Consider the following 72,089-nt stretch of genomic DNA (forward strand, 5'->3'; position numbering starts at 1 on the left):
AATTTATAGTAACTAAGGATATGGCAAATGGGGAAGTTTGTTTTCTAATCAGTTCTACCCTGACATTATGTTGGCACAGTGAATTGTAATAAGGCGTTTGATCATTCTACGTGCTGATGATCTTTTGTTGGCTACAGATACGTCTCAAAGAACCAATACCTTCTAATCAAGCTGTCAGTACAGAAACATGCATTCAAACACACTCTTCATTTCTAGAAAGATTTGAACATTTCTGTATGTCCAGATTTTGAGTGGAAGACTGAACCTTTATGATTTAGAAGTCTTAACTGTCAGTCTTCCTTTTACTACTAGTCTCTGTCTAGCAAAGGTCCTTTAACAGCAATAAATTTAATAGCCTAAATAAACTCATATAATAATACTCATACAACAACACTAAGCACAATTCAATCTAGGCTTTGGATTGTGTATACTTATCTCTCTCACTGAGCCTTCAAATCTTTCCTTCATTTAGAGTTTGAAAAAAATCTCAGAAGAACAAATAGTAATGACATCTGAATGAACATTGATCAAATAAGAGTTTGGCTAAAAGAGGGGCACATAGGTTGCTCAGTTGGCTAAGTATCCAACTCTTGATTTCTGCTCAGGTCATGATTTCAGGGTCATGAGATTGAGTTCTGTGTAGGGCTCTGCACTGGGTGTGGAGCCTGCTTAAGATTCTCTCTCTCGACGATGGACTCTGAAAAACAAACTGAGGGTTCTAGAGGGGAGAGGGATGGGAGGATGGGTTAGCCTGGTGGTGGGTACTGAGGAGGGCACATTCTGCATGGAGCACTGGGTGTTATGCACAAACAATGAATCATGGAACACTACATCTAAAACTAATGATGTAATGTATGGGGATTAACATAAGAATAAAAAAAATAAAAAATAAAATAAAAAAAAGATTCTCTCTCTCCCTGTCCTTCTGCTCCTTCCCCACCTCTCTATTAAAAAAAAAGAAAAATTCAGGAGTTTTGGTAGAATTTGTAACCCTTGTGCTTTCTTTGCTTAGCACTCCTTTCTAGGTTCTGCAATATTCATACCTGGAACAAAGCGAAGAAAAGAGAAGTATAATTTTATTATTAGCTAGAATAACATGAGGCCATACATAATCAATAAGACTCTTATTTTTCCTTGTATTACTAATGACTTCAGAGATTGCTGGTATAAATAGCTTATATCTTATGATAAAAGAGATGTTGTGCTTTACCAAATTCAAAGGAAGAAGTTTGAAATTGATGATTCACTTTTGGGAACAGTTACAAGGATGCTATCTATATAAAATACCAAAGGATTAGTATGTCCATTACTGGCCTATCTGTGATGTGGAGAGTATTGATATTTAGGTTTTGGGGATTTAGAGATAGAAATGCTAGGGAGCCCAACACAGAATTTGCAGAGCATTGACAGTCCAGTGGAACCCTGGTGTTAGAAGGTGGAGGAGGGACAGTAAGGTATCCTCCAAACTGAGAAGGCACCTTGGGACCAAAAAGCAAAACAAGCCACTCCATGCTATTTACAGACTTTTATTCAGGGTAACTTACTGATGGGGGGTGGGGGATGGGGAGGGAGTTAGGGGGCTGGGCGGATGACAATCCAGGCACTATGCAGCTATGATTGTGGTGAGGTCAAAGAGTAGGTATCCAAAATAGAGCCATCTGTGTGCCAGAGTGGTCTCTACTAGTTATCTAAAGTGGTGTCATCTGTGCAACAGAGGGAAGATCAGAACAAGCCTTCTAGTATTCCAGTCAGGGCATACATTAACCTCCAAGGGACCTGGAACAAGTAACCCTAAAGGATGTCATTGTGTGGACAGGAACAAGATGGAGGGCCAAAGATGGAGTCAGTATTGTCGGCACTCTTATACCTCTATCTTTTCTAATAAAAAGGGATAACTAAGGGGGGTCAGGACCCTATTTTGGAAGAGAAGTAGTTAGGACAGGAGAATATTATAGAGCAATAATGCTTCATCCCTCCTATTTCTTTCATCTTTCAGGGAAAAAAGATGGACATGGCTTTATCTTTTATTGAAGTTTAAATTCATATCCAAGATGAGGAACCTGGTTTGCTATTCCCTATCTGGACTTTTCTGATTATTGGGAGATAACCATTTCAAAAATCCAAGCATAGGGGGAAAATGCCAAAGGGATTGGTGTAAGGGTGTAGCAAAGAAGGGGAAAAGAAAACCTTCCCTCCCTGCACTCCCTACAACTCCTCTGAGGTAGGGAAAAGGATCCCATCAATCTGTGTTTACCTTCAAATGGGACCATAGATAGCAGATGAAGTTTCATTGGCTTATCAGAGGCTACTTCAGTGAGGAACAGATAGGCATTTTCATTAGAAGAATGCATATATGTGGCTATCAGTTGGAGTGGGGAGCAGATGGAAGTGGCACTTGGGTCTCTCACGCAGACCCCTGAAATCATGGGAGCTGCATAGGGCTGGGTCTGAAGTATTTAGACAGTGGTTCCCTACATGCCCATACGGATTCTATAGACAAGACTGTAACTTGGACTAGCATCAGAAGCCAGCAGAGAAGGACACAAAGCACAATCTCCCCACCAAGAATGTGTGATGAATATCATACTTATCAACACAAGCAAGGGCAAGGGAGGAGAAAAGGAAGTTAGGAGAAGGAATAGATCTTTCCCTTCCAATCCATAGTCATCTCTGACACGATTCACCACAGATATATGCATTTTCTTCATGATGGGAACTCAAAAGTGACTATAAAAATATCAAAATTACTGAGACTGACATATTACTAATTGCTAAGTGTGGGATGCATGTGTTGTGGGTATGTAGATGATCTTTGAAAAAAATTGATACATACTAGAAAAAATAAAACTTGTGTATGTTTATCATGGCTGAGTTGATACTTTGAATTTCAATTGTGACATTAAGTTTGGATCCAAAACTCCAAGATAAAGTGTTCTTTGTTAACCTAGGCCAAAGCGAACTACTTAGGCTGAAAGCCTAAAAGGCTTTCACTCCCTGACTCAGCCCAAATCCGGACTTCACCACTGGCCAAGCTTCAGGGAAGACAGGAAGCAGCAGAAAGGAGAGTGCGTTCCCATATGAAGAAGGAAGATTGATTTGCTGCTATTTGCTGGCTTTTTCATTCACTAGGAAACAGGGATCTGTTTCTTTGTTTGTTGTTGTGTGTGGTTTTTTATAAAGATTTTATTTATTCGAGAGAGAGAGAGAGAGAGAGAGAGATCAAACAGGAGAGCAGGAGGAGGGGCAGAGGGAGAGGGAGAAGCAGACTCCCCGCCGAGCAGGGAGCGCCATGTGGGGCTCAATCCCAGGACCCTGGGATCATGACCTGAGCCAAAGGCAGACGCTTAACCGAATGAGTCACCCAGGAGCCCTGGATCTGCTTCTTTGTATCTGACTAGTTCTTCCTCTTAAAGGAGAATTAAAGTATAATTCAGAGAAGGGTATATTTCCCTTCCTTAAGGGCCTAAAAAAGAGAGACTATGTAAATCATAACCGTGGTTATGTTTGAGCTATCAGATTATGAATTATTTTTGTTGTCTTCCAAAAGGCTAGATAATACATATTTTAGGCTTTGCTGTCCATCTTGTCTCTATGACGACTAGGCAATCCTCTGGTTGTGGCATGAAAACAGCCATAGACAATAGGTAAAGAAATAGGCATGATTGTATTCCAATCAAATTTTACTTACAAAAATTAAGCAATGGGCTGGATTTGTCCCATAGGCTATAATCTTCCAATCCCTATTTTAAATAATTGTCCATATTTTCCCAAGTTTCTACAATAAGCATGTATTAGTTCTACAAATACACATACACGCACATACACATGTACACACAACAACAATAAATTATAGAATAAAAAATTTCTAAATTAAGTTGCTCTGATTTTTTTTTTTAATCTTTAGTACCATTGAGTGTTTTTTCCTACCCGTTCCATAGGAGATCATTGGTTATTTGAATCATCCTTAGCAGAAATATTGGTAAATTGTTTGCCTTGATAATTTGTTGTGGTTCTTTGGATAAAGAGGAGAAACCTCCCTTTTCAGGATTACTTCTGATGGGTTTTATTCTCTTCTCTGCATTACTCAAAAGGAATATATGAGCAGCGGTTGAAAGAATATCCCAATTACAATGTGCTTAGAGCATCTGCAGAGTTGGTCCTGGAGGCTTGTGCAAGGGAAACCACAGCTGTGAAGCTTTGCTCCTACTCGTAGCACAGATGCCAAAGCAGATGGAAGGGCAGGGATCGTCTGCAGAAAGGCTCCAGATCTACCACGCGAGTGGAGAGTGAAAGGCATAGCGGACATTGCTGAAATGGCTAGATTGATAGGCTCTGCACTCCCAGAAGCAGCAGAGGCGACAAACTCTCCCCACTCGTGCCTCAGACAGAAACATGATGGATGGTTTGCGTGCAGTTGTCTTCAATCCCTTTACAGCTCGTGATCCCCTATTCCGACAGACACTCATTTGGTGCCCTGCCTGGAAATTGTTCTGATGCTGTTTGTGTTTCAAATGCTTAGGAAAACATTTCTATTAAGGTCACATGCCAAAATACAAGGCTATACTGAAAAGCATGAAGGAAAGAGTACATTTAGTGCTGCTAATCTGCAAAGGAAAATATTACATATGCTCTCTCATAGCGAGAATAACAACGCTATGCATGTTGCTGTGCTAAATTTACTGCAGGACTATAAGTGTTAAAACAGCAGCTGTGTAAATGGGCCATGGGGTGGTAAAAGGTTGACAGGATGATTATGCTTGAGGGGCCACTGTTATGTATGTCCTTTGGACAGTAGCTTGGAAGAGTTTCAGAGACACTAATTAATTCTGCCCCACAGTGAGGGGGTGGTAACCAGCTAGCTCAGTGGGAGGCTGTGCTGGAGAGCTCTGTCTCAGGTCAGAGGACCAGGAAAACACTTCAGGGTATGTCTAAGTTGATCCTCTAGAGAAAAGCTCTTTAATCTTACTTAAGGTTACAAAGTCTTTGGCCTCATGCAAAACATTTCATCTTGTGCAATTTGCAGCTGTTCTTATTTTTTTGAATAAAGTAATAGGATGAATCAAGCAGCTCAAAAAGACCGGTAGAATCTTATTCCTTTAAAATGCTGATTATAGCTTAGGAATATTAATTTTTGGGCTCATCTAATCACCAAATCTCTTTCTTGTACACATTTCAGATTCCCCTATTGTATTTCTTACAGTTTCGATCATAGACCTCATTGGATTTTTTTCTTCCCTGAAATTTCTAAACAGGGATAGCCCTGATTCCTGAGGAAAGTAGTAGAAAAACTAATTTTCTATGAGAAATAGTGCCATCCAGAACCAAAGAACACCTAAGAACAGGAAGCAGTGTAGCTTCTCACTAAGTGAGTTTTTTGGTTGAAATTTTTATTCTAGATTTTAAAAATATATGTACTTTTCTTATATCACTTAATAAAGATAGCTAATATTTATTGGGTATTTACTTTGTCCTGGCATTGTGCTAAGCACTCCATATAAACTGATTTATTTTTGACTCTTAGGAATAAATATGAGGATTAGGGGATGAAACTTATGTAAGACATATTTATATAATTGAAGTAGAATATTATAGTATATTGTGCAGTGTTGTGGCAAAAAAAAATAGAGTGAATATAATTGGGATAAAATTATAGTAATATGCTTTTATTTGGTATAGTGGTAGGGTTTTATGAATTGTTGGTGCTCATGTCTTTCCATTTTATCTATTTATGTCTCTGAGGCAGAATTAATAGGTGTGGGTGGGGAGGAAGGAGAGAATGGAAGGATGAAGTAAAGAGGACAGGGAGGGAAGAAGGACTGAGTATCAAATTAGTGACACAGGAAGAATTTCTGAAAAATGAGTGATGCCTATCTTTTAGAACATAATAATTTATAGATAATGATTAACAGCACAGTAGGACAAAGGATTTTTTATCTTTAGAATGTCCTATAAATTAACCTTCACAAATGAATTTCCATTATGTACCCTTTGACTGATTAATATCTTGCCTTCAACAATTTGAAAAAAGTTGAAATTCTTTATTTGAAACTTAACAAAATTGCCTGAAATTGTGATTTTATCTTTTCTATAACATGGATGTTTAAATTTGGTATAGTCTGATGAGTGAAATTTTGGTGTGATAACTGGCATTGTACTGATTTATTCTATGAATTTGGCCTACCCACTTAAACATATTATGATGTAATTATTTTATTTGTAAATCGTAAGGTAGGTTAATAATATCTTCTTTAACCCCTTTCATAGTGACATCATTAGAATTTAAAAACATACACTCTCTCAAACAAGCTATTCCCAGGAACTATTTTAAGATGCTTTGGAAGATATTTTTACCCATTGAGCCTTCAAGAAAAAAATTCCGTTTTCAAAACATTATAGGAATTTGTGAATATAGTTTATTGTATCATACGATCTTAACAAAAAATCTTGAAGACTAAAAAATTGCTTATGATACAATATCAAACAAATAAAATCAGACTACAACTGTAATGAGTACTATGATTCCCTCCCAAGCATTCAGCTGCTGCTTCTCTTTTCCAGAGCACTCAGCCTCCTCTGGGAACCTATCTAGGTTAATGATGGAGCATGCAAACTAGATTAAACCAATCATTGAGTTCCATGTCAAGACTTTTCATGGAAATTTTGTTACACAAATGACCTTTCTCCTTCTAGTATGGTGTGATGTATAGATGTAAAGCTTAGAAATGCTGTGGTCATGTTGCCATCATAAAGGAAGTTAATTAGGCAATGAAACTGACACAAAGAAGAATGAATCCAAGAAAATCACAGAGCCAGAACTCTGATCTAACATAACTTGAGATTATACTTCCTTTAGGTCTTTACAATTACATGAAATAAGCTTGCTTTGAAATAAGATCTATCTGAAAGTGAAAAGAGAAGAAAATTCAGCATTTCTAAGAGCAGTCTTTTCCATCTACAGCTTGAAATTCACATTGACTGAAAGGCTGTTGATTTAGAGCTTAGAGATTTGGAAAAGCCAAATACTCCAACTGAAGTTAACCCAGCACTAGCAGTTGTAGAGAGATTGAAGATAAAGTACAATCTAAGACTGGGGCTCCTATAAAATCTTCAAAGAGGATTTAAATCTTCTTTGCTTGATAAAGGTAACAATCACTCCCATGGTGGAGATTAAGCTGCAATTCAGTTTGGGAGTGAGAAGAAAATAAGCCATTTATCCTATGCTTTAAAATTGTTTTAAGGTGGACTTCTGTTCTGCCATGCTGGAATAATGGGTATTGGTCTAGCCCTTCTCATATAAACAGCTATATAAAACTGGACAGACTATGTGAAGCTTGTTTCAGGAACTTTACCGTAGACAGTGGAGAACTATGATTCCTAAGAAAAGGCTAAAAGGTGAAAGATTTATGTGATCTGAAGAGAAACCTAAGAAAAGGGTAATCTTCATGATTTCCCAAGATTTTACCTTGGATGCACTTTCTAGACCACAGTGCAGGAAAGTAGAGCCCAAGTACATTTTGGTGGTCTCGCTAAACTGAGAAGTTAAGAGACCTGAGTTTGGGGCTGCTCAATTTGGTGTGGGCAGAGTCTTACAGATGTGAGAAGAACACAGAGAAAGAGCTCCAAAAATTATTGTAGCAGTAGCATTAATTCTTTGGATGAATACTAAGATCATAAATACAAGTAAAATTTTTGTAAAGCATGGCAGAGAAGAACTAGTGGAAATATTAGCTGAACAGAAATTCCAGAGGTCTCTAGTACTGAAAAATGTAAGAGGTCTAATCAGCCAGGTTGGGGAAAACTTTGGGAACCCTGAAAAGGCATGTATTATGAGTAGAACTACTCTAGTTCTAGAGTGTGGTGACACAAGTTCATCTACTGGTAAATTAACTGTCCTCATGAACAAAACTCAACACTTTAAAAAAGAAAACAACAAACATCCACCAATGTACCATTCACAAGGTTCAGAATACAATAAAAATTACTAGACCTGCATAAAATGAGACTCAAGAAATATGATCTAAATCAAGAAAAATAAATAAATAAAATAGAATAATAGAAATGTTAATGTTAGCAAAAATGAACTTTAAAACAGTTATCTTAAATAGCTTAAGGATATAAAGGAAGAATGGACACAGTGAACAGATGGGTAATTTCAGAGATATTAGATTAGATAGTCATGAAAAATTAAATTAAAATTCTAGAACTGAAAAGTACAGTATCTGAATTGAAATATTCATGGATGAGCTTAATAGCACATTGGATACTGCAGGAAAAAAAGATCAATAAACAGGAAGAGAGGGGAACAGAAACTCATGCAGACCAAAAAAAAAAAAATTTTGTAAAAATGAACTAAGCCTCAGTGATTTGCAAAACAAAAACAAAAACAAAAAACAACAAAAAAGTTAATCAATTTAATATATATGCTGTTGGAATTTAAGAAATAGAGGACAACTTAGGGAAGGAAAATTTTGAAGAAGTAGTGCTGAATTTTTTTCAGGTTTTATGATAAATGTTAACCCTCCAAACCAAGAAATATAAGGAATATCAAGCAGATAAACAAAAAGAAACCCACATCTAGATCATCAAATTGTTGAAAATCAAATATTAAAAGACAAATTTAAAAGCCATCATGGAAAAAAGATACATTGTATGTAGGAGAACACTGATAAGTAATTACATTGATTTATCAGAAACTCAATGCAAGGTTCAAGACAATGGGAAGGCCATCTCTAACTTGCCAAAATAAAAACCAAATTTGTCAACCTAGACAATGTCTTCACCAAGGAAGGCAAATTAAAGACTTTTTCAAATATATAAAAGTTATATGAAATTTTCACCAGCAAAGTTACACCCTAAGAAGTGTAAAATTAATTTCTGGGGCCTGAAGGGAAATGATAGCATATAGACATTTGGATCCACATAAAGGAATGAAATGAAATGGTAATGTGCAGGTAAATATATTTTATTGTTGTGTAATTTAAAAAAATTGGCTGTCTGAAATAAAAACAAAGCATTATGGGATATCTAGTATATGTAGAAATAGACAAAAATATTACCAAATGTGGGAATGTAAGAGAAAAAATATGTTTTGAAACTGTGTCTTCTGCCTTGAGTTTCTTGGGCCTGCAACCTTTTAATTTTCATTAAATTTGGCAAATTTTGTACATTATTTCTTCAAATACTTTTCTTTTGTCCTTCTCATTTACTATTCTTTTGTGTCTCCAATTATACATCTATTAGGTAGCTTGAGACTTCCCACATGTTATTGATGCTCTGTTCATTTTTTTTCAATATTTCACTTTTTCCTTTGTATATTAAATTTGGATTATTTTTTTCACTAGGTCCTCAAATTAACTGATCTCTTTCTTTTTAAGTCTCTGATCTTATTTCTTATTTTAAAAGTCCTATGGGACATTGTGGAGAGACTATGATGCAACTTGGAGAGACTCCAGTTCTTATAACTTTGGGGTCATAACATTCATATTTCACAGAATTATTATAAATTTAAGTGACTAATTGATTTATTTTTATTTTAAATGCACAACATAACAATTTACTCCTAACTGTATTATGTTTTTACAATTTTAAAATGAATGTGCTTGGGTGACCATAACATTTATCATTCAAAATGGATACTCTTGTGAGTTCATGACACAGTATTTGAAATTATGCCAAACAGTGGCATAAAATTGATATGGCTGTGGATAAAGTAAATCCTATGGTCACAATAGTTACAATAGGTAATTATCAATATTTACTACTATCAATATTTTCTATATCAATATAGAATGTGTATGAATACATATATGCTAAATATATATGTATACATACAAATATACATATTCTAAGATGACTATATATATACACATACTCTTTTTATATATACATATATACATGTATACACATTATATGGGCTATATATATACACACACATACACAGATACATTAATACAGTGGGTTCTTATTATTGTGTGTGTGTGTGTGTGTAGTCTTAGAAATATGGACGTTCCTCTTACAGTGAAATCATGTGACTTATGGTAACTGTTGAGAAGATTTATTTTTTTAATCATTTTCTTATACTCCTTTCTCTCACACAGTCCTTCAGTGTTGGACTCCTAATCTCTTTCTTAATATTATGGTAGACTTTCTGGTTTGGATGGAGTGGCCAGGGATTTGGGTATGACTGAATCTTTCTCCATAGAGTTATTACTTTTCTGATATCACCGTTTGATCTGAAGCTCAAGGGCTGTGAATAATTTGGCATTCTATCCCCTCTGTCTTAAAATATAGTTTAAAAATTCAAAATGGCTTAAGCCAAAAAAAAAAAATCCTGGGAATCTTATAGAATCTAAAAACAACTAATCCGTCAGGAATCTAGGAGGCTCTTCTCTGTTCCCATCCCCTGTCTCTGATTCTCACTGCATATCAGCTTCTTTCTGCCTAAATTTGCTTTCTTTGATCTTTTGTGATACAGCCACCCCCAATTTATTAAGTTTCTCCCCCATTCATGAGTCCAGCCAAGACTGGCATATTTTGTTTTTCTTAATTGCAATTCCAAATTTATAAGAGAAGAATAGGTTTGGCTAAATTTGAGTCCAATTTGATCTCCTGGTTCTATAAATGGTAAGTACAATCACAAGGACACAACTCTCAGAAAAAGGGGTCACTGTGAGCTGGACAGGCACCCCCAAAGGAATTTTCAACTGTAGCCCAAACTAAGAAACACAGCTATATTCTCATACCTTAAATACAAGCTTTTAAAATATAACAAGAGGTGACTATACTATAAATGATATTTTTAAATTCTTTTGTTTAGAGCTCAATATATACTATTATAATTTTTTGTATTATTAACCTTTTAAAAATAAACAATAAAATATAGTCACACATATTAGATTCAATGACAAAAGGAGCACCAAAATCAAACAGTATCTCACTGAAGAATCCTTTGGGATAAGAATAGCAATCACTGTGCATGAAAAAGAAATTCAGGACCTTGAAAATTGCATTACTGTAGCAAAAAAAAAAAAAGAATAGATAGAAGTAAATCCACTAGATGGAAGAATGTGAAAGAATAAAAAGAGCTGAGAAATGTGTCACTACCAACAGCAGCCAATTGCATTTTTTAAAGTTTAAATCATGATGCCCAGCTGACAGAGATGCTATGATTACATTTGATACAAATGCCATTTATATTGTCTGGTTACTAAAAAAAATTCTTTGGGGAATGTGGCTGAATAAATGTTTTGGGGATGGTAGGATTTTCAAATAAATTAGCACAGGATTCTTATTTCAAAGTGGAACACTAATAAGAACCTAGGTGATGTGAATGTTTTTACATTTATGTGGATCTAGTTTGCAAGTGACCCCTGGGAACAAAGCCCCTGTGCCTAACAAATAGCAGTTAGACACTACTGTAAGCATATAGATTGACTACTGAGCATTTATATTGCATTGTCCAATGAAGAAATTAGAGTTAAGAAATTTGATTAGTAAGCCTATGAATTTGAGATTCGTAGGTACACATTGGGAAAAAAAAGAAAGATTACAGACTTTTATAGGGAGCTTTGTATCAGGCAAGCACTGAATTTCTTTTTTCTATTAGGCACAAACATATTTCAGAATTTTCTATAAAAAATCCCTCTGAGATGAACTGAGAAAGTACTTTATATAAGAGAACCAACAACATAAAAATGAAGGTTAAGGGAAAAAGGATAGGGCCAGAAATGGCCCATAATGTGGGGGTCATAGTCCAATAAGACGCTCCATGCCACTGGATACATTATCACGCTATTCAGTATAAATTAATTTAAATGATCACATTAGCCTTACAAAATCGTGTGGTATTCATTGGAATATAAAGCTCTTTAACTTACTATTTAAGACAAACTAAATGATGATATAGTACGTATTTTTTTTTTTTTTGGTAGGAGACATGGCATGTATAGCTCTTTTCCTTAAACCAATAGTTCTATTTTTTTAAAAACCCTTTAATTTTTTTAAAAAGATTTTATTTATTTATTTGAGACAGAGAGAATGAGAGAGAGAGAGCACATGAGAGGGGGGAGGGTCAGAGGGAGAAGCAGGCTCCCTGCCGAGCAGGGAGCCCGATGCGGGACTAGATCCAGGGACTCCAGGATCATGACCTGAACCGAAGGCAGTCGCTTAACCAACTGAGCCACCCAGGCACCCAAAACCCTTTAATTTTGAAAGCATCACAAGCTTAAAGAAAAATTGGAAGTATAGCACAAAGCACTTTTTTCTTCTGAACCATTTGAGAGTAAATTGCCAACTGAATGCTCTAATCACTCCTATTTCCTACAAATAGGAAATTCTCCTACATAAACACAACACAGGCATAGAAATCAGATAATCAAAACTGATATATTACCACCATTTAATCCCCAGACCCCACTCAAGTTTTGACAATTGTCCCAATACGGTTTTTTGTTTTTTGTTTTTTTTAAAGATTTTATTTATTTATCTGAGAGAGAGAATGGGAGACAGAGAGCATGAGAGGGGAAGGGTCAGAGGGAGAAGCAGACCCCCCGCTGAGCAGGGAGCCCGATGTGGGACTCGATCCAGGGACTCCAGAATCATGACCTGAGCCGAAGGCAGTTGCTTAACCAACTGAGCCACCCAGGCGCCCCTTGTTTTTGTTTTTAATAGCAAAATGTCCCAGTCCAGAATCTTGTGTTGCATGAAGTTGTCATGTCATTTTAGTGTTCTTTATTTTGGAAGAGTTCCTCAATCTTTCCTTGATTTCATAACCTTGAAACTTTTTGGCTTGACTGTTGCTTCCTCATGATTAGATACAGAATATGAAACTTTTGTAGGAATATCACAGAAGAGATGCCACATTCTCATGCACCCTACCAGGTGGTGCATACTTTCAATTAATAAATATCTGGTGGGAAACAATTCTGAGACTATGAAAGTATCCTCTTTTTCATCAGATTTCCAGTTAATTAATTAAATTATATTTTTAAGGATTTATGGTTTCCCGTTTTATTCAATAGGTTACAATCTGTTGCTATTGTTATTTACTGTTGATTCTCAATCTTTGTGGTAGTTCTGCATTCCATAAAGTCACCATGAACACTGAATTGCAAATATTCAAACATTACTCCTAGGGAAAATACAGGCTAGGTTTCTGTGAGCCTCTGGTTAGAACATTCTAATTCACTGATCAATAATCAATCTTGTTGTGTGGTGTGTGTTTGTTTAAAGGGAACTTAGCTAATATATTTTGTTGACTCATTAACATTGAACTCACCCCAACAGTACTATAACTCATACCTTACTGAAACTTATCTAACACTGTTTTCTACTTAAAGGCATTTTGCAGCTTTCTTGTGCCTAGGAACACTAGACAGCACTTAAGGACTATGCTTGGGGACCACTTTAAATGATATATTCATCAACAAAAAGCATAAAATGTGAAAATCATAGTATTAAATACACTGTGAAAGGATACTTTTTTATAGTATAAGAGCTCAAACAGGAACATGGGGTGTTATGTTTAACCTCAGATGGAAACATGTGCATCAAACAACACAAAATTTTTGCTGTTCTTTGTATTCCTGTGAATGACTATGAAAGTGCAGTGAATATTGATTTGGGGGTTACAAATAAATTTTAGGGAGCAGGCAGATTTGCAAATATGGAATCTGTGAATAATGAAGATTGGCTATAGTTTGATACTAACAAAGGAACATTTAACAATGGGAAGCCCATTGAAGTTGGCTTCAAAGCCCTTTTGACATGCCCTCATTGTTCTTTGAGCACTTCTTTGCTTTCTGGCATAAAAAGACAGAACAGGTCCATATTATCTTACACAGCTCTGAAATTTGCCATTAATCCATGGATAATTATTTTTTTTAGTGGAAAATGGTATTAGGAAATCAAGATCTAGGAGCCAGTTGTGTTCATTGCTAGTGCTTACTCCTATCCCCAGCCCTTCTCATAGGACAGTTCTAGGAAAGATAGGTAGGTAGTGTTTAAGTACAGTGTAGGTAATAGGGTTGTACCCAAGGAGATCAAGTCTAGGAACACTGAAATTATATACGGTGGTGATGAGAGTTAGGGTGGAGGGAAAATATGAAGGCCAGATGCCATGTTCTTAATAAATATGAGGAACTAATAAGAAACTTAACAGATGGTAGTACTGAGGAATGATAAGCTAATAAACCCTGATTTCATGAACGCCAAATAAGGAAGGTAGATTGGCTTGAATTTGGTTTAGAATCAGAAAGCTGAAAGTACAAGATTTTGATTATTATTGTGAAGTAATAATTTTTAAGTAAAATTTTGGAGGTCGTCAACATTCTAGAGAAAGTAGGGCAATCCATTGTGTCAGACTTCATAGATCTTACTGCTCTTCCACCTGCATCCTCCACGCCCAAGTTCACTTCATGATCTCAGATGCTGATCCAGCTCCATCTACTTCCTAGCTAACAAGAAGGAGGAGAGTGAAGGGGCATACTACTCCAATTAAGAAAACTTTCGGTAAGTTGGAAATACATACACTTCTATTTAAATGTCATTAAGTCAGAATTGATTCACATCGAAATTTAGTTTCCATTCCAGGTAGGCATGTGCCAAAATAAAACGTCAATATATCTCTTTCTTTAGAAGGAAAAAAAAATCCCAAGAGATAATCAGCAGCATCTATCACAGACAGGGGTTCATACAAGATGGAGGAAAATGGATAGCTTAAAAAGGTAGAGGGGAGCTAGGAGCATGCAGAACAAGTCCTTCTGGCCCCATGTAAGGCAGAATGAATAGAGCTCTCCTATTAGGAATTATTTCTTCTTTCATCTCTTTTGTATTATGCTTTGCTTGTTTTGTTTTACAGTTCGTTTGCATCTATGATTTGCTGTCTTCATTAATGTTTTGCTTGCCTCTGTGTGTCTGTATCTATCCATTTCTTTCATTGAAAATGAGCTTGTAGGCAGAGAACACAACCTTAGTGGTTGCTATTCTTTAGGAAAACTGTATTAGAGTAGCTGTTAAGAAGCCAGATCCCAAAGAGAAACTCTTCTGTGTTCAAATCCTGGTTCTCTCCCTTGCCAGCTATATTACTTGGGCGACTTACCTAAAGAGTAGCTTCCTCGTCTGTGATAATACGGGTAAAGTTCTTAATATGTTACCAGGAAGGTAATATACTAAATTAATATTAGCTTTTATTTTTTGGTAACCACTACCAAAGTACACACAGTAAATGCCTTTTCAGTATTTATTTGATTTGATGGAAAGCTTCACTGGTTGTTTTCAAATGAAACAGAGCCTGCAAAAGCGAGAACCCCGTTGCCATTTGACTAGAAATGTTATTTAAAAATTAACTTCACAGCTCAGGAACCCAGACTCACTATCAACAGATTACACAGCATTTCTGCTTCTAAGCCACTGACCTCCAAATGCTTGATTATTACTAGATTCTCTTTTCCAGTTATTTCACACCGAGGTGAAGCAGTGGGCAGGAGTGTAATGCATAATTTCAAGGACTTTAAGATGAGAGAAGGGAATGCCATGTTCACATCACAGACCAGTGGTCAGAGAGTTATTTACATGCTTGTCCCAATGTACATGGTCATCTTCTAATCTGGTAGATCTTCCACCCCAAGTTATATAGTAAACATGATCAGTGTGCAGAGAATTCATAGGGATAACTGCATTCATCTGCAGTTGGGATGAGGTGGAACAGGGCAGCATTTTCTTTTTTTTTTAATTTCCTTTGGGAAAGTTTGAACTTCACCCCACAATCTCAGACAAATGTAAATGGCTCAGATCTCCCATTCATAGCTAGATGGGTCAGATCACAAAGAGTTTCTCTTTACCCATTTCCTTTTCTTATTTACATTTCCTACATTAGGGACTTTCTTTGCTAGGTGCTTGCCTTTTGGCTGGGACAGAAAACTAGACACAACTGAGGGGATTTACAAGGAAATCTGTAACTGTCAAATGCAAAAATAAGAGTAAACATTCAAAGCAGGCAAACAGTAACAAAAAGTCCAAAAGCAGGAGCTATAAATCAGATAAGGAAACTGAGATAAGGATGCTAGATGCCAAAATACTAAGTGTAAATAAGGTACAGCCTCAGCTCCAAGGTAACTGGTATTCAAGGAAGGACTTGAAGTTCTTGTTCAAAAAATAGCAATTGAATGAATTAATTAAATTCATGGAATCTAGATAACATATTGCTTGAAACCATCTCTCTCTTTTGTCAAAATTACCTTACTTTTAATGTGTTTTTAGTTTTTGATATGAGATTACTGAGAACCTATTATAAATTGGGCAAATTGCAAATCTATTTTTGAGATTCAATTGCACTTAATCTTAGTCATTGTTCCTCATTTGAGTTATACCCCATGGTTGTTAAGAAGATGAAATGGGATGATTTAGGTAAAGCACATTGCATGGTACCTGGCACATGGGAAATCCACAGAAAGTGTTTGGTTATTAGTTCATTTAGGATTTACACACACAATTATTACATGTGTGTACTTCAGTTAAGGTGGAGAGAGATTTTTTTTAAGAAGTGAAAGAAATGGCTTCTCTAAGGCCAGCATGTTAGATGAATAAGAGCCATGTAGTTTCTTATGATCATCTGGTAACTAGAAGGTGTATACCCCAAATATTTCTAGTCTGCCTTTCATACTAGAGTAATTATGTAGCCTGGAAATCTGCCATGTAAATTAAACCACGTACCTTCCAAATAGCCAGCATCCTCAGATCATTCTGCAAGAGTGATGATATGTTGAACAGTGCTCATGATTCCAATTTTAGTAATTATAAAGCTTTTAATAGAAAGATAATTGAAAATACTGCCTAATATTACTGTAATCAGGATTTCAAACAGAAGTAGAACATAAAGTGAGAAAAGAGACCCTACTTCTGAGAGAGACAACTAAAATCCTTTATACCCTTGGTACCTAAAATTAGCTTCTGTTTGTACTTGGTGCTGTTTTTATATCTCCCAGGAAGTCTTAACACTGATTGTCTGCCTCATCCCACTGAGCAGACTTCTGGATCTGAAATTTAAATTTTTAAGTAGTCTTTTCCATAAAGAAACAGAAAACACAACATAGTCTGGTAAAATAATGGACAGTTTGCAGTGATGCCTGGGACCCAGGGCTCTTTATCAAGCACTCTTGTTGTCTCCTTTTCTCCTTGGTAAAGTCACTTTTGATATCTTCCATATTCTGCATATAGGGAAAGAGCCATTTTCCTTAGAATCCTCATCAAAAATGCATATAAAGACAGCTGAGATGGATCTAGCAAGGTACTTACAGCTCTTTGGAAAACATCTATGAAATGCATTCATGTCAATATTTTATATAATGAAATTTTGAAATATCACAAGAGTTTCAAATGTTTCCCACAAAATTTAAAACCAGAAATTGTTACATTATGTAAAAGTGGGACTTGAATACCTGAGAATGATTTTCCAGGTCATGCAAATATCCACAATCTTACTTCTTCTGATTAAAAAAACTATACCAAATCTATGATAAGGGCACAGATTTGAGACCGAGACTGACCAGGATTCCAATCTGACCCATTTAGCTCCAAGACTCAGGCAAATTGCTCAGTCTGAAAGTCATTGTTCCTCATTTGTCAAATGGGCAGTTTTAATTATATCCCATGATTTTGGGGAAGTTTAAATGATGTGATTTATGTAAGGCACATTGTAAAGTACCTGGTAAACAGTAGATGCAAAACAAATATTTGATTATTAGAAGTTAAATTCTTTGGGGCACCCGGGTGGCTCAGTCGGTTAATTGCCCAACTCGGTTTTGGCTCACTTGGTTGTGGGGTCGAGGCCCACGTGGGACTCCGCACTCATCATGGAGTGTGCTTGAGATTCTCTCTCTCCTCCTTCCTCTGTCCCTTGCCCTGCTTGTGCTCGCTTGTTCTCAAAGTAAATAAATAAAATCTTAAAAAAAAAAGTTAAAATTTTCACTCATCTATCAGTACTCCAAAAAATCTAATGGAAGCAGAAAAATAAAACACAAGGTGCCTATAACTTGCTAGTCCATAAAGTAAATATTAAAATTTACAATACCCAATTCTTTCATTTTTTCCATTTTTAAAGTTTTTAAACTGTTAATGGTTATATATACATATTATTTTCTTTTATATGTAATATATATTAATATTATTTATACATTAAATAGAAACCTATGTTAAATATGTGTATATATATACTTAAACTTGGGTGCTACTGGCAATTTCAGTGATCAAACTTGAGATTTTCACATTTCAACCATCAGCACCCACTGCTGATAATGCATTCTAACAATTTTGTTTCAGGAAAATGTTATTTGTTTTACCACTACTAACTTGTGACCTCAGTTTTGACAGCCACTACCTCAAAATCATGTTTAAAGTCATCAGAGATCAGAACTCCAGCTAAGTCATTTGAATTCATTTTTCAAATTGCTTCTTTTCCAGGCTTCCCAAGATACTCATAATTGTTAAGTACCTTCAGTTATTAGCCAAAAATTTTAATATGGAACTCATGGAACATATTCATTAATATTCTAGGTATTAAGTTCTCTTCCCAATCAAAATGATGACATCAGTAGATTTTTTTTTCATTTGTTAATCTGTTTATCTGCACTGGAAAGCTATTAATTTTGTTCTAGTGAAAATTTAAGCATAAACCAATATTTATTGAGCTACTATAAGCTCACCATTGAGTAAATTTATATGCATTATTTCATTTAAGTTCAGATTAGCTACTATTTTCCCACTTTTCAGATAATGATATTCAGAGAGGTGGCAGTCTTGGCCTCACACATGTATGCTATTGTGGAACGGGCAGTTGAAGCCAGATGTTTTGACCGTAGTCTCTACTTTTAAATACTATCCCTGCAAAGCAAGAAATCTATATGGATTCCAGTGAGAACTAAGAATATCTTCCTTGACCACATGTTCTTACATTAATGTTTCTTCAAGATTATTATATCAACTGAATTTCTCCCACCCATTCACCCTTACCTCCCCACAGTCAATTTAAGATCCTTCACCACCTCAAATTTGCATAGTTTCTCCTCCCTGGGCTAGAAACCACAGCGTGTCTCAGTAACAACAAGCAGTATCTTATATGAAAAATGGTATAAAGAACTGCTGATATTTGTTGTAGAGAAAAGTAAAATAACTCAGAGACATAGGAGAGCGTGATCTTTAATATTTTAAAAGGCCTATCATGTAGAAAACAGGCAGCAGAACTGGAAGCTATGTTAAGAAAATAAAAGGACAAAGATTTTAGTTTAACACAAGGAATAACTTTTTAAAAAGAAATATATTAGTTTTATCTAAATCAGAAATGAGCAGTCTTGGGAAGCAATGAGCTCCCTGCAGATCAACTCATATTCTGGAAGGCAGTAAGGCGAGGAAGTTACAGAAGATCATCCAGCGACAGATGGGACTAGAAAAGATGCCAAATATAAGCCTGGAGCTATATAGTTGTGTCAATTTCCTCCTGATTATCAAGGGTCTGTGGAAGAGCAGAGGAGGTCACAGGACATCCAAAATCCCAGATGAGAGAGGACAACACAGAGTGAAAAAACATAAATAACAGAATAGGGAGCATGAAGTCAAACTTTGTTGACTTGACAATTACACTTGATGATAGACTATTCCCCTTTTAACTGCTCATTCATCAACAGAATCTGGGAATATTTTGTCATATTTGGCTACTTGTGAGCAATTTTCCATAGAGGTATCATAATTAAGCCTGTGATAGGCCCAACCTTTCTTTGTTTGGCTTACAAAGCTTTCCCTTTGTGGGTTTTCCTTAGCATGGCTGATTTCCTTAGGTCAGGAACACAGCAGGGATGTCCACTATCACCACTGCTATTCAACATAGTAATAGAAATCCTAGCCTCAGCAATCAGACAACAAAAAGAAATAAAACCATCCAAATTGGCAAAAAAGAAGTCAGACTCTCACTCTTTGCAGATGATATGATACTTTATGTGGAAAACCCAAAGACTCCACCCCAAAAACTGCTAGAACTCATACAGGAATTCAGTAAAGTGGCAGGATATAAAATCAATGCACAGATATCAGTAGCATTTCTATACACTAACAGCGAGACAGAAGAAAGAGAAATTAAGGAGTTGATCCCACTTATAATTGCACCCAAAACCATAAGATACCTAGGAATAAATCTAACCAAAGAGGCAAAGAATCTGTACTCAGAAAACTATAAAATAGTCATGAAAGAAATAGAGGAAGACACAAAGAAATGGAAAAACATTCCATGCTCATGGATTGGAAGAACAAATATTGTGAAAATGTCTATGCTACCTAGAGCAATCTACACATTTAATGCAATCCCTATAAAAATACCATCAATTTTTTTCAAAGAAATGGAACAAATAATCCTAAAATTTGTATGGAACCAGAAAAGACCCCGCATAGCCAGAGGAATGTTGAAAAAGCAAAGCAAAGCTGGTGGGTGGCATCACAATTCCAGACTTCCAGCTCTGTTACAAAGCTGTAATCATCAAGACAGTATGGTACTGGCACAAGAGCAGACACATAGATCAATGGAACAGAATAGAGAGCCCAGAAATGGACCCTCAACTCTATGGTCAACTCATCTTCGACAAAGCAGGAAAGAATGTCCAGAGGAAAAAAGACAGTCTCTTCAATAAATGGTGTTGGGAAAATTGGACAGCCACATGCAGAAGAATGAAACTGGACCATTTCCTTACAGCACACACAAAAATAGCCTCAAAATGGTTGAAAGACCTTAATGTGAGACAGGAGTCCATCAAAATCCTAAAGGAGAACACAGGCAGCAACCTCTTCGGACCTCAGCTGCAGCAATTTCTTCCTAGAAACATCGCCAAAGGCAAGGGAAGCAAGGGCAAAAATGAACTATTGGGACTTCATCAAGATAAAAAGTTTTTGCACAGCAAAGGAAACAGTCAACAAAACCAAAAGACAACCGACAGAATGGGAGAAGATATTTGCAAATGACATATCTGATAAAGGGCTAGTATCCAAAATCTCTAAAGAACTCATCAAACTCAACACCCAAAGAGCAAAGAATCCAATCAAGAAATGGGCAGAAGACATGAATAGACATTTTTCCAAAGAAGACATCCAAATGGCCAACAGACACGTGAAAAAGTGCTCAACATCGCTCGGCACCAGGGAAATGCAAATCAAAACCTCAATGAGATACCACCTCACACCAGTCAGAATGGCTACAATTAACAAGTCAGGAAACGACGGATGTTGGCGAGGATGCAGAGAAAGGGGAACCCTCCTACACTGCTGGTGGGAATGCAAACTGGTGCAGCCACTCTGGAAAACAGTATGGAAGTTCCTCAAAAAGTTGAAAATAGAGCTACCGTACGACCCAGCAATTGCACTACTGGGTATTTACCCCAAAGATACAAGTATAGTGATCCGAAGGGGTACATGCACTCTAATGTTTATAGCAGCAATCTCCAAAATAGCCAAACTATGGAAAGAGCCTAGATGTCCATCAACAGATGAATGGATAAAGAAGATGTGGTATATGTATACAATGGAATATTATGCAGCCATCAAAAAAAGAAATCTTGCCATTTGCAACGACGTGGATGGAACTAGAGAGTATGATCTCAGTGATATGTGGAATTTGAGAAACAAGACAGAGGATCATAGGGGAAGGGAGGGAAAAATGAAACAAGACAAAATCAGAGAGGGAGACAAATCCTAAAAGGCTCTTAATCTCAGGAAACAAACTGAGGGTTGCTGGAGTGGAAGGGGGTGGGAAGGATGGGGTGGCTGGGTGATGGACATTGGGAAGGGTATATGCTATGGTGGGCGCTGTGAATTGTGTAAGACTGATGAATCACAGACCTGTACCCCTGAAACAAATAATATATGTTAATAAAAAAAATTATTTAACTCAAAAAAAAAAAAAAGAACTTGGCTTTCTAGTAAGGGATCTAAAATTCAACTAATTTAAGGCTTTAGCAGCAAATAGTTGGCAACTAATTTTCTCCTTCACTTAGTAATGAAGGGCCACAAAATTTATATCTTAAGAAATTTCTCAGGTTCTTTTCCTAATTACTAAACTTATTTGGAGCAGTATTATTTTTAATTTGACAATATTCATTGCATTTTCCTATTTAGTTTTTTTTTTTTTTTTTTTTTTGGTCAGCAGAGATGTCATTAAACTTAAAGCTAAGGAGAGATTTTATATTGACATATAATGATATTGACATGCTGGAAAGTTTATAGATTTAGTGATCAGAAATGCATCAAATTTTGTAAACAAGATCTGGAACTGGAAACACATGTTTTGTGAATATAACTTAGCATTGTATAGTATTCCCAGGGAGCTGTCATTACAAAAAAATCAGAGGCTTGCTTATAGTCTAAATTTTACAATCTAAAATTGCTAATACCATTTAGTATTTTCAATTTTTTTTTCTAATAGTTTCATATTGGACTGCTGGCTCCAAATGCATGCAGTGACCTAATAATTTAAAGCTAGTGGAAAGAATGATCATATAAAAGCCTAAATTTCTACCAACCATAAGTTAATAGAGAATAAGAAGTGTAAAGAGAGGCACCAGGCACCAGGTGGTTCATAGGACCTTCAGGTAAAACAAATGAGATTTTATTAGGCTTACAGATAAATTTGTGTGTATGTGTCAAGGGATAACAGGAGTGTTGATTTGAGCGGCTTATTAAACAGACATGTTTAGTTCAGCAATATTTCTCATCACTTGGCTTTTTAATCTGCCAAGAAATGGGTACTATTTGCACTTATGAACTGTGTATAATTATAGTGATTCAGATTTCAGCTTATAATGCATCCTCCATCACAGGCTGCTCTCTTGGTCTTTTCTTTTTTGTTCCTCTAAGTGAAGAGAGATCAAAGAGAATTCTACCCTGACCCACTTAAGAGTAGAACATATATAGCTATAAAAATATTTAGTATGTACATCTATAAAGATTTTTACCTGAGTTTTCTCTAGGCTTTATGTTTTTGGTGCCAAGAGAGTAAGTTGTGAATGCCCATCCAAGATAAATAGATGAAGATAGGGGTGCCTGGGTGGCTCATTTGGTTGAGTGTTGGACTTTTGATTTCAGCTCAGGTCATGATCCCAGAGTCGGGAGATTGAACCTCGCACCTGGCTCTATGCTAGGCACAGAGTCTGCTTAAGATAGTACTGGAGGGAGCCCTAGATCTCAATACATTCAGTCCTCCAGTCTTTATAGCCGAGTTAACAGATGTTAAGCAAACTATCAATACTGTCACTAGGGCTCCTGACCCAGCCCAGTGATCCAGTTATTATAACACTTTATCTGGTCTTCATCAGTAATCTAGTCACTTTTATATTGCCCTGTTTTGTCCCTCTCTTTCTTAAGGCTGCTCTAATCTCTGCTAATATGGTAAAGATCTTAGGAGTGTTGTTTTGACTTCCAGGGTCATTTAAATGAAAAGGAAACTCTGTAAGGCATCTTAATTCAAAGGAATGAACCCCTGCTAGTGGATTTTCAGAAACCGTGGTAGATCAAGTGGAGAAATTCTTGTGTATAGGGATTTTGTGTTGGGGGAAGGGTGGAATTCTTGCCCCAAATACTAATACTCCTTTGCAAGTGAACATAGCCTTCCATGTGTTACACAACTTGCTTCTCTCTGCTCCTTTATTCATCACCCACCTGGAGTGGCCAAATGACTGATAGATGAATTTGGAGAGAGTGAATTAGGCATGCTCAGATTAGTTCCATTCCTTTTGTCTTGGGAGACAGCTGCCTGTAGGGAGCAAGATTTTATCTGACAAATGGATATACATGTCCTGGTCCAGCATTATGTGTAAATGGAAGAAGTCTGCCTAAGCTTTCTTGCTCAACTTTGTCCACCAGAGTATTTATTTTCTATAATAAAATTGATGTTTTCAGTTTCATTTGCTACTGCTTGTCAATTTGATAGGTAAAGAATTGATACTACATTATGGTTTCTAATTAGGTTTTTTGTTACTTACAATATAATATTTATTCAAATATATTGCCTGTTTATGTTTTTATGTGAATTTCTTTGTTATGCCATTTTCCAATTTTTCTCTTCAGGCTGTCTTTTAAAAGTACTTTGATAGGAATGTATTCTAACTGGGCAAGGGACATGGAGTAGTTCTGTTTGACTTTAGCATGCACTTGTAGGAATATGTTCTCTCATACAAAATATTGAACACAACTGTGTGGGGAGAGGGAGAAGGACAAATGGACACTCTAAGGAAGAGATTGCTACTTAGTAATAATGCATGAATCAAATGGAAATAAATGACCCAATCTGTTGGTGTTAGGTGGCTAGAATACTACTGATTGACATGAAGGTGTTAATCCAGCCATGCTGTAGAGAAGTTTTAAACATTGATCCTGTATACCTCTTCTCACCCTTCCACCTGGTGGAAGCCCCTTTTGAAAAATCTTATGGACATTCCATATATAAGTGAGCAGCCATGCTTTTGGACTATGAGGTAATGGATTCCTTCCCCTGACTTCCTCATTTCTCCCATTTTGCCTCTCTGATGTAGCCGATAACGCAACAAAGAAGAACTTTAGGAGTACAGAGAACTCAGAAATAGCCCATTCTAGTAGAAGGACATGTTTGCTTATAAATTAGGTCCTGAATAGTCAATTATGTAATCACTTAGCCCCCAAACAGTGATTTTTGTGGACATGCTGTCCTTGGGCCTGACATACTACATTAGATTGGACTCTTTTTTGAATACCCAATTCTAAGCTTAATACTATTGGTGACTCCCATTTCATTATTATTGAGTTGAGAATTGATGATATAAAAACTTTAATCATATAGACCATGAAGGTTCTTAGGAAGAAAGATCTGGCCTTTATACAAATATTACTGGCATCTTATAAAATATTCCAAGTTTAAGAAGGTAACTTTCTGGCTAAGACTTATTCAGCTACCACCAAGTCAAGCTCAGCCATCTTTTCTTCTTAGTTGTCATTATTTTACCCCACTCCCCAAAGCCTAAAGGAAAAATTTGAAAGAGCTATAACTTTATCGAAATATGAAGCCTTTGGATTTCTCAACTTTCTTTAAAGAAATCTCAATGGGCTCATTGCTAGCCTCAGAATCATTGACACTTCATAATGAAAATGTCTAAGTATAAAGATTCCAGCTATTGGAGACTTACATTTTAAAGGAAATTCTACTTTTTACACACTGTAACTATATTTGGCCAAGAGAAAGAAAAATTGTTTAACTGAAAGCATTTAGTGACAATGTTGTGATAGGAGCCAAATTGTCTCCAGTTGACACTGTGCATAGAAAAAGAACTTTGTTGCAAAACACTTGGTGCTGTGTTTGCAAAATGGATGGTTGGTAGATATTTTTGTTCTCTCTCTGTTATACTAACTCATAAAGGCATTCTGATAAGTCACTGTAGTTCTATGAGATTCATGCCAGAATGGAATTCCAGGGCTGTACTCTTTCTGAAAGGATAGCAGATTTTTATGGACACCGTTACAATGTACTTTTTTTTTTAAGAGAGAGAGAGTGAGCACGAGTCGGGGTGGGGGGGCGGTAGAGGGAGAGAAAGAATCCCAAGCAGGCTCCATGCTCAGCATAGAGCCTGACTCGAGGCTCAATCCCGTGACTCAGATCATGACCTCAGCCAAAATCAAGAGTCAGACATTCAACCAAATGAGACACCTAGGTGCCCCACAACATACTTTTTATAGGAAAGCTACCTTGCTTCTGGAATATATAATATAGCTCCTATTCTCCGCATTTTGGCTCATTACAATGATCTTTCCCTAGAAACTTCCCAATTTTAGTAAAGCCCATCATGGAAAAAATCCTTTGGGGTTTTTCTCTCCTGATATCTACTCCTCTGCTCCACCCTGTCCCCCTGGCCAGCTTTCTGGTAATCCCCTCTCTTCATTTCTGTTTGAAGAAAGCACATTCTTTAGAGCCAGTCAGCCATCTTTGAGCTCAAATTTTATCTTGGTCACACATAAAAATGTGTCAGGAAAAGTTATTTCATTTCTACAATCTCTCTGCTTCGTCATATAGAATATGGAGATAGTATACATTCTATAGGGTTAGACTTAATTGCAATAATGCATGTAGAATGGCTAACACATGGACTAATATGTAGAAGTACCTGGCACGTTTTCTTCACTTTTTTTTTTCCTTTTCAATCAGCTTAGTTCTCTGTAGTATCTGAGACAGCTAGCAATTAGGAGAAGCTAGAAGTTGCCTAGCTCAGCAATTTAATGCTTTCAAGAACTATATAATTATTTCAGGGGTTCCTGGGTGGCTCAGTTGGTTGAGCATCCAAGTCTTGGTTTCGGCTCGGGTCATGATCTTGCTGTCATGAGATTGAGCCCCGAGTTGGGCTCTGTGCTCAGCATGGGGTTGGCTTCAGATTCTCTCTCCCTCTCCTTCCCACTCTCTCTCTCTCTCAAATAAATAAATGAAATTAAAAAAAAGAACTATATAATTATTTCATATAATTACAAATACCTAAATAGCATGCAGAGTAAGAATTATGGTTAGATTACTCCATTACATCTTTACAACCACCAGTGGACGTTCCTTAATCAATATAGGTGCTACCTTGAACTTCTAAATAGGCAGCCGAGCTTTGGTCCCATCACTAAACCCTAAAACTGTGATAAATGACAGATCCTGAGTAACAGTGTTCATCTTCACTGGCCCTTTGAAATGGAGCAGAGTCTCATTTTAGAAAATATTCTTAAGGCAAAAGCTTGTGGCTCCAGAATTCAGAGTTGTAGAGAAGATACTGGGTGTGTCTGTAATATAGAGGAGTGGGCTTAAAAGTCTCCTCAAGCTTCCTTTTTGGATAAAAACATTCAGGATTCTTCTAACTGTATGAATCCCAGGTCCATCTTTTCCAAATAGCACACCTGTAGAACTTAAAAGGGCATGGGTACAGGTTACCATTTCATACTGATAAACCCACAAAGAGCAAACAAACAAACAAAAATACCAAAAAACAGTTAAAGAAAGTGTTGCCCAGATGGGTTCCCAAATCTTTATCACTTCTGTTAAATTGGTAATTCTCAAATTTCTGCATAAATAAAAAGCATACAGAACTTTTTAAATGGAGATTCCTGAGTCCCATCCTTAGAGAGCCTGATTCTTTAGCTCTGGAGTATAGCTTAGGACTGCATTTTTACAGTGCATTTTAGGCGATCCTAATATAAGTAGTCCTTGGACTTTACTGTAAAACTTTGCCCTACACCCTGCCTTATAAATAAGTTATACAATTGCTTCTTGGGGGCTGCTAAGCAGTAGAGTCTAGTGAGATAGTTGCAATTTCTCATGCCGGGAGAAAGAAATCCAATTAAGAAATGTAAATTCTTCTTCATGCTGAGAGAATACGAGGCAATAAGAATATGAATTTCTTTATGTTGCATGGAAGCTTCTGGGAGCCCATAAAGGCTGAGCAATCCTTGTCGAGCAGCTGGACTGTCATCATCTTCTCTGGCTTTTATGGGAGAAGATGAGACACTTTTGGCACTTTTCTGAAAACAATCTCTTTGTGAGAGTTTCTGTACAGGCTGCGAGGCTCTCTCTTTAATGCTTGAAATCCATAATTAACACTTTAGATTGAGGGGGGTGTTAAAGTATGTAATGAGTGCCATCCTTTCTTAGGATGATTATCTGATTTCTAATCACACTCTCCTCCCTGTGATACATTTGTACAGAGAAGCTGGTGATTGGTGGTGAGGAGAAGGTAGTTCAGTACCATTGGAGGGAAGTAATTAGTGCTCTAACAAAGAAAAAACAGCTCTAACCAATAGTCTTGCTCCAACACAGCTGTGTGACCCTGACACGGGCCATAGAACAGGGCTGAAGCCCGTGAGCTACTGCTGAAAATGGCAGAAAGGAAAAAGAAAGATGAAAAAGTAAGTGGGGCTTTGGCATGAGTGATTCTATTGCCTTGATGTGCCCACGGCAGCAGAGTTAAGTGAGAGGAGCTGTTTTTATTATTTGGAGGATTCCTTTCATTTGGTTTTCTGAGAGGATTCTATATGATCCTGGCTGAATCCTACCTACCACTTCAAATACTGTCTTTTCCATTTTGCTGTTACATGGAGTGAACTTGTTCAGATAATCTTTTCAAGTGGATTCCTTGTTATGTTTTCCCCCTTGTACACCAGCGTTTGTAAATTCAATCTCTAACTCAAAGATTCTAAATCCACATCAGTTGTACCCTGTATCAGTAAATATATGTTGTTCAAGACAGGTCCCTAAGCAGCATCCTCTACATCCCTTCTCTCTGTTTTTCATTATGTTCCTGATTCTTGATTTAAACGATGTTATTTTGGGAAAACTAATGTGCACTAGGATTAACAGCAATTCCCTTTGTAAACCAAGCCTGTTAAAAAATGCATTTCCAGGAGCTCAGTATAACCTGCACCAGCAAGTCTGAGCTTTTGCTTTCTGCGTGGAGAGAATTCTAGGCTCCTATATTCGAGGATTGCTTTATTAGCTACAGAAGAAACAGCCAAAAGTAGAGATTCCCAGAACAATTGTAAATTAATCATTGAATTTAGAATACCATTTTCAAATGATTTTCAATCAGTGAACAGACTTAGTAAGTACAAAGACAACTCAATTCTGGTGTGTATCTTAGCCATTTAAAGATATTCATAGGTTTAAAATTTAATGTTTTCTTTTCATTTACAGTGAATTTATTGTTGGCAGAAAATTCATGAGCGTCCAGCCTTGGAGAATTAAGTCTTCTGTACCTGACATAATGGATCTAGCAGAAATGGTTAGCTATTTGGGATTCACTAGTGCTGGTCTGCCAGTCCATATTAGACATGATTTGGGAGCGCCACTAGAAGCATGTATGTATTAAACTTTGCAAAGCATATCAAACCATCTTGTGTCGAGACCTGGTTTAAGGAAGGAGAGCAGATTTTGGCTAAAAGTCCTTAGAACAATGTAAGGATTGGATACCTCAGCACTTTACTTCAACCATATTATCTCACCTCTTTTGTCCCTTAGGTTAAGGTCCATCTTCTAGCTTAGTGACTCTATGTACCGCTAGTCTTTGACATATCACTGATTCTTATAAGCAACCATAGGCACATTCTCACTGCTATGCTCTTTCTGGAGGAGGAATCTTACAGTGTGAAAGTAGGAAAATCCCACTCGATCTGAGGTCCAGAGTGGTGCTGTTGCTTGCCTAAGGTCACATCCCTATTTTGTAAAAGGATAGAGACTTAAATTCAGATCTTTGGAAGAGAAGGTAAGGTAAAGTTCAACCAGAGGATGTAATGTGTGACATATACCTGACTTGTTGTATTCACATTAGATACTTGAAGCTTCTGTTGATTTCTTCTGGAAAGGAAGGAGGAAGTATTTATAGAGCACATGGATTCTGAGTCAAACAAACTTGGGCTCAAATTCTGTCCCATCGTTTAGTAGCTGACTGATTCGAGGGAAACCACTTAAAGCTTCATTATCATCTGTTATAAAAGGGGAATAATAATATTAAACTTTATAAGGATTTTCAATGTCATTTATAAAGAGGTTGCCTAATGTAGACTTAATAAGTGCTCATCTGTAAATCTACTCTCTCTTGACCATGCATATCATTGATCTTTCCAATTGGCAACATCACTATGTTTGTCACTATGTATTTCCCTGTCCACTCTAATGAGAGTCACAAGACAATTTCTATTACAAAACATCAAAATTCCCAGCTGGGGGATTACTTTAGCCAATACAGCTAGAAAGAGAAAGAAAAATGCCATTATATATTTGCAAAGTAGGATTTAAAATGAGATAATTGAAAGTCAGCTTGTTTATCTTTAGGGGACAATTGGTGATTCTTTTTTCTTCTCAAGTAATGGATGGTTATATATTTAATTGCTATTTTGAGAAAGGTATTCCTCCAAATGGGCATTAGGGAAAGAGGACAGATTTTAATTAAACCATTTAGCACATACTGAATAACCCCACCAGGAGGCATGATAAAGGTATGCTTAATTGGCTTAGAAGGATGGTAGCAATGTGAGAACTTCAAACACAAAGTTAACTGCAGAGATAATTCTACATTTATCTCCTAATCAACAGCAAGAGAAATTATTGAAAATTTAAAAAGCAAGGCAAGAAAATTAAAAAAAAATAGGCTGACTTTTATCCAAGTTGTCCCCAAGCAAAGTTTCTCTAGAGTATGCAGGTATGGTCCATTTTGTGGGGTAAGTCTACATAAGGAGGGGGCTACTTTATTCCTAAGGCTGTCTGACAGCACGTTCCCCCCACAACAATACTTTGTATAGTGTATTTTATAGTGTCTCTCAATCTCTCATGCCTTTCATTCTTTCCTCTATCCAGTCTCCTAATTAAGGCTTTTCTAAATGTCAGTGCCAGCAGGTGGGCACATAAAAACAGGATGGCGAGTCTGGGTTGTATATCTCTCACGCACCTATTTATTGTCTTCAGACGATGTAATAGGTCAGATCAAGTGCGCTGCTCAGAGAATGAGGCAGTCTTAGGACCAATTGCAGGACAGGCAGACAGACAGATAGCAAAATAGCTATCTGAAGTCAACTACATCCTGAGATCTGAAAACCCGAAGGCCATAGGAGATCAAGGAAAAGAGCAATAGGATTGAGGAGGCAGGCGAAAACCAATTCAGCTCCATTTAACCAGTATATAGAAAATGCCAGTTATATGCCAGGATTTGTGATAGATCATAATTAATACCTTTGGGTAAATGTTGGAAGATAGAGGTAAAATATGCCTACACTGGTTCTTCCAAGAGATATTATCAATTACCAAAGGAGACATGTACGTGAACAGATGATATCAAAACATAATGGAAAGTCCCATGATAGAGGTTTGTATAAGGTGTTAGGGAGGCATAACATGGCCACCTATCCCACTGTTCTTTGATTTTTTTTTTGCTTTTATGATTATTGTTATTTTGGGAATATAGAAACTTTACAACATCGTTCTTTTATTTTACTTGAGCTTTCTAGCAAGAGTGTTCTAAAGGTGGGCCTTAATAGGACAAAACTTGTGAGGTCTGAATATTGTTATTTTGAGTTCTATTTTTCATATATTTTAGCTTTGATTTATAGCTTTCCTCTTTTTATTTTTTCCTTCAGTTTTCCTTTCCCTTTAATTTTCTATTTATGTATTTATTCCTCAGTTGTATTATCTTCTTTTATCAACTCCTATATTCATCATTTCCACAAATTTCTTAAAAAAGATTTCTTGTTCTTGCTTATATTCGTAATATCTTCCCTCATCTCCTAAAGTTTTACACTTATTTTAAATTCTCCATCCATCTCTTCCAGTGTTCAGATGGTTCATTCAGTTTGTCTTTTTTTCATGGGCCTTATAATCCTTTTATATCTGGTCATTTTCCCTGGGTGCTCATTTTATCCTGCTGGTAGCTATTCTCTCTGGTAATGTGTACTATGTGAGGCTTAAGGCCTTGCCCTCCTCTGTGCATGCCCAAGTGAATTTAGGAAGGGAGGAGGGCTCATTTCCTGTGTAGAGAGTTCAGGAGTCCAGAGTGTCTCTTTGCTGACCTTCCACCAGGCAACTCTTGCGGTTGGGATTTGTCTTTAATAACTTGGGAAGATGCAGCATTTAGAGAAGATCATGTGTCCAGCTTATTATCCGCCATCTTGGAGTTTAGAGGGAAAGGGACAGAGAAGAGAGGCGATGATCAAGTGGGGCTGATCTCTTCACATGAATAGGACTTTTTTACCGCACTGGTATTGCCTAGAAAACAATTTGGTGGCCTGGCCTGGACCAACAATGTGAGTGAACTTGGAAGCAAATTCTTACCCAGCCAGACTTCCAGATAAGAACGTGCGCTGGCTGACACCTTGCTTGCAGCCTTGTGAGAGCCTATGCAGAGGACCCAGTAAAGTTGCATTAGGACTCCTGACCCACACAAACTGTGAGATCATAAATGTATGCTGTTTTTTAAGTCTCTGAGTTTGTGGTAATTTGTTACACAGAGGCAGATAACCGGTACAGCATTCCTCCCAGAGGGGATGGCAGGTAAGGGAGAAGAGATGTGTAAAAAGCATGGCTGTCTTGTAAATGTTTAAGTAGTTTGTTATAACTAAACCATAGAGGGCAAGGTGAGGGAGTCGGAGACCAGAGTAATTGAGAACCCACTCTATGCTGATCAGTGTGTCAACTGTTTCTCAGGCATCTCCCTATCTCCTCTAAAACCAGGTGAATTTGATACCATTGTTGCCTTTTTACAAATTGGGAACTTGGCTTAGAGTAGATCTGACTTACTGTCATGCTGCAGTCCATGCAAACGCTGTGCTGACATGCTGATCTCACCGAGTAACAAGGGCAGTAGGGTGAGACGTGGCGGGGCTGGCTGCAAACAGATTCTTCCATTTACCTGAGTGAGCCAGAAAGCCCTCCATTAATTTCTGTGTGCTCTTATGTGAGAAAGTCTTAGAAGTATTTAGAGTGGCTAACCAATGTATCTAAGGTTACCCATCTCCCAAGTGGGTGAGAGGTCTTTCCAACCCAGGCATTTGGCTCCAAACTTTGTGCTCTTTATATTATATTGCACCATCTCAAGCAAAAGGTGGACTTCCTGATAGGAGGAGGTCAGATCATTCAGGAACTTTTAAGGTATTTTTGATATAATAATTGAATTAGTACCATAAACTAGGTTTTGAATTCAGTATTTTATATCCATTATCTCAGTTGATCTTCACAATAAACCTGAGAGATAAGAAATAAAATATCTCAATTTTAAAGGCAAGGTCATGAATTTAGAGGGAGGTTAAATAAGTTACACAAGGTTTCAGAGTTACTAAATAGTAGGAGAGTACTTAAATTCATGTCTGTCTATGGGGCGCCTGGCTGGCTCAGTCCATTAAGCATCCGACTCTTGATTTCAGCTCAGGTCAAGTCTCAGGGTTGTGGATTCAGCCCTGTGGTGGGCTCTGCACTCAGTGGGGAGTCTGCTTGAGATTTCTCTCCCACTCCCTCTGCCCCTACCCCCACCTGCGTGCTCTCTCTCTCAAATAAATAAATAAATCTTTTAAAAAAATAAACATAAAATAGTCTCATGTCTGTCTAACCCTAAAGACAGTAAGCTTAACTATAAAATAAAATGACCTGGAAATGGCCAAAGTCTGAATGAAGTATGGAAATCTACTCTACTAGTTGTTTCTACGTGATGTATTCAGTTGTACACACAATGTTTGTAAATCAAATTTTGAAAATAACAGCTCTTTTTCACAAGGCAAGATGAAATGAAACAAGATCATATCCTGGCCATCTATTACTTTTTGTATATTTAGATGTCTTTACAAAGTGCTGAAGATACCAGGATTAGCTTAAAGATAGAAAACTGCAAAAATAGCTTGCGGACGAAAACTGCTTATGTGTTCATAAAAGCTGTAGAAGATTACTTAGTGGGGATGGAGGTGGGGAGGTTTAGGCACTCGGGGCAACAAAGTTCATTTTAAATTTAATAATGGGACTGAAAATAATAAACCAACTGAAAAGGAAAATTCAGACTGATAAAATATCTTTCGTTGGTGTCTTAAACAAATAAACAATGTGGTAACAACTGAGGCTCCATGAGTACTCGTTACAGCTTTTTGACTTTGAGCCAATTACCTTTTTCATATGTACCTCAGTCTATAAATCAATAAAATAGGAATAATAGTACCTAACTCATACAGTTTTTGTGCGGATTAAATGTTCTATCTACATGTATATATCTTAGCACTTCTAAAACGGACATGTTTTACTCTTGATATCTAAAAGGGGCTTCTGTTTAATTTTAAGAAACACAAAACTGTTTTGTAGGTATGCTGAGTGGTTTAGATATTCAGTTCTCCCATGGATTTCTGGGATTGTGCATCTGGAGTACAATAATTTTGAAATGTTTAGTTTTTTGAACAATTGTGCAACAGGGATGTTGACCCCTCCGTCCTCCCCGCTCACCCACCCACTCCACCAGTGCAATCCATTCAGGCCACAGTCAGCATTAACTGGCCGACAAAGGCACTTTCTAATACAACATATTTCTGTAACATTAGTAGGGATTAAATTTTGTGGTGAAGAGAAACAACTAAATAAAGAATCTTTCTTCATCCAGAAAGAGTTACCGGCTTTCTTAAATAAATGATGATGCTCTAAATATGTCCACTGCGGCAAATATTCAGATCCCAGTGTGGTTGGCTTTAAACTTTGAGAAAACAAAAGTACCCATTAGAGGATACTGATTTTATGAGGAAATATAAATTACATCTCGATTAACTAGACTACTTTTATTTTCATAGTTCCTTTGTAATACATGAAAACAAATCCTAGGCTTATTTTAAAAATGATAGAGACTAAGAGAGGTCAGACAAGTTGTTTAGTTAATAAAATGAGGTAGTAAAAATTCAAGGAAGAGAAATCAGACTTCCAAAACTAATGAAGAGAAAGTCCTTCTTGTCCAAGTTTGTGTGGAGGGTAAATATTTAACCATTTTCAGGGTCAATTGCTTGTTCTGCTTGAACAAGGGACAGCAGAATCAGGAAACTATGACTTAAAAATGAAAGAAGGTAGGCATAATTTTGCTTGTGAATACTGTAAATACAGTAATAAAGTGGAAACTAGAACGGGGATTTAAAAAGACAGAAGGAACTGCAGTGATAAAATAAATTATTAATAGAAAATACCTTATGCTCAACTCATTAATAGTATTCAGATCTGTGACCTACTTAGAAAGAAATATGTTTTCTCTTTTAGCGTTCAGAACTTGCTGAACAGACTAAGGTGGGCAAGTCTAACTAGCAGTAGATTTCCTTTAGTAAGTCATTTAGGTTGCCTGTTGTGCCCGCACTCAAAAGGCACGTGAAGAATACATTCATAATATATGCTCGTTAGGAATCCTTACAGAAGCCTGATTTTCCTACCACTAAGTTTATATGCCTTCACCATCTGTAGTTCTCGAATTCAAGAAACCATGCTAATGCTAACAAAGTGGCTGGCTTGGCAGATCAATCTGAGAGGGAGCCTGGAGAATTACCTACTTTGGAAAGGTAATTTAAAACTAAATCCACCTCTAAAAGTGAGTGTCCCCTTTGGGTTTACAGGTTTCACAAGAGGAGAGCCCCACATATTGGAAGTATTTCCTTTTGTTTGCCAACAGCAGGGAAGACTTAGGCCAAAACCCATAAGGATACAACTTAGACAAGAATGAGCATATGGCTCTGGAAGTTTTAATCACTAAGAAAGGGAAATATAGTTGCCGCTAGTGGATAAACAGCTCTGTTTTATAAAAACCTCAGATAAGTATAAACTTGGTTATAAGATCATCTGGTAAAAAAAAAAATCAGCGATTTGAAGGAATAAATCAGTTTTGCATGCTAAAACCAAAACTGTAAAATAAAAAACTACTCAAAGAGGAGTGAGACTAACAGGGAAAAGTCAAGCAATGGAACAGTTTGGTGAACTAATCAACTATAAAGTAGGTTACCTGAAGTATTTTATCAGCATCTGTGGTGGAGTAAAAAGGTAGGAGTTCAGGCACCAAGTCTAAGAATGGTTTGGCACAGTCATTGCTAATAATATTGAAAGTTCTTAAGTTATAAGGAAACAATTTCTTGCACAATCCTGGGGCATCCTATGATTCACATTATATTAGAATTTTCATGCTAAAATTGGCATGATTTTAGGTGATGATTTTTCCCACTTTCAACATAAGATTGCAAGTCTCTATTTTTAAATAAGGGTAAAGTGCAAATTGCCCCTACAAGAAGAGATAAAATGTTTCCAATTTTCATAGTGTTGTCATCCTACTGCCTGACTATACATGTTCCTTTGGAGTCTCAACAAATCTATTATCCACGTGTAAAAACTTAAAGGTTCAATAACAGAATATGCAGTACTCCTGAATCCGCTGATCAATTAAACTTCAGAAAGTTTGATATGTGTTTGTTTAACAAAAAATTAACAAATTTAGAGAGTCATTAAGCAAATATGTAAAGAACACCTACTCTGGATTAGCAGGCATTGCTCATTGTGTGAATTTGTAAACTTAAGCTCTCTGATATATTTACTATCACGGTATTTCTGGTCATGCCTTAGCTGTCATAGCTTACTCCCTCCCTCCCTCCCTTGCTTTCTTCCTCCTTCTTTCCTTGTCAAATATATTTTAAGCTTCTTTTATATGACAGGCATCAGATGAATGAAACATGAACTTGGTCCTCTCAGAACTCACAGAAAGTGGCAATTGATATGTAAACACCAAAGTATGAGGCAAAACTCTAAAAGTTTGAGTCACAAACTAAAATATTAACCACAGACTAAAAAAGTAAGAGGTATGTCAGTTATACTCTTTTTAAATTAAACACCGTGCTAAATGTTCTAGGTGGGAAGATGCCAAATGAGTAAGGCAATCCTACCCACAGAGAACACACATGCAGTAGAGGAGAGAAGGTGTGAACACAGGTGCTTAATAGGGAGTAGGTGTAAAAAAAAATTTCTCCAGGGTGTTGTATTAGCTTCCTATTAATGCTGTAACAAATCACCATACGTGTACTGTCTCAAAACCATACACATTTATTTTTTTTAATTTTTAAAAAATATTTTATTTATTTGACAGAGAGAGAGACAGCAAGAGAGGGAACACTAGCAGGGGGAGTGGGAGAAGCAGGCCTCCTGCTGAGCAGGGAGCCCGATGCGGGGCTCGATCCCAGGACCCTGGGATCATGACCTGAGCCGAAGGCAGACGCTTAACGACTGAGCCACCAGGTGCCCCCCATATACATTTATTATCTTAAAGTCCCTAGTCCAGAAGTTTGGCATGGATCTCTCTAAGATCAAGGCACTGTCAGGGCTGTGTTCCCTTATGGGGGCTATAGAGTCTAATCTGTTTCCTTTTCTCATCTAGCTTCTAGACACTACCCACATTCCTTGCCTGGTGGCTCCCTTTTACCCTCTTCAGAGCCATCAACATTGTATCCCTCTGTGCCTTTCTTCCATAGTCATATCTCCCTCTGACTTTCTTCTGCCTTTTTCTTTCACTTTTGAGTAGCCTTGGAATTATTTTGGGTCCATCTGGATAATCCAAAGTAATCTCCCTTAATTCCATCTGCAATCAAAATTGCTCTTTGCTATGTAACCAAAAATATTCACAGGCCCTGGAAAATTAGCATATAGACATCTCTGATATCACAGGGCTGTCAAAATGCAATAGAAAATCAGTTTAAGTGAGATAGTATACATAAAAAGCCTTGAAAAAGGAAAGGATGATGCTGATGTAAGGTGTTGAGTAGTAGGTTACTATGCTATGGTTTAGCATATATGTGGAGGCATATAAAGTTGAGTCATATTTCCTTTTTCTCCTCTACTCCTTCTGGGTCTCTAGCTACTATGTTTTACTTGCCTCTTTACATCAGTTTTTTATTTTGATACAGAAAGATGGTACTTTGGTAGTTTAAAGTCACATTTTTTTTTCTCCTGTGTATGGAAATTGGAACCATCAAATGTTTTTCTCTGCACTGGGCATGCTAATGCTGATATGTTGATCTATCTACATTCCCTGATTTTGTAGGTCCTGGAATCACTATGGATAGAAATGTAACCCTGTTTCCAGTTGTGATTCAGACAAACGAAGACATGTCTGATGGACTAAGAGAGAGGATGCATGATTGACATTAGGAATCCAGGTTTAAAGGAGGGCAATGCCTGTTTAAGTTTCCTCCCCATTCCACAACTCCCATGGACAAAATAACCATAATTAGAAATTTTTTTTCTCACCTGTTGATCCATCTTGAGGAATAAATCGAGAAGGTAAAAGCTTTTTTTAGAAAAAGAAGCTCCTGATTATAACACAGACTATATTTTAACCCTCTCTGAGAGGTCCTAAGTTCCTTGTACCATAGAGTGATACATCATAAGAATCTGAACCATATGGGAGGGGCTGTGCAAGCATTGCTGGAATACTATCATCCTTAGTACTCATCCAGGGTTGAAATATATATATATTATTAATGTTTTATATGTATAAATTTCATATATATATATTCCCAAAGACCCAAGAAATTGTCCAATGAATGGTAAATGAAGAGTGTCGCATTTATTTAGTGAAGATAAGAAGCAAAGGAAACAAAGTAAAAGATTAGTTTTTGAGCTTTGGGCTGCCCAGAGCCAGGCTTTCAGAAGTTACCGTTACAACAACTCATAGGATGGACCGGATAGGGCTGGTGGTACACAGAAAATTACTAAACTGCTTCCAACTCCACACTACTACAATGGCATGGTTGATGCCTTGTATATGTGACTTGTCTATGAGTGTAAGATTGATGATTCTATTCATAAATGAATGTCTTTCTCTCCACCAAGCCTGGAATGGGATTTTGCATGTAATAAGCACTCCTTTAAACTTTACTCATTAACTGAACATAAGGCTGATTGCTTGAGTTGTTTCAGACCAAGGTAAACTCCCAGGACAGCTGTAATAAAACCTTTCAACCACAACAGAATCCAAATAGAGCCAACCTTCAGAGATAGGGGAAGATGATCCCATTTGTCTAGTGGTTGTAAAGTTAGATTAACTTTAGATGAAGTCCAATTTTGTGTATCAGTCAGGGTGGAAACTTAGTGTAGGAGAAAGAACAATGGCTTTGGTGTCAGAAAATGTGAGTTAAATTCCCAGTTTCACTCCTTCTTAGCAGTGACCTTGAACAAGTTTCTTTCTGTCTCTGAACTTTGGTTTCCTGAGTAGAGGAGAAGGATATTTGGATGACATCAGTGAAAAAGAGCACCGTAAAAGTCCATGCACAATCACATTTGAGAAATCCTGGATATGCTTAAACCAGAAAAGAAGGATTTGTGAAGTTTGAATTATTCTAATTATGTCTGTAAGGATTATGTGCCAGCGACCACTTATTGTGATCATATTCCTTTTCTGTTTGTGGCGTTGGAGAACTTGGATCACGGGATTCAGAGAGTTTAACAATGTGGTCACCTGACTACAAACCTAGTATTTGTTCAGCCCCCCTTAAAGAGGTTATGATGTGATCGTTATCAAGACTGGGGCTGCACTGAGCTTTGACCAAAGTATCAGAGGCATCTCTGTTGGAAAAGGGCTCCTGTCTGCCTACCTGAGCAGGTCATTCAGGTAGAAGTATGTTCTACAGTGCTGGCATATTTGAATAGGTTCTGCATTTGTGGTGGGCATTTGTATGCAGCTCCTAAAATGTATTTGCGATCAATTATGCTTAAATTCAACACACTTAGATAAAAAGATACTCTGAAACTGGTTGGCTGTTTCTCCTATATTGTTGAAAATGATCTTGGTAGAATGCAAAGCCTCTTTAACTTGTAAAATATATCATTATACTTTGCTTTGAGTAATGTGCAAGTTAATGTCCCTCCCATCCCAATCATAACAATCCCTCGGCCAACTGTAAAAGATCCTTTAATGATTATTTTCCCCACTTAATGCCTTTTTTCAGCTGTGGTTAGACAAGTGGAGCTGGAGTGCCTTGCTTGTGCACTATCATTTGTTTTAGAGATTCTCAGATTCTTGGGGAGTTAAAAATAAAAGGCATTTGCAAAAAATGTTGAAATTTAAATGGATATATTAACATAGCTTGAACCGATAGATTAAAATGCAATGCAATGCAATAAAATATCAAATTCAATAGATCTTATCTCATGAAAAACTTAAGCCCTTCTAAATTTTTACTATATATAAAAATGCACAATTAACAAGGAACTCAATGTGCTAATGGTTTTAAAGTATTCATTTTAGGCTTATAGTTTCCAGTTTATACTTCTTTTGGAGAGTTTCAATATATAAACACCGCAACAATTCATTTAAAATTATATTTTTAAGTTTCCTAAGTGATTTGGACACCCAAGCTTTTTTTTTTTTTTCCCAAAGGAATTTCTTGTTATGGTAATTAGGCAATGGTTCAGTTCATTCCAAATGTCTAGTAAAGTTTCTCCTAACTTAATTATATTTTAATAAAAGTTTCCAAATGAATCAAAATTTCAATGTTTCAAAGGGTTATAATTTCCCAGGTCTTATAAAGAGAAGCTAAGTTAAAGAGGGGAGACTTGCTGAGAAATGGAATTCTGTCCTCATTCTCCTTTTTACCTAGGTTTATTCTAGAGAAAGGGTAAGAATGACAAGACCACCAGGACTGGTGCCAGGCAAAGGTTTGTATTACTGGGCACCTGATGTGTTGCTCATGGTCTTTGATGCTTGTCTTTTCTTCCCAGAACCTAACATTACTAGATATCCTGGCATCATGCTGCCCTCACCCCTGTTCAGTAATCAAATGCTAAGTTCTTTAATTTCAGGGATGTTCCCTATTCTCTCAGTGTCTACAACAGTGCATTCTAAACATATCAAGCTCTGAGCTGCCTGGCATTTAAGTAAATATGTGTATATACACACATATGTATGTGTGCATTTTGTAATTGAAAATTTTGTCTGGCCTTTCTCCCAGATTCCTGGGATAGAGCTTCTAAACCCTTGGAGTTTCCTGAGTGATAGGAGTATCCTTGTTGTTTGTGATGGACCCCTGGGATGACTACTCGGAGTTTACACTTAAGAAATGATTTAGGGTGGACTCTTAGAAAGCTTATGCTACCATGCTTACTCAGGATGGGGTTAGGCCATGCCAGGAAGACCAACCATGTGATTAGAGGGTAGGGCTTTGAACCACATGCTATCAACCCAACTTCTAGGAAGAAGAGAGGGGCTAGAGATTGAGTTCAATCATGTGGCCCATGACTCAATCAATTGTGCCTACATAATGAAATTTCAATAAAATCTGTAGACACTGAGGCTTGGTTGGTGAACATATTGATGTACGGGGAGGGTGGCATGTCCTGATTCCCTGGGAAGAGGACCCTAGGACCTTCCTAGACCTCTCCCTTTGGGTCTCTTCTTTTGGCTGGTCCTGATTTGTATCCTTTGTTTTTATTTTTTATTTTTTAAGATTTTATTTATTTATTTATTAGAGAGTGAGCGAGAAAAAGCATGAGAGGGGAGAGGGTCAGAGGGAGAAGCAGGCTCCCCGCTGAGCCGGGAGCTCGATGTGGGACTTGATCCCAGGACTCTGGGATCATGACCTGAGCCGAAGGCAGTCGCTTAACCAACTGAGCCACCCAGGCGCCCGATTTGTATCCTTTATAATAAAACTGTTTTCGTAGTTGCAGTACTTTCCTGAGTTCTTTGTGTCATTCTGGTAAACTATCAAGCCTGAAGGAATCGTGAAAGTCTCCAAATATGTAGCCAAGTTGGTCAGAAGTGTGGGTGGCCTGAGGACTTCTGAACTCACAGCTGGCATCTGAAATGAAAGCAGTCTTGGGGATTGTATCTTAACCCATGGAACTTACACTAATTTTGGATACTTAGTGCCAGAATCGTAGTATTACAGCTCGTGTGTGTGTGTGTGTGTGTGTATAAAAATATAAGAATATTCCTGGGGCGTCTGGGTGGCTCCGTTGTTAAGCAGCCGCCTTCAGCTCAGGTCATGATCCCAGAGTCCTGGGATCGAGCCCCACATCGGGCTCCCGGCTCCGCGGGAAGCCTGCTTCTCCCTCTCCCACTCCCCTGCTTGTGTTCCCTCTCTCACTGTCTCTCTCACTGTCAGATAAATAAATAAAATCTTTAAAAAATTAAGAATATTCCTATCTTAGAGTCTCTAATTAATGGTGGCAGTAAAGACTTTTAATTCTTAACTTTTGAAATAAATTTTAAATCTTTACCACGAAGTATTTATATTGCCTTGCTCAACACCAGCACAGAATCAAACCAGAGCTGGCACTTTTAATCCTCTCAGGGAACTGTTCTGGGTTTTGGGGAAGACTTTCAAAAGGTATTTGGGGCGCCTGCGTGGCTCAGTCGTTAAGCGTCTGCCTTCCGCTCAGGTCGCGATCCCAGAGTCCTGAGATCGAGCCCCGCATCAGGCTCCCTGCTCAGCGGGGAGCCCGCTTCTCCCTCTCCCACTCCCCCTGCTTGTGTTCCCTCTCTTGCTGTGTCTCTCTCTGTCAAATAAATAAAATCTTTAAAAAAAAAAAAAAGTAAATGACTAATGGAACTTCCAGTGTTTTCCTCCCTCAGGGCAAAGCCCTTCATAATTCCTAGACCAATATGCCAAAAGGCCCCACTCCTTATTCTGACCCGATGAAACTGGTTCTTATGACATAACTGGACCAAACAAGCTTGCCTCCTCTGAAACTTGTCTCCTTTGTTCTTTTAATAAAAGTAGTAAAGCAGTTTATTATTTAGACAGTCTTTTAAATACTTACTTCTTAAGTATTAATCCTTTAAATCTTAAACCATAAGGTGGGTATTATTTTTATCCTCATTGCATAGATGATTATATGGGACATGTGAGTTAAAAAGTTTTGCTCCCGATCACTCAGCTAGTAAGTGGCAGAGCCAAGATTCTAACCAACACAGTTTGATTCTGGAGCCGATATTCATAAATACTGATTTATATTTCCTCACATGACATGCTTCTTCATGTGTGGGGGCCATGCTCTTGCTCTGTCCTAGAATGAATAGCTTATTAAATATGTAAGAACATTCCTCCTTTTTCCACAGTCTTATTTCTCATAGTATTCTCACATGCACTCTTTTTCCACCATATTGAATTCTTTGCTATTTCCCAGTTACCCAGTACTTTTTCCAACTTCCCACTTGCTTTTTGCTCTGCTTGGAAAGCCCTTTACAATTTCTCCACATCACTTACTCATTCCTCAACTCAGCTTGTGAGCATTCCCTGATGCTCAGTCTAGGGAAGAAGCCATTTCTCTGTCCTCAGTATCTGCATCCTTTTACTGTGGTCCCCATTATAATGTGTGATGACCCTTTAGTTTACTTTTTTTTTCTCAGAAGACAAAAGTGTACTTGCTGAAGGTCTTTTGTCTTACACATCTCTATCTCTAGGCCTAGTTCAAATTTGTAACATACTAGCCACTCATTAAAAGTTTGTAAAATAAATGAATAAATTAATAAAACTAGATAATAACATTGCAGTATTTCTGAAACCTAAGTTGGTGACCAACGATTTTCAACTCACCCTATCCTCAGAGTTCAATGGAACATCTCTAGGGATAGTGACAAAGAAACTGTACTTTTAGTGGACTTACCTGATGTGTATTTACACCATTGCACCTGAAATTTTTTCTAATCTCAGAGAATGGATTGAGGTTACAGAGAAAGAAAAAGTAGGTAATAAACCCACCTCCTTATGTATCCTTTCTCAACTTTATTTAACCTCCAGGGAGTTCAAAATTCCCTGAGTGGAAGCAATTGCACTCAGTTCTCAGATTTTTAGTATTTCAAATACACACACACACATGCTTTGCCCCCCACTGCCACACATACTACAGGTATATATCCATAGTATACATGATGTGTATACTATGAATTAGTATATACATAAATCTTTTTTCTACTCTGTGCCTCATGTGAGTACTAGATGGAGTACACTTTTTTTTTTAAAGATTTTATTTATTTATTCATGAGAGACAGAGAGAAAGAGAGAGAAGCAGAGGGAAAAGCAGGCTCCCAAGGAGCAGGGAGCCCGATGCGGGACTCGATCCCAGGACGCTGGGATCATGACCTGAGCCGAAGGCAGACACTTAACCATCTGAGCCACCCAGGCGCCCATGGAGTACACTTTTAATGAATTAATAAATTTCCCCATGTCCCTGTGTGAAATGTGAGTGTATCCTATCACTTTAAATTGCTTTCTTAATGTCATAACAAAAATATGATAAGCTGTCCCTTTTAAAGCTTTATGTTTCTTTAAATTTTTTAAAATTTATTTTCTTTTTAAAACTTTTGAAAAGTTATTATTGAAGTATAATTGACATATGATGTCATATTCGTTTCAGGTGTATAACTATGGTGACGGTGATTCAACAATTCATACATTACTCGGTGCTCAAAGTTTTATGTTTTTTTTCCAAAGCTTTATATTTTTTTTTTTTTTAAAGATTTTATTTATTTTTCAACAGAGAGAGAGAGACAGCGAGAGAGGGAACACAAGCAGGGGGAGTGGGAGGGGGAGAAGCAGGCTTCCCGCTGAGCAGGGAGCCCGATGTGGGACTCGATCCCAGTACCCTGGGATCATGACCTGAGCCGAAGGCAGACGCTCAACGACTGAGCCACCCAGGCGCCCCAAAGCTTTATATTTTTTATCCCATCAGTTTAACAGCTGTTATTAAGAGAATTCTTCTTTTTTTCTTTTTGACTTCATCTTTGATTTGGAATTTCAGTGAAAAAGCCAAAAGGAATGGATGTATCCATGATTGCAAAGGAACAATTTCATTTATGAAAATACTTATATTTATCTCTGTCTGCATATCTTGAGATCTCTCAGGATGTAGGACTCTATTGCAGAATGAAAGACACTGCTGTGTGGTATGGGTGAACCATTCTAATAATTAAATGATTTAATGTAATTGCAGGGCAATGGTCAGGAAAAGCCAACTTGATGGGTTCTGCCTCAGTATCTGTTTTGTGCTGGATCTTATCACTTTTCTCCTAAAGGGTGATTGTAGAAGCTTACTAAGTATTCTTACTCTATATGAATTCCTTTTTTTTTTTTAAGATTTTTTATTTATTTGACAGAAAGAGATGCAGTGGGAGAGGGAACACAAGCAGGGGGAGTGGGAGAGGGAGAAGCAGGCTTCCTGCCGAGCAGGGAGCCCAATGCAGGGCTCGATCCCAGGACCCTGGGACCATGACCTGAGCCAAAGGCAGATGCTTAATGACTGAGCCACCCAGGCGCCCCTATATGAATTCCTAAAGAATGCCTAAAACGGTAACTCATACTTCATGGAGCTCATAATATGGCTGACCTCTGTAAGCTACAGTCACTCAAGCTACTAGTCACTCAAGTTATTCTAGCCTGACATGGTGGAAAGTACCTGCTGTCATCCTGAAGAGAGGCCCAAGTTTTCTCTGGGACACTTTTCATGTAGTTTAGTGATTAACATTCCTCTAGGTATCTCTCTGGTTGATCATTGTTTCTATTCTCTTGTTATAACTGCTTCATTAGGGTTCAATTCAGATTTTATGTAAATGCATGTATGTCAATAGGGATCTCACTTTCCTCCAAATGTGTTTGCTTATAGCCCATGTACTCATTCAGATAGTTGTTCTTTATGTGTCAAACAACATTGTGATCTACAAACTCATTCCTTTTATTTCAGAGGAAGCACATGGTGGTTTGCAAAGGTAAGGGGACAATCATTTCTGTAAAATATGTAGCTAGAATTTGCAGAGAACACTTTTGAAGAATACACACTTTCTTAAATGCTAGTGTTGCCTAGAGCTGTGTTGTAGAAACCTAAAAATAATAGTAGCTAATGTTACAGATAGTCGATTGATCAAGTGCAAATGGGAACATGAGCAAAATGGTGGCAGAGACACTAAAAATTATGTATAAAAGCCGAGATAATAAGGAAGTTATGTTTGGAATACAAATTGGAACCATATGGATCGTTGAAGCAGATTCATGAATAATGCAAAGCCAAGGTGATGAAAAAGTGATTTAAATAGGGTGGTGATAGAGATAATTTTGTTATCCTACCTTGGCTAGGGATTAAAATTAATACTTGAATTTAACTGTATATATTTTCAAGTTTGTGACTTATATGTATCTACACATATAGATTATGTGAAATTTGTCCTTCAAGTTATACTGCCCCTACCAAAAAAGTGCCCGCAAACTACCTACATCTTCCTTTGGAACAATTGCCAAAACTTTTTCTAGGATGTTTATTATTTTGCTCGTAATGACTTGTTGCTCCAGTGAACCCTAATTTATTGTGTATTAACTGTGCTGGTAAACTGCTTAATATTCCTCCCAAAATATAGATTCAACCACTCTCAACGAAGCTTTCCAATTTGACTATAAAGTGAAGGAAAAGGTCCTTTTTAGGTATTGTTAACCTAGATGGGAGGATCCAGGTGACAAATACAGTTGAATATCTAATGCTCAGATGGAGCCAACCAGGAAGAATGAGGGAATGCATCAAAGCCCATTCCTGTCTGGGAATTAGGCTAGTTTACACAACATCATGAATTTGGCTCCATATATCAACTGTTGGCAACTACATGGATCCCCAGTTCATTTTTATCTCATACAACGATAGAATCATTGACTAATAAAATTTTCTAGTGGTTTAGCTTTTGTGTACCTTCTAGTTCTAAACCCTCTCCCCCTCCCTCTGTCCCTCCTCTCTTTTTCTCTCTCTCTCATCTCTCTCTCAGACGGTCTTTAACCTTAGAGTGCATCCAATCCCTAGCTGACTTTCTTTTACCAATGACTCACCTGGCTGTAGGATGTGTTATCAGATCCACTCCAGTTCAGCTTTTCGCACAGGCCTCTTCACTTTGGCCTATTGGCTATCATCCCTCTTCACTGAACCTCTTACCTATCCTCTCCTTTTCTTCAGTGCTGCTAACTTATCCCTAGGTCCTGTCCTCATCTACCCTAATAGCAAATCTCAACAGAAACCTAGCTTTTCTTTTTTATTTGTTTAATTATATTAAACTTTCGTTTTAAGTAAAGGAAATGAAAAATATATACAAATAGTAGTATTTTAGAGCACTGATTGATAGAGCATACATAGAAGCACAAAAGTAACTTCTAAGAGAAAAAAATTTTAATGTCATATTCTTGTAGCACTTTTGCTTTATTTTTGAGACTTGAAATTCTCAACTAATTTAATAATCTCAAATTTTATTCAAAGAGATATGAAAAAGTGTGTGCTAAAATAAAATTTGTTTGACTGAAAAATGAAGTAATTTTCTGAAATTGTTCCTCTATTAAGTACCAGTGTCCTGTACAAAACAAGGAAAGAAAGAACTCACATGTAAATTGTAGTCTATGTTTTACTGTGTGTTGTGCATAAAGAAGACTGAGTTTAAGCAAATACAAAACATGCATTGATCATATCACAAACGTCTTTCCTTTTAGTCTCTACTGAAACTTCTCTTTACTCTTCAATCACCTAATCAAATGCCAGAATAACTGACTCACCACTTTGTCTAAATCTGATTCTTTAAAATGGTATTTATAAAATTAAATTTCCTTACAACTTGCAGCCCACTGACAAAGACTTGAGACAAACACTTCAGACGTTCCTCCAGGAGCTCCCAACTGTCTTAACGCTTTGCTAAAGGCAAAAAAGAGTCTTAGCTTGGCAATAGCCAGACCTCCAGGATCCTCTAAGTCGTCTTCTTTTTTTTTATTATTAACATATAATGTATTATTTGTTTCAGGGGTACAGGTCTGTGATTCATCAGTCTTACACAATTCACAGCGCTCACCTCTAAGTCTTCTTTAACATTTGAAAATCCTTTTGGAAGCTTGCTTTGTCTCTGCCCCTCCTCCCCCGCCAATTTAAAAGCATATAATTAATCAGTCCTCACAATCCCAGTGCAGCTCTTTCTCTCCTTCTGCCCACTGGTCCTGTCCCCATGCTTTAATTAAATCACCTTTTTTTTGCACCAAAAAATATAAATAAATAAACTGGCGTTTAGTCGATTCCTGTTGATTAACTTTGAGTGTCTATCTGTACTTTACTGTCATTTGACACAGGCCTGTAATTGCACAATATCTGTGTTTTTGCCACTTGGATTAAGAGAGGTCAGTTCTACCATTCTGTGAGGAATGAACAAGATCTGATGGCCAGATTCTAAAACTCCTTTGAGAGGTAAGGTGGGAATTGACTATGCAATTTCCATGAACTTCTTTGATGAGGTCAGAGATAATTATCATTTGGGTCATTAAGAGAAAAAATAAAGCAAAAGTTTTGGAATAGACAGAAACCATAGCCACCAAAATTATATTCTTTAAAAAATGTTAATAGTAAATGCTTTATTGCAGTTTCTTTAGAAATTAAGACACCTTTTTTGTTTTTTATATTCATCTCTGTAATGTCTCAAGATTAATGTATCTCATAAAAATATAGCCATTGTGAAACAATACATTTTATAATTCTTATTAAGTATACATTCAGATGGAGAAAGATTAGCTTTTTTCTGTAATTACCACTTCTTCATGGGCAGTTATTGATGAATGGTAATTATCACTTCAGTTTTCTACTTGAATTGGTATTATCACATTAGGTAGCCGATGTTCTAAGTCAACCAACCAAGAAGCCAACTTAATGTTAGCTGCAAAACTATCTGATTGAAACGCATGGTGTTCTAAAAGCCATTAACTTTTATGTGCAGAGTGAAAAGTTTGCTCCATTGGCACGTAATTTCATTTTTATAGTCGGGAGATAACAATAACATGAAAACATTACAACCAATGGAAATATGCCTTATGAAGAGTGTAGAGTGGAAGAAAACGGATTAGTTATTCTGAGAAAAGTGGCTCTGAAAAGAAAGCAAGAACAAAAATGAATCTACCCTAAGCATTTGGATGACTACAGCACTTGAGAATAATAAATGTGATATAATCTTCACTAAAAAGGTGAAATGGACATTCAAAGTTTTCCTCAACAATACACCTGAAAATTCTGTATTCTGGCATCCATTGATAGGAAATGGGAGAAAAAAGAACTTTAAAAAGAGAACAGCTTACTTCATGAACAATGGGTGGAACACAAATTATGTGAATCAGCATTGACAATGGTGTCTAAATTAATAGCAAAGTAGTCCCTGTTCTACATTGATCATTGCGATTATCTGCACTAGATCATTTGCTCATATTACAGGTTCTTTCCACACCATTAGTGATATTTTACTTCTCAAGTTGTCTTCAGAAAATTAACTTCATATAGCAAAGCCCTTCACAATGATTATTTTTTTTCCTTTGGTTCAGATTTTCTATGCATGAAAAAAACCTACTGCTGAAAAATATTATTACTCCTCAACACTGTTTTTATATTGTGATTTTTAAAAGTCCCACTGCTAGACAAATTTTTACCTCTTTGGTACTGTTAAACAGAACTTAATTTTCAGAAGCTTATTACTAAGCTTATTGATATAAATTATCTGATTCCAATTTTTGGGTGCCAATGGTTTTATATCTTTTAAAATAATGTATAGTGGTTGTTTTTCACTAATCCTTTCATATATATTATCCCATTTGATCTCCTGAGCAGCCATGAGTGTCAGTTTTATTATTTATAGTTGAATAATGTAGGTGTGAAAAGAGTATGAGATTTGTTCAAATTAACCCAATTTGTAAGTAGTTCAATCCAGAGACATTTATTTGGCACATACTATACAATAGACAATGTTTTGCCCCACTAGGATATTAAAAACAATTTTTTAAAAGTACCTACACTCATGGGACTAATCTCAAATGTGGAGACAGCTGGGTAGGATCCCAAATATGTACAATGAGAGGTATTCAAAATACAAAAGTAGTATAAAAAAAGAAGCCATTGTGTTGTCTGCAAGGGTCATGGAATACTTTATGGGGTTGGTGCTTGAATCATATTTTGATTGGTGAGTGAGTTTTCTAGTTAGAAGAATGAAGAGAAGGAAGAGTTCAAGTAGGTTTTGTAACCTACAATGTCATATACTCTTTACTATACAACATTGCCACCACATGTTGCAGTACTAGCTTTCTGTTGCTGGTATAAAAAATTATCCCGTATTTAGTGGCTTAAACCATGCAAATTTATTATCTTACAGTTCTGTATGTTAGAAGTCTGATATGGGTCTTACAGGGCTAAGATCAACCTGTTATCCAGGCTATATTCCTTTCTGGAGGTACTAGGAAAGTCTCTGTTTTCTTGCTTTTTCCAGCTTCTAGAAGGGACTCACATTCATTGGCTCATGGCTGCATTCTTCTATCTTTAAAGCCAGCAGCAGTGGGTTGAGTCTTCATGTCACATCTTTTGGCCCTGCGTTAGCCATCATTACCTCTCTTTTGATGAACATAGTCAGGAAAGTTTTTCCACTTCTAAAGAATCAAGTGATTAGATTGGGCTGAGTTGAAGAATCCAGGAAAATCTCCCCATTTCAAGGTTCCTAATCTTAATCATATCTGTTATGTAAGTCCCTTTTGTCATGTAAGGTAATATAGTCACAGGTTCTAGGATATCAAGGGGACATATTATTTTGCCTACTGCACATACCATTGATAATCTCAAATTATTTCTTGGCTCAAGTGGATTTAAACAGACTTTCTTATCGATAGGAACTAAATTATTATTTATTTATTTATTAAATTAACATATAATGTATTATTTGTTTCAGGGGTACAGGTCTGTGATTCATCAGTCTTACACAATTCACAGCGCTCACCATAGCACATACCCTCTCCAATGTCCATCACCCAGCCACCCCATCCCTCCCACCCCCACCACTCCAGCAACCCTCAGTTTGTTTCCTGAGATTAAGAGTCTCTTATGGTTTGTCTCCTTCTCTGGTTTCATCTTGTTTCATTTTTCCCTCCCTTCCCCTATGATCCTCTGCCTTGTTTCTCAAATTCCACATATCACTGAGATCATATGATATTTGTCTTTCTCTGACTTATTTTGCTTAGCATAATACTCTCTAGTTCCATCCATGTCGTTGCAAATGGCAAGATTTCATTTTTTGATGGCTGCATAATATTCCATTGTATTCATATACCACATCTTCTTTATCCATTCATCTGTTGATGGACATCTAGGCTCTTTCCATAGTTTGGCTATTGTGGAAATTGCTGCTATAAACATTGGGGTGCAGGTGCCCCTTCGGATCACTACATTTGTATCTTTGGGGTAAATACTCAGTAGTGCAATTGCTGGGTCATAAGGTAGCTCTGTTTTCAACTTTTTGAGGAACCTCCATCCTGTTTTCTAGAGTGGCTGCACCAGCTTGCATTCCCACCAACAATGTAGGAAGAAGAACTAAATTATTTTACCAATGATGCCACATCTTTTGCCAATGACATGTCCATGAGGGGAGAGAGGCTACGTTTTTATGCCCTTCCTTATTATTTTAGAGGTGCCATTTTATAAAATATGCAACTTGGAAAAGCTCAAAGAGATGATAAAAGGGTTTGACCATTCTATATAGGTTCATTGACTCAGATAATAAATGTATTTCTTGTTTACCATGTTATTAAATATCCAGGATTTTAAATTTAATCTTGTCTCCTTACTATACGTATTTTCTATGAATGAATTTATTCAAACCTGTGTTATTATATGCTGACAACTAAAAAATCTTTAGCTTAGACATTTCTCATAAGTTCAAATGACTATTGATTCTCTATAGGACTCTACATACCACATGCTGACCTATTATCTATATTCTTACCCTACTTCTACTCCCCCCTCTTACCACTCCCTCTCTTTCTAGTCTGCATCTGATATTAGTGAAGAGAAGAGTCAGCCAGTCAACTGCCTGAACAAAAATCCTGGAAGTCATCCTGTTTCATTTCACAACCAAAAACCTACCAAGTGCTAGAGATTCTACCAACTAAATATGTATCAAATCAGGTCATATGCTTCTATGTCAAATGGTGTGTCTTCAACTCATCTCCTTTTTTGATTGTACAATAAATTACTAATTAGCCTCCTTGTCTCAAGCATTACTTCTCCCCATTCAAGTATCCAGATTGCTGCCAGAGGGTTTATTTTTAAAAAGAAAGCTCATAATGTTACTGTGCTGTTTCAAAACCTTTTAATGGCTTGTATTATCTCAGGATAAATGGCCACCTCTCAAATCATTCTGAATCATTTTAAATTCCCTGAGCACTCTGTACTCTCTCTCACCTTTGAATCTTTGCTCATGTTATCCCTTCTTTACTCCCTTATCCTTTTTTTCCCCTCCTGCTCCAAACATTTTCCCCCAGATCTTCTTGTTGTTTATTATAAAAATCTAAATTATTGCCTCCTCTAGGAAACTCTCCCTCCTCCCCAAGGCTAGGTGAGGCTCTACTCTTGCATCCACTCTCAAACAACAGTGCTGCTTCTACTATTGCATTAATCACACAGTACTATAACTCAGAGACTAGATGGAGCTTAAGTCCTTTCAGATCAGAGAAGCATCCTGCTTTTTACTGAATCTTCAGCAGATGGCATTATGTCTGATACACTGAATGTACTGATTATTTTATATTGAAAAATGAATTAGTTTTTAGATCTCTTTCAAAATTAAAAAATGTCTATTAATTTGGATTTATTATACATACGGCGCTCAAGCTTAGAATGAGTGATATAGAAGAAAGTGCATTGGATTAAAAATGTAATGAAAGAGAACATTTATTGAGACTTACTATATTCCAAGACTTTGCACTAGATGTTTTTTTTTAAAGATTTTATTTATTTATTTGAGAGAGAGAATGAGAGAGACAGAGAGCACATGAGAGGGGGGAGGGTCAGAGGCAGAAGCAAGCTCCCTGCCGAGCAGGGAGCCCGATGCGGGACTCGATCCTGGGACTCCAGGATCATGACCTGAGCTGAAGGCAGTCGCTTAACCAACTGAGCCACCCAGGCGCCCTGCACTAGATGTTTTAAAGATAATATATTCTTAATCGTTCCCACAACAGTTTTTTAAAGTTGTTATTAGAGAAGTTATAAGTAAAAAAGCTATATGGCATATGAAAAATCATAGTGGAGTCATCTAGGAAAACGTGCAGGTTATGGAGACATACAGTTTAACCTTGAATGTTGTGTATTCACAGCCATGGGCTTGACTTTAACCTTTATAGGCTCCAAAAGGAGTTTTCATTAAGGTTTTCAATTTGATCAGATTCAGGGATGATGACTCATATTAACAAATTCTCATGAATATAATCTATAAATTTATTAGTTTTTCAAAGTAATCAAACTACTATGGGAAGTCACTGCTATGGGATATTTTTCTAAGCTCAAACCATTACAGAAGTTTGTTTGGTACCTACTAGAAAAGGAGAGATTGGTTGTAAGATTTAAATGCTCAAAACATCAGGCTTCTAGGATCTATTGTGTCCGTATCTACAGCATGTGTTTGTTTGTCCAGAGGATCAAATCTTCAGGTCAGCCTAACAAGATATTTTTTTCCTGGGCCTTACATGAATGGTCATGGCCAACAATTGCCTAAGTCTCTTCTTTTCCATGCCTTTGCACTGACCAATCCAGAACCAAAGAATTACTCCTTTTTTTCAGATGTGATTGGTAACTCTGGTCAGGCCTTTCTGAATGAGGAAATGAGTTCACTTTTCTCAGCTCTGATCCATTTTTTTTTTTATATTGTAATTTGAAGAAGGCACATTTGTTTGTGTTACTAATAACTTCTGTGGACACTGCGTTATCCTGTTTTATCCTGCAACTTTTCACGGTTACACTGTATGTGTTAACAAACAACTCTGTATTTAGGTAGAGGATTTATGCTCAAGAGTTTAAGTGACTTTTCTTAAGGTATAGGTGGTATTTAAAGCGAGTTTCATCTGATCCAGAGCCTTTACCCTTTCAAGTCTCGCTTTTCAGTCCTCATAGCTCCATTTCTAAGTAAATGTTTGCCAATAGGCTGATCGCTAACTTCCCTCTGTCCCACTTTATCATAAGGATGAGATGTTGCTGTAGACTATTTCTAAAGTCTCTTCCAGGTCTATTTTTTTTATTAAGATGAAGCACTATCATTTCCCTGCTTCCCTCACCAGTACAAGGAAGTCTCTGTTTTACAAAACAAGGCAGGGATATGCTCTGCTATGAACTAAATTCTCACTCTGGCTGTCCAGATACTGGTATGAAGTTGATTAAGTCTTATTTTGTTTTGTTTTTTGTTTAAAGATTTATTTTATTCACTTTAGAGAGGGAGAAAGAGACAGAGCGTGAATGAAGGGAGGGGCAGAGGGAGAGGAAAAGGGAGAGAAGCAGACTCCTGGCTGAGTGAGGAGCCCTACGTGGGGCTTGATCTCACAACCCATGAGATCATGACCTGAGCTGAAATCAAGAGTCAACTGCATAACCACTTGAGCCACCTAGGCACCCCAATAAAGTCTTGTTTTTTAGTATTATGAGCTTTCTTCCTTTTTGCTTCTTTATGGTTAATTTAATGACAGGTTGGTCAGTCCCACTTCTTATAAAGGAGAGAGATTAGGGTTTGAATAGCTTCTTCAGCTGCTTCTTAATTGTCTCAGATTTTGCTTTTTTTTTTTTTAACAAAGAAATGGCTGTAACTTATTTAAGAGGAAGAAAATTCTGTGATGTACATTATAACTATAGTAGATCAAAGTCCTCATTTTTTTTTTTTTTTGCACTGTGCAGCTGTAGAATTTCTGTGACATAGGAGGATCCACTATGGGTAGTAAAAAAGGGAAAACAAAACGACACTGGCTTCACACATTTGCTTTGCAACATCTGTTTAGGTAGAAGGCATTTTGCCTTCCCATTTATTGAGAAGTTTGGTCATGACAAGCCATGTCTGTCTATTTCCTTGGTTATTCTGATAGCTTTGAGTCCAAAGGGATTAGAGTAGCCTAAATAAATTGCACTGATGCCAGTAAATAGTGACTTTGTATCCGGGGCAGAGTGAGCATCTGCTTTTCCTAGAATTCTACAGCCAAGTGTGATATCTGGGGACAGGGGGTAGAATTGGACTGACAGCTTAGTTTTTCTGCTACCCTGAGTTTACTGAAGGTAGCTGTGAAAATAGCCCAACCTAATCAATGTAGGCCAGTTTGTCATATCATTGTTTCCTATGACATTGGCTTTTCTTCAACACCTGAGACCCGAGTCAGTGCTTCTTTCCCCTCATCCCCCACATACTGAGCTAGTAGATTACCATCTTTATACAAAGATCTCTTTAATACAAATTTGGTGCCCCTTTTAGAGTTCTATACTGACAAAGAGACCGTATAGATCTTTTGCTAATAATCCTCTAGATCTGTAGCATACAACCAACATTCTTTCAGGAAGAATGGAAGGGAGGAAAGTAGGAAGGGATTTTGTTACTGGTTAATGAAAAGTCACATTACTATTTCACAGCAGGAACCACCAGAGACTATAAACAGAAAAAAAAAGAAAAGAAAAGAAAAGAAAAAATTACACAGTCACTACACTCCTAGCATCCAACCCATTATTTGGTAAATTGCTTTGAGATCAAGGTGGGTGAGCCAGTTGTTGTAAAGGAACCTGCTCCATGGTTCCTAGATTCTAAATGATCCATCAATATCTAAAATCCATTACAAAATAGGACCTATGTGTACCTCTTGAGATGTAAGAACAATATAGAAAAATTCGGGGTAGCATTGCATTTTTTTTTTTCATGTTTAAAAATGAAGAAAATGTGGGTCGAGGGAAGTGGTGCTGATTTTAGTTGAATTGTTGGCATAAATTCAGTAGCAAACTTTGGCAAAGTAATCTAAAGATGTATATTTTGGACTTGTCCTTCTTCAAACCTAATTGGAAATTTTGTTTATCCCCAGTAGATCTTCAGAATGGAGCCTGGAAATCATCTGATTCTTTGTAGAAATAAAATCTGACCTCATTGCTTCCCAACCAAGGAGTAACCATCATCTTTAACACAACTGGAAAGCTGATTATTTTCTTAAACCAGAGTGGACACTTGACTCAGATGACTCTATTTTTTTGTAGATTCAGTTTTCCAGATGCCTTACTGATGAAAAGGCAAAGGCATTCAATGGGGTTTACATGTTTTTCATAGAAATACTTATCTGAGTCATTTACCAAGCATAATATGTCACACTCTGGGTCTTTGAAATTTAGTATCTCAGATACCCTAAGTCAAGAACAGTTTATTCAGCTCAATTGCTCTAAAACATAGAACATTCTATTTGGTGTAGTATAAACAGTAAGCACATCAGGCAAAACAAAAAGAAAAGAAAGAGTAACTGAGAATCCCTTTGTCTTAAGGACAAATCTACCAATGGAGATGTATGACATATCAAAAAGAGATGAAAGTTTTGATTAATCTAGTCACTCCCACCAGCTGAAATTTTGTATCTTAGATGTTTGTATTTTCCAATACAATGTTATACATACTCTAGAGTGTATTATTTATTTATTTGTTCAGGAAACCTTCTCTAAATTTATTGTGTATCTGTGAAAGGAATACAGTTACTATCTAAGAAAATTAATCCAGCTAGCTTCATTCTAAAAGTTGTAACAATAAAAAGTGTTTGAAGGGGAGCAGTCAAGGAGTAGGTAAGCTAAAAAAGAATGGTATAAGTGTAATACTAACAAAGAGAAAGAAAATATGAATGAGGAAAGGTTGTTTGGAAATATCTACTCCTCCATACAGTCACAAAATGCTCATTCCCTACTTGAAATAAAGCTTTGTGTTTCTTGTAATTTGCGTGTCTCTACACCTCATCTTTTCTACTGAGAAACTAGTATTTTGTAAAGAACTTTCTTGTTGACTTGGGCTTTTGATATACTCATCTCACATCTGCTGATTGTATTTACTCTTAAATGACAGTTTCATTGTTGTCATTGACCTGAAGAGGGATGTATGTTTAACAGGAGATGCAAAGAAAAGTAGAGGAGAGGCAAAAAGTTTATTACATACTCACCATTTATAGAAAGTCATTTCAAGTAGACAGAAAACAAACTATGGACTCTTTCATTCAATGATGGGAAGATCTCCATGGTGAAGAGCTTATGTGAGGGAGGGATTAAAATGAGCTAACTATTTTATTTATTTATTTATATTTTATTTATTTATTTGACAGGGAGAGACACAGTGAGAGAGGGAACACAAGCAGGGGGAGTGGGAGAGGGAGAAACAGTCTTCCCACCGAGCAGGGAGCCCGATGTGGGGCTCGATCCCAGGACCCTGGGACCATGACCTGAGCGGAAGGCAGATGCTTAATGACTGAGCCACCCAGGCGCCCCCAAATGAGCTAACTATTTTAAAAGCAATACCTGTATGTCACTTTGCCCAGGAATCTTTCTTTTCAGCCAAGTAAATGTTCAGTGCACCAACCCTAATTCTCTCATATTCTCTTTTTTGTACACTTCTGTGTGAGTCATATGTTGGTAAAACATGGAGGGCAGTAGGAGCCCTGAAGTTTTAGAACAATAGGCAAAAAGACATCAGGAGGGCATGATACATTTGGTTAGCCCCTTATGTCAACTACAGAAAATGACAGAGGCAAAATATTTTCATTTCCCGAGGCTGTGAAGTTACTGCATATTTCATGTCACGGAATAGATAACATAGGAGGACAAGAGGAAATTTACTCATTTTCACAGTGTCCCTTGAAAATAATTCATTGAATTGGACTCTTTTGGAAACATGCACATATTCTGTATATGTTTTTACCAGACAAATTTAGCATCTTAATGGGATAATAAAAGCTATCATATGGGAAATATACACATTGCTCCTACCAGAGGGCACAGAGGTGTTGGTGAGTATTGAGGGAGGAACAGAGTGATGTGCCCTGAGGAAGTCTCTGTCTTGTCTCCGTACACATTGAGGTCTTTTGCACATATGAACAAATACTAGAAGATGAGCATGGGGGAGGGCAGACTGGATGTGGCTGGCATCTTATAAGATTTATGAACTGCTAAATTTAGAAATGTCATTTTGTTATTGCCACTGTACTGCTGGCGTCTTTGTATGAGTCACTAAGAGAAAAATAGCAATCACCTCCTTTGCAAGAGCTAGTATGAGTAACACAAAATGGGCTCAATTAATCATTTTAACCACTGAATTCACTCTGGATAAACAAAGTGTGTATCAGATGATATGCCCTAGAAAGGTAGTCATCCTTACAAAATGCTACTCTCTGCAGCTATGCTCTTCTCATTATCATATTGCAAATAGTTTTCTGAAAGAAAAAACTGTTCAAGCAAAATATTAAACAGCATTCATTTGTCATTTTCCTGCAGGGACTAGGCAGCAACCTGCTGTGGTTGAAAATATGTGGTCATTATGAAGCTGGTATTGAATTGTTTGTTTATCTTTAGAAGAGGAGAGAGGTTTCAATGCTGCTACTTTTTGATTCGTAATTTCAGGCACATCTGCTTTCTAGAGGTGTATCCTCTGTCCAGAATTGATATTAATAGATGCATGTGTAAACGTGCCGTTTGTGTGTGTGTTTTTTAATGTTCATATAATTTTCTGTGCCACAAGCTCTTTTCAACTTGAGGGGTGATGATGAATTTCATGTTCTTGTTAGTGTATGGTGTTTTATATCACACTGAGTTGGGCTGCTTGCTTTTTTGGGGACCTGAAACATTTACTCTCGATGGACTTAGATAGGATGTCTAAGATGTCTTGCTCACTGAAAACAATATGGCTTCAGCTAGTGGATCAGAGAGAGAGAGTTTGATGTTTACATGTGGTTCGCTATCTCCTTCATTGTGCCACAAGGAGCAGGCAATTTTTTTTTTTAAATGCAGAGAAATCCTGGTTTGGTTTCTTCTCTTTCTCTATCTCCTTTTGCTTCTCCTCTTTTTTCTTTTTATACCCTCTCTTTTCCTCCATATTCTTCTTGCTCTTAGTCTTCTCTGCACTGATTCTGTATCCACAGGATTAAAAATTGTCCGAAGAAGGTAATAGGCTACACACATCTACTCAAATCCCTGAGACAGATAAGAACCTAGTTCACTTAGAAGTAAGTTCAAAATGGAACCCATTTTGTTGTTAATAATTTTACCAAGTCCTTGACTCTGCCATTTATACCTGTTTCCTTTATTATGTGCTCAGAGAACACGGGAAACTTGTCACCATTTTCTGAAATATATCTTATTCTAAGACTGCAAAATCATTCTTTCAGCTGCTTTAATTGGGAGCAGAATTCCAGCTTCATTAACTGGGCTTCTAAACTTTTACTCAATTTATGACACTCTTATGAGATTCCCTTTGCAGTTTTCCAGACCCCCTTTAAAACTCCAAAAGGTATTGCTTGGTGCAAGTAAATGTTAAATGTTAAAGTTCAAAATAAAAGGAGGCCAATTTATATTCGCCATTCTTCTATTATCGCATATGCCAGGCAAAGTATGGTTAATGAAGGTGAGGAGTTTTTTCAGTCCAAAGGTCTGATGGGCACCTGGGTGGCTCAGTCAGTTAAACGTCTGCCTTTGACTTGGGTCATGATCCTGGGGTCCTGGGATCGAGTCCCGGGTCAGGTCCCTTGCTCAGTGGGGAGTCTGCTTCTCCCTCTGCCCCTCCCCCCACTCTTGTGCTCTCTCTCTCTCTCTCAAATAAATAAAATATTTAAAACAAAACCACAACAAAAAACACACAAAAGTCTGATAAGGGAGGTGACTTGACTGCCAGTAAAGAATGCTACATTTAGGGTAGAGTAAAAACATGGCTGTCCCTGGGTGCTGCTCTGTTTGTTTCATATTTAGAAATGGGGGTGGGAAGCAAATTTTGGAGCAGAACGTGAGAGAAGTCTGTTTCACTGGGATTGTTGCAAATAACACTTATGCTTGGAAAATGTCCTGAACCTGGATATGTCCTGATAATATTGATTTATGAACCTTTTCATTAAAAAAATCCTCTTAGAGAGTTAGATGAGCACAGCAAAGTTCAGAGACTTTTGAGGAGAAGAGTTAGAGCTGGATCAAAATCTCCCTTGTTCAATAAACTATAAAGTTGTTCCGCCAGGCAGAAAGGAGACAATTGCAGGTTTTATTACTGTCTGAATGAAGGGGCTTTAATTGCTCAGATATACTGCTATGCTTCTTTGCCTCATTAAGTGTATTAACAGTCTGATCCTGCAGTGGGCGAAAACAACAACAAAAAATTAAATGGGGTAAAACCATGAGTTAAATAATTAGTATATAGCAATATACATACAAGGCAATTGATTCTGACCTGATCTTTTCCCTCATTTTTTTCTTTGTATGTGTGATTTGACTTTGTGAAAAAGCTTTACTTGTTGTCTCGCAAAAATATTGCTGACCATCCAACACTACTAAGCTATACTGATTGATACATAATAGATTTAGCGACCACCACTTATTTGGTTCGTATCATGTGCCAGATACTTAAGATACCTTATATAATTCCCTAATGTAATTACTCCATCATTTGAATGTACTAGGCACTTACTCTGTGTTGTGCTCTGGGGTAAAGATACAAACGCCATGGTTTCATCTTTACAAATGAGGAAACAGAGAAAGGCAGAGAAGTTGAGATTTGCTGAAGTCCCACAGTTCTTCAGTGACAAAACTTAGTTTCGAACTCAAATCTCAAAAGCTGGATTTCTTTCCAATACGTCTCCGTTTCTCTGCTTTACTTGTGAGATTTATCTTGCCTCTTAAAAAAAATGCATGTAGGAGAGCCAGAGTTCTTCAGCCACAACATTACCTCCAAGACAGACAGAGCCACTAAATTGTAATGACACAATTAAATCATTTTGGATTTTTTTTTGCTATCAGAGAAGCCCAGAGAGGGTCATTAAAAAAAAAAAAAAAGGTATATATAGGCTACAGCTGAGGCTTCTGGAATTTTAATGACCAGTCTATTATGAGCACGATGTCATCACAGCCTTTAAGAAGTTAACACAATCATTATAGTATTGTTGCAGTTATTGGTTTTAAAATAAAATTCAAAGTCCCAGCTCTTTAAAATATGATTAATGCATTTCACTTTATTAGGCTCCTATACTATGTTCATGTGTTTCTCTCTGTCTCTCTCTTTTTTTCTCTCTTTCCTTGGACATTTTATGTAAGCCACAAAATTACAGGTCTGTGTCTTATTGTACTTTATGGTTGGGTAAGTTAGGTCAGGGTGATAACCCGAGGGAATATTAATAATCCTTGTTTTAACAAGCCTAAATTTATACCATTGTCAGAAGTTAATTGCTCTGTTATACTCCTGGTGCTCAGGATTACCTAGTATTAAGGGATAGTGGTAAGGAACAAAGGTTTTCCATTCTTGCAAAAACTACCTTCTCAAGATTTGTGCAACTGGCAAGGAGATAATTATTCTGGAATAGTTGACTATCTATTGAACCAAAAATGGAGGTGTTTTATGTAGGTACTGAGTAATACTTCTGAGGTCTGAATTCAAATGGAGCACAGACAGTAAATGTTTGTAAACTTATGAAGTGCCTGAATCTGGATGCCTATCTGACCTGGGAAACACTACTATTTTATCCTGAAACTATACCAATGGTCCTTTGTCAGAACAGCTGTAACCAGTTGACAAGGTTTACCTTCTGGAAAGCTTTCTTTCCTTTGGGAGGGAAAGAAGCAGCAAATCCTTTCATTTTGATTCTCTCCATGATTTCCTGGAAGCTATCTGAATTTGAACTAACTTGCCTAGGACCAAGAATATGAGTTAGGGTCAGGAGGAGGTTTGTCACTATTTCCTCAGTCAATCATTAGGTTATAAGAAAAGACCGAGGCTTCAATGACTTTATTTAATTTCTTCATCTGAAAAATGGGAATAATTAAATCTACCTGTCAGTATCCTTACACATTTTAAAAAGTACTATTAAAGTATAGTTGACATACAATATTGTATTAGTTTCAGGTGTACTGCATAGTGATCTGACAATTCAAATCTATCCATTATGCAGTGCTCACCGTGATAAGTGTGAAAAATGAGAATAATTAAATCTACCTTTCCGGATCTTTAGGTAAATTACTTGAAGTAGTATTTGTGAAAGTCTCTAGTATATCATCCTTAATAAGACTATGGCACCCACATGGAATATGTGCTAATGTGATTCCCTGGACCCTACTCCTCTAGATTGTAGCCATAATTCTTTCCTCCCTAAGCTTTAGTAGGACTTCAGAATCCTCATCTTAGAGCTCCAGACCTGAACTGCCAAATGATTGAAGCTTTAAAAACTATTGGCCATCCCTGACCTAAATCACAGTGAGTGCAATATAAAAGATTGTTTCTTTTCCTTCCCTTTTCCTTATTCTTTCCTTCCTTCTTACTATCTTTCCGTAGTATCTTTCACCATGTCATGTATATACATTTTTAATTACTCAGAATTCAGTAAAATGTGTTGCTCTTTTATTATGCATTGGGATGTATGTATGGGTATCACCATGGCTCAAGGGGAGTGGTAAAGCTGCAGGTGGTTAGAAGTTGTAGCCAGGCTGCTTTGACTCACACCCTATCTTTACCATTTTCTAGCAAGCAGGAAAATTGCTTGAACTTTCTAGGCCTTAATTTGGAATGTACAAAATATAACAAGGATGTATAATGTAGAATATACATTAATGTAGAAAGCATAGTGAAGATAGTAAGAGCTCAGTCTCTAGGGGCACCTGGGTGGCGCAATCGGTTAAGCATCTGACTCTTGGTTTCAGCTCAGGTCATGATCTCAGGGTCATGCACTCTGCACAGAGTCTGCTTGGGATTCCCTCTCCCTCTTGCTCTGCTCCCCCTGCTCCGTATTTGTCTCTCAAATATATAAATAAATCTTAAAGAGAACTCAATCTCTAGATCTAGGGTTCTGGGTTCGAATCTTAACTCTGCTATTTAATTGCTTTGTGAACTTTGGTACATTGTTATGTAATTTCTCTGTGCCTCTGTTATCTATAAAATAGGTTACATAAAAATTAAATAAATTAAAACGTGAATTATATTTAGGAAAGTGTCTAGCACATATAAGTGTTCAATAACTGTTGTTCTTGTTGTTACTATTATTATCTCTCTTATTTAGAGTACTTAGGAAATCCATGCAGATGATAAATGCTTAGTCTATGTAATTTTTCTTGTGATGTGTTCTTCTCTTCAAATAATTGACATGTACTTAAAAACAAGTCAGTAAAGGATAAATACTGCATGCATACTGCATACAATAAACTTTGTGGGTTTAGTGCTGTGGACTATCATTTCTTGGAAATACTAGCAAAATTGAAAGAACTAGAAACAAGAATAGATAAGAAAAATATGTGGAATATCCATACAAGGAAATATTATGTAGTGATGAAAATGAACAAAGTATTGATACGTTTAACAATATGGATGACTTTTAGAAAGATGATATTGAATGAAAGAAGCCAGATACAAAAGAGCATATAGTATAAGATTCTTTTTAAATGCTATTACAAATAGACAAAACTATTAGATGATATCTTTATTGACAGTAAATAGTGACTAGGAAAATGCATGAGAGAGGCTTCTGGGGCACTGATTATGTTCTACCTATCTGGGTCATGTTTTTAAAATTTGGACAAACACACAGTTTTATGTGAGTACACTTTTCTTTGTGAGTTTTATGTGAGTACACTTTTCTTTATATGTTTTATTTCAACAGAAAAGTACTTAAAAATGAGAAAGAGGTAAAATGGAAAAGTCGTTAATTACAACAAAATGTATCCAACAATAAGATTTTGGAAATGAAATCATCTGGGGCACTGGTTTTCAAAGTCTGAGACAGAGTTCAGAGTCTATATCTTTAACTAACTGGCTTTTGCTATATCTCAAATGGTAACATATTTGATAAGTGCTTGGGATTTAATGTAAATGTAAGGGTTTTATTTTTCTACAACAAAATTGGATAATCTTTTAAAATTTTATTTAAATGGTACAAAATAAGAATTTTAGAAATGATATTCCATCTCCTAGTGGCTTTAAAATGTTTAAGACCTGCCCTTTTTGGGGTGGGCAAATACAGTGAAAAGTCTTTGAAAAATAATTCAAAATAATAGCCATCTAAACTGACATTAAACCCACTCTGAATATATTTTACACTTAGCAAAAAAACACATAAGGCCTATACTTAGTTTAAAAAAAATAAAGAGAATGTTGGTCATCTGGTGGTATCTTTTAGAAGGTTGAAGAGTTGGTCAGTGATTTGTTACCTATTTATATATCTTGTAAAAGATTCAAGAAATACACTGGGATTCTAACCTAAGCTCTTACTGCCTAAATAAATCAGATGTACTGTCATCAACTGGGATACTTGTATAAATCACTACTTTGTTCGACATGTGCACAGGTTGGGTACCCCAGGAACGAAACCCTGAAACTGAGTTTAGTTTGCAGGATGTTTAGTAAGGAGGGCTCTTGCAGTCAACACCTGTGGAATTGAGGAAGAAATGGATGATTAAGTGGAGAAATAAGCTGAGTCATGATGCAGGCTGAATGACAACCACAGTTGATAACATGGGAAGTTCAGGAGTTAGGATTGCCCTCAGAGTTGTTTCAAGTTAGACCAATAGCCTGACCTTTTAGTTGCTTATAGATTAGTTTTGGATGCAGGCTACCTAGAGAAGGAGCAACCCTTTCACCAAGGAGGCTCTTTGCAGCTGAGGTAATCCCTAAAAGGGCAGACTGCTGAAGACTGACCATTGTCAGCACTCCCAACTGCTGGGGGGATGGACAAGTTCACCACTGAAGGAGAATTTGAGCAACACATCAGTGTCCACCATGGTCCATCTCTTGCCTGCTTGGATTGTCTTCATACAAATTCCAGAAGCTGCTGATTCCTGGATTCTGCTACATGTATCTTCATGGGGAAAACTTGAAAGAAGATTAGTGGGAGGCTACAGCTACTGCTACTACAGCCAGTCAGGAGTGTGGTGAAAACAGCTGATCTTCATCATCTCTTTCTTCCACCATCCATATTATATTCCATTTACTCTCCACTGGCATCTCTGCTGGAGCTGAGGGTTCTGAGCCGCTGGTCACCAGACCCTTCTCAGGCTAGGGTGGTTGCTCTTGCCCATTTACTCTTAGGCAAAGGAGCACAGAGGTAACCAACTGGATCACTTAGGTGTCAAACATATTCTTTCCATTCTCATTGTGTAGAACAGCCCCACCTCCTCCTGATCATCATGGTCTATTATCCCTGCCAGGGCAATGCCTGTTCTTTTCACCTGCTGACTCCAGATGGCAGGCACAACTCATAATTAAGTGGGAACTCTGCTGTCTTCCCTGGCAAAAGTGTTTCCCTTTTGGGAACCAAGACTTCTAAACTTACAGAGCCCAGAATTGAATATGTAGGAAATACAAATCCCCAAGTGGGTTACTGGGAGTGATGTAAATGAGACCACATGTGCTTCCGGCTCCTGGTTCCTAGACCCATGTATTCTTCCATTTGGGGGCACAGCTACATATAAAATATTAGTGATTCAGTGGGTATATCATAGTCTAGAGGATTGTGTTTTGTCCTCATGAAGTATAGTAACAGTTCTGATGCTTTACCAGTTTCTGGATGGTGCTATATATTACATGACTAGTTCATCCCATGGTCACGAGCTTGGCTTTGTAGCTCCTTTGCTGTTAACTGGGTTCCCTGCTCAGTCATTATGTTCTCTGGGTTCTGGAACCCAACATTTCTTAAATTTTTATATAGTGGGACTGGTTGGGGCCCTATAGACAGAAAAGGCAAACCCATATCTAAAATATATGTCTAGTCCTATCAAAAATAAATTACTTTGTCCTTCCAAATTATTTGCTGTGGAGAGAAAGGAGTACTTATTTCAGAATACATGATATTGCTATAGGAAGAGAGTGATGTGGGAGGGAGGAAGCTGGATTAGAGCAGTGTAGATACTCTGAGCTACAGGAGTAAAAGGAAAGAGAAATGTGAAAGAGGAGATATAAAATAGGCAGAAACTAGATGCTAACTTCACTTACTTCACAATTTTATGTAGAAGTAACCATGCTGTTAATAATATATATTGCCATATATGTGTGTGTGTGTATGTATATATACATATGTACATATGTATATATACTACATACAAGCTATGTAACTAGATTTCTCCTGACCTAAATATAGTTGTTTGGTTTCAATGACAAAAGAGGTTATTACATTTTGATGAGAGCTCAACTGCTATGCATTTAAATAGATCAATAACCCAGGAGGATTCAAGAGTTCAAGGGCTTAAGAATGAAGCTTCCCTCCATTGGTTGTCTTTCAAAATCATCCCAGTTCATTGACGGTGCCAAAATACTGTTTTCTTGCAGATATTTAGAAATTGAAAGGAATTAGATTGACCTTTTAAATGATTTACCCAAGACCACAAATACCCATATTATGAAAAGGGTCTAGAAGAAAAAGTTCTACAGCCATCTGTAATCACTGATCGGGGGTCGTTCAGGTACTTGCTATTAAATAGAGATTGCTTCGACTCTGTGTGCTTTAAAATATTTAGGATTTTAAATTACTAATATGTAAATTTTTTGTCATTTACTTAGAAGGAATGAATACTGAAAAATGCTTGTCTGCGTCCTGTGGACTTCTCAAGATTTTTGAAACACTATAGAACTTAAATTATTAGAGCTATAGGATTTCAAAGGGTTTTTGCAAAAGAAAAAACCACCACAACCCTGAACAGTAGGTCATGAAACAATAATAAGCAATACCACATGAGATGCTACATTTGCCAAATGGACTGGAAAAAAGGGGGGAAAATGGAAAAAAAAAGATAGAAACAGAGATGAAGGTAAATCCAGTGGTCAAACTTCAAAGAGAAAATAAAATACTTGACTGAAAATTTGTACCTTGTGACATATATACTTGCAAACCCTCAACTTAAACTTATTTCTTAAGTTTTATACAGTTTATATAAAATATATTAATGGTATTTAAGTCAATCAGAGCTTATATTTGTCAATTCAGTAATTATATAGAACCCTTTTACAATTGTGTAATAACCAATATGTTATAGATAGAATCTTGGTTACTAGTTTTCTCCTTGATCATCCAAAATGTACCACAAAGGAAATTTCATCCTAGCAAAAGAAATTCCATTCTGATCTATTAATCCATAAATTATCATAATGGCAATTAGCATAATGTGCTTAAATGTCATTCATAGAACCTTTAAGTAGATTTAAATTATTTTATCCCTGTAGAAAATGTAGAGAGTTTGGAGTTAACTCAGAAAGGCAATAAATTAGCTGGAAATTCATATTCATTAAAGGCCCTATGCATTCCATTTATGTATTCTTTTTTTCTTTCACCCAACCCAATGTTTATTAATCATATAATCAGGGATATTTACTTTAATACAAAACCACTAAGGCAATCCAGCACTGTACATTAGCCACTTCCTCCTTAACTCTACTTCCTCTGCTCAGTAAAGCATTTAAATGACAGACATGGCTATCAAACACTAATTCCTTTTCTTAGTACTGGGTTCACTAAGTGAAACCAATATTAAGTGAAGAAATGGCTCAACATTTAATTACTAGAAATTGCTATCAATTACTAAACATTACTACAAATTACCTGCCAAATGGACAAGTGCTGTTTCTGGTAATAACAATTTCAGTGAGTAATTTTGCTTAATTTATTTCTTAGACTACCCTTTGGGCACAATTGGCTCCTCTTTGGGCAGCCTCAGCAGAATGCTAAATGGCCAAATGAACTAAGAGGTTCAAATCCTGCCTCCAATTTGAAGGAGCATAATTGAGAAAAAGGGTGCATCTTGTAGAAGTAGTTTTTGAGTTCTTCTCTCCAAGAAAATGGTTGCATTGGTTTAAATATAAAATGATAGATATCCCTTTTCATAATCTTTCATGGCTTTAATAAGCATAGTACATGTTCAATAAAGGCAGCCTGGCATAGTGGAAAGAGTTGGAAATTGGGAGCCATGGTGCTAGTCAAAATTCTTTCACTACAAAGTATTGAACGTAAGGAAGTATAAGGTACTTCCCTTCTCTGAACTCTAGTTTCTCCATCTGTACAAGGAAGAGTGTAATATTAACTCTTTTATTAGTATCGCTAGTGGCTCTTTATTAGACTATGTTAACTGCATTCTCAGGGAGCAATTTACCACGTGGTAGCCTTCAAAAATATGCAGGTTTTCATACAACCAGAACCCCAGCCTTGAAGTTCAGCCCAAATCCCTGGAATTTAGTTGTAGTGATCTCTTTTGTGTCATGTGCCCTTCCCCAAATAGATTACTATACTTAGAGAGATGGAGTGTGCTGATGAGTTTGCATTAGATCATGTAACAGACCTTTAATCAAATGAGAAGGGGTGGGGTTGCCACCTCACCTGCAAGGTGGGTTGAGAATAGAAAACCTGTAAGTCCCTTGGGAAAACAGAAGCCCTGCTGTGAGGTAAATGTGGCCTGAATGCTGGGCCAGAAAATAATAGATATACATTGCAAGAGAGTTGGTGGATTTTCATTACTTTATTCACCATTTATTTTCTTAAAGAACTGTAATACAAAAATGGTCGAGGCTGACATGTCCCCATCTTCATTCAGCTTACAGTAAATGGATAAGAGGTACATTAAAATGAAAAATTGTACAGCTATGTAATTATATCTGAGACCCTTTCCATATCTCTCATTCTATGACATTTCGCATTGTATTCTTTTCACCATTTAACAAAATCGCACCTCACTTGCCTCTAGCATTTTTTCTGATTTCTCATAGATCATTGGCCTGTGGGCTATGTTAGTTTGTACTACTATTTTCAAACTCTGGGTGGAGTCATTTGCCCTGAAGCTGCCTTTTTTATGTATGATCCAGAATATTGAGAGAAAATGATTTTGATTCTCAAAACTTTCAGCCTGGCACCTTTTGGAACAATGTGGGAGCCAAACAATTGTTACTATCTTAGTACGGAACAACTAAATTCTTTCTTATTCTCAGAAATTGACATTGTGTACATCAGCTATTTTCTAAAATTACTAACAGAGCTTGTTGACTTTCTTTGGGAAAAGGTGAACTATACAGATTGCCTTATTTGGTTTTTCTAGGAAAGACTTGGAGTCCTTTTTAACATTAGCCTTGGAGTTTCACCCGGTGTCTTTGGTACATGAAGTGTTGCTAATTATTTTTGTAATCTTGTAATATTTGTAATTTTGTGAATTTTCATGAAGGAAAATATGTGTTTGGTGAGTTATTTTGCTCTTCACCTTTTCTAACAAGCATGACTAGATTATAATCTTTCCTTTTCAATCAACACAAATCACCAAGCAGATTATTTGAATTTCCAGAAGTGGGCTGCAAAAGATTCTATAAAACAGCATCATCTTCTTGGTCAGAATAAGATCATGGGGATGAACAATACCTCTGATTACACAGTAGAATTTGGGTACCAATATTTCCAACTTTTGATGAGGCAGTGGAAGCTTAGTGAAAGATGGAACAAAATGATAATTTGGCTGATACAGAACAACCTTTTAGTTGGTACTTGGCATATAAAGATTGGCAGATGTATTTGGAACTGAGAGTTAATAGAAATAATAAAAATTATCCAAACTTTATGAAAATTCTTCAAAGAAGGGATGTTTAAGCCAAGGCTGGCATGGATTCTTTCTGTAATAAGAGGATTCATAGTTGGCACACATGTACCTTTTTGAGGATTTGCAACACACATATCCTCTGGTCAGATAAATTTCAAAAGGCATCCTTCTTTTGATTAGACAAATCACTTCAAGAATGTCAGCCCCACTCACTGCCTTCAGCTGAGTGAGTAAAATTTTGGCATGTGGATTTGGATCTTGGTTTCAATACTTAATTATTACCTTTTAGTGATCTTGGGCTAATTTCTCTGACAGGCCTCACTTTTTTTTTAATCTGTAAAATGATCATATCTCTACTTGTTTTACAAATTGTACACATTAAAGAGATAACATAGTCAAATTATTTAGCACATGGCCAAGCACTTAATATTAGCTCTAATTTTGTGTGTTATTCGTAGTAACAAGAGTAATAGTAGTAGTAATACTAAGTAGTACTACAGTTATTATTGCTTTATCTTAATCTCTCAGATCCTATATCAAATGTTGTTTTTTTCTTTGCTGTTGTCCTAATGCCAACTTTATGGTTGGATATCTTAGTAATTTTTATAGAGAAGGTAGGAGGATTAAAGTGAGGCCAACGCTGTAGTTAATAAAGAAAGAAAGAAACAACCAGCAGGGACTCAATTAGTAAGGGTAAAAGATGTTTGGTCATTTCTGTTTAACGTCTACAAAGTGGTTTTGGTTTTGGCTTAATCCATCATGGTCAGAGTGGCCTTGCCTTATGTTGGTGTTCTGTGAAATTGTTTATGTTCAACAGAGTTGAACATATGTTCTGTGAGTTCCAGGCCAGCTCCTGGCAGCAACACAGAGGCCTCTCTGATAGTGCCAGGCCTGCCTTTGGGTGAGAGAGGTTGCTTTTCTCTTTCTCACTGTGCTGAACACATTTTTAAGAAACATTGAAAATTAAAATCACTTCCAAGCTGTGACCAGAATAGTGAAGAATTTAAAAACTCTGTATTATGAGCAATATCTTAAGGAATTGAGACTATTTAACGCTGAGATTTGAGGATTTTAGCGACAGAGAAGTGGGATGGTTGAGTGTGACTGACAGCTCTTTCAAAAAATGTGAAGGTCAGTCATGTATATGAGGTATGTCTGGGGCCACTATTAAGATAGATAGAAGTTTCTCAAAATAAGAGAGCCCTTATTTATTTTCAAACTGTTCAACTTATAAAACAGTGGAATGAGTGGTAATTTTCCATGACGGGCTTTGCTGTCATTAGACATGTCCATATAGAGTCTAGATAAACTATCTGCCGGGGCCGTTGTGGTAAAGCAGCCCTGTGTCAGTAATTGGACTGGATGACACTATGTGTCTTAAATTCTCTGTCTCTGGAAATAAGGAAGCTGAAATACAGAGATAAGCTTCTGGACAATGGAGGCCCAAACTCAGATTTTTTTTTCTAATCCTTTAAAACAAAAAATTGCCCCCTTCTTTCAAATTCCAATCTCCTCAATTTTCCATCTGTCTTTCTCTGAGTAGGCATACATGATGAATTATGTTCAAGGAGTTTTAATTCTTCTGGTATAACAAATACACTGACATTTCCTCTTCCAATGATGACGCTGCAAATTCATGCTTGTCTAAGTTCCATTTACTTATTGAAGGGCAAGCCAGAAACAGTCCAAGGAATTAAAACTGCCATAACCATTTGAATAAGCTGTCAATAAGCTTTCCAGGAACTTTGTGGTTGGTTTAACTGGGGGAGAGTAACATTTTCCCTGCCCTGCCCTTTGAGTGTCTGGAAATAGGTGCCCTTTTGACTCATTTCTTTATCAGCCATTATAAGACTTCCAGGATGGCAGCAAATTGCAATGAGGAGCTTAAGGGGAAAATTTGAAAGTCATCTTCTCAACAGCTAATTTTAAATAACTGTGGGATTTAAATATATCTCTCTCTTACACTCTAAGTCTTAAAATAAACATTAGTTCAAGTATGTAGAGGATGCTCCTGGGATCTGTTGTCAAAAAGTCTATCCCTACTGTTGAACAGGGACTTGCTGATGGGACATGGGAGCAACTCTAGCAGAGCTGGTTAATGGAGGGCTTAATGAATCTGACCTTCTTTATATTGTACTCTTTGCTTTGGCCACCATCACAATTTCCATTTGCATTTAACTGTTTTCTTTCCTATTCTATCCATATTTGTGTTTCTCCCATTTCTGTGCATGGGACCAGTGAGGCAAGAATTGACAGTCATGAGGATAAATGTTCTATTATTAAATGATATTCCATAATGATTCTTTGAGTTCTCTTCGTCATCAACCACACCCCTGAGAGAGGGTTAAGTGTGACCAGTTATATACACAAGTGACACCCATAAAGCCCTCTATCTGAAAGGAGTCCCTTTACTATTGATGCCCATCACCTCATTGTACCTTGCACAATGCTTAGCAAATAGGAGGTGCTTTGTAAGTGCTAGTTAAATACATCTGGGGATTTTCTGCATAAAGAATGTTTTCACTCTTCTGTTTTTATTTGCAGTTATTTGTGAGTTCATAAGACTCTTTGAATAGCTACATGTGACTTCTCTAATTTTTGTTTTTCCCCAATAGGATATTTAAAAAGACTGCATTAAGGGCGCCTGGGTGGCTCAGTTGGTTAAGCGACTGCCTTCGGCTCAGGTCATGATCCCAGGGTCCTGGGATCGAGTCCCACATCGGGCTCCTGGCTCAGCAGGAAGCCTGCTTCTCCCTCTCCCACTCCCCCTGCTTGTGTTCCTGCTCTCGCTGTCTCTGTCTCTGTCAAATAAATAAATAAAATCTTAAAAAAATAAAATAAAAAAATAAAAAGACTGCATTAATAATGATACCACGACTACTCTTCTAATAATAAAGTCCAAACACCTCATGCTATCTGCAGAAGTAAAATGTTTGCTGGTCTGTAAAGCGGCAGACTGGGAATCATTACTAGGGAACATCAAGAAACCTAAAATCAAACTGCTTAATTTTCACCAGCCATAAAATTAAATGAC

Source organism: Neomonachus schauinslandi, chromosome 13 (assembly GCF_002201575.2).
Source record: "Neomonachus schauinslandi chromosome 13, ASM220157v2, whole genome shotgun sequence".
NCBI classification, from domain to species: Eukaryota; Metazoa; Chordata; class Mammalia; order Carnivora; family Phocidae; genus Neomonachus; species Neomonachus schauinslandi.